Source organism: Eubalaena glacialis, chromosome 4 (assembly GCF_028564815.1).
Source record: "Eubalaena glacialis isolate mEubGla1 chromosome 4, mEubGla1.1.hap2.+ XY, whole genome shotgun sequence".
Lineage (NCBI taxonomy): Eukaryota > Metazoa > Chordata > Mammalia > Artiodactyla > Balaenidae > Eubalaena > Eubalaena glacialis.
In genome coordinates, this window is record NC_083719.1 from 178,123,826 (window position 1) to 178,193,574 (window position 69,749).

General features: G+C 56.6%; 1 protein-coding gene across 2 annotated transcripts; it reads right to left on the reverse strand.

The window, feature by feature from the left end:
* Positions 1-692: 692 nt before the first annotated feature.
* ADGRL1 (adhesion G protein-coupled receptor L1) lies at positions 693-44,768 on the reverse strand. Of its 2 annotated transcripts, XM_061190383.1 has the most exons (23): positions 43,952-44,768; positions 27,929-28,092; positions 24,892-25,105; positions 21,049-21,158; positions 12,968-13,768; positions 11,805-12,119; positions 10,934-11,037; positions 10,463-10,648; positions 10,094-10,132; positions 9,741-9,924; positions 9,436-9,558; positions 8,692-8,906; positions 8,227-8,397; positions 7,577-7,786; positions 7,263-7,483; positions 6,988-7,054; positions 6,499-6,590; positions 5,659-5,827; positions 4,234-4,362; positions 3,951-4,047; positions 3,729-3,857; positions 3,551-3,568; positions 693-3,083 (listed from the first exon to the last, which is right to left on the reverse strand). In XM_061190383.1, the coding sequence occupies exons 2-23, from the start codon at positions 27,996-27,998 to the stop codon at positions 2,341-2,343; spliced, it is 4,407 nt and encodes a 1,468-aa protein (XP_061046366.1). In that variant the 5' UTR covers positions 27,999-28,092; positions 43,952-44,768; the 3' UTR covers positions 693-2,340. The 2 variants fall into 2 exon arrangements, with proteins under 2 accessions (XP_061046366.1, XP_061046368.1); XM_061190385.1 differs by lacking the exon at positions 3,551-3,568.
* Positions 44,769-69,749: the final 24,981 nt, after the last annotated feature.

Genomic DNA, 69,749 nt, shown 5'->3' on the forward strand with positions numbered 1-69,749 from the left:
CTCCCCAAAGAGGAGTTCCTGGCTTAGTGAAGCCAAGGAAAGCCACGGAGCTGTCTCCTGCCCTCCTCACAGAGCCATCCGCGCAAGACCGTTCCTATCCTTACTTCACCTCCCCGTCCAGACTCACCCATGGTCTGGTGAAACGGGTTAAAACTCCCTACCAGAAAACAGATGGAACCCACCTTTACCTTCTCCCCACACCTGTCCCCCAATGTGGGACAAACCACCATCTTTGGTCTGGCCCCTTCTCCCCTGATGGGGACAAGCCAGCCCTAGCTCCTCGGGAGAAGGGAGGGGCTTTCTAGCAGCAAAAAGGGTCCCTCCAGCCACCTATCTGTCCCTTTCCCCCAGTTCCTCCCTGGAGTTCCTCCCCCTTAACCCAAAGTTCATGGCAGCAGCAGGCTGAGACCCGAAGATGTTTGAAAACTCATGGCACTTGTGAGAAAACAGGGAGGGACAAAAGAGATGAGGGGTCAGAGCAGAGGTGGAGGGCCACCCCTGGGGAAATGGCAAATGTCAGGGCTGGGCTAGTATGGCAGTGGGACTATGCTACCCCCAAAGAGTTGGGGGGGTGTTGCTGGGAAGGCCAGGGTGACAGACTGGAGAGGGGACTGGGAGAGGTACTCAGGAGACATCCCAAGCCTGGAGCTTCCAGCATCTGCAGGTTTGGGGTTGAGCCCTCTGAACATGGGTGTCCTGACCCTAGCCAGGCCCTGGTACCTGGCTTTGCCTCCCCTGCAGGAGTGTGTTGGGTAGGGAAGGCAATCTCTCACCTTTGGCCTCCCCACCCCATGAAGGAGAACCACCTCACCGCTCCCAGCCCTCCCTTCTCAGTCATCTGTCAAACCCTGCTGCCCTCATTTTCCTTCCCCTCTCAACCTCTCTAGGCGGGAAATCAGCCCCTTCCTCCCAGGCCAAGTCCCAGAAGCAATATACAAGAAGCAGGAGCTCAAAGGGACAGCGCAGCCACCTTGGCAAAAGCATCTTTGGGTGTGAGGGTGCCTCCCCTGGGCCAGTGGGGAGGGGACGGGGAGACAGGCCCCAAGTCCTGGGGCAGGCAGTGAGGTACACGCCCCAGGAGGGCTGACTGATGCCAGGGAGAGGCGGATCAGGGAAGGAGGCAACAGAAACGGGTGCCGGGTGCCAGAAAGGAAACGGGTTCTTTGTTTCAGTGTTGCTTCTAGATTTTGTTTTCTGTCTCTGGATTGTAAAAAGCTGCTCTGGCGGCCCGCCCACCCGGCTGGGGATGCACACGTACACACGGAAGTCCTGGCTGCCAGGGCCCGGCGGCGCAGCTCTGCTCCGGAGAAATCCCGGGCTGGCCGGGCCGCAGGCTCCTGGTGGCTTCAAGTGATGAGATTTTCTTTCTTTCTTTTTTTGTCTTTTTTTTTTTTTTTTTTTTTTTCCTTTTCCATTTCATTGAAATATTTACAGCAATGGGGACGGAGGAAGAGGAGAGAGGGAAGGGGTAAGAGGGCCCCCTAGGGAAAGATCCAAGCCCAGGACCCACTCCCCAGGGAGATCCAGACCCAAAATCTGCTCCCCAGATAGCCAAGCCCACAGGACTGGGAACTGCTCAAATATGGCCACCCCTGTGGGCTGGGGGCCCTGCGGGGAGTTGTGCTTCATCAGGAGTCGCCCCAAGGGAGGGGGTCATTGGGTGCACTCAAGGAGGGCTGAGGGGGCAGGCTTGCTGGGAAGGCTGGGACGAAGAGCAGAGAGAAGGAGCTTCGGAGAAAGTTCCACCTTTAAACCACCAGCCACAACCGCCCATTCCTCTTGCCCTGGGGCTTTCTCCCCCCTAGGGCTCTGTCCCTGGCCAGAGGCCCCAGTCTCCGTGGAGCAGGGAACTGTAGTGCAGAGGAACCTGTCCATCTGTCCTGTCCCCACTGCTCCATCCCGGTGCAACTGGCAGCACTCTGGCTGCAAAGAGAGGAGCAGCTGACGGGTTCCATCCAGCAGGGCCTTTGACCCAGGGAAACCAGAGCCCTCACTTCCCTCCAGGGAGTAGGAAAAGTAGGGGGTGGGAGGGGGAAGTCAAGAGTGGGCTGCACCCTTCCAATTTCTCCTTCCTCACTCCCCTGGGGACCTCCTGGTTCCTCACTGCACTTGCCCCAAATTGAGCTGGTGCACATGGCTGGTGGGAAACCCTGTCTGTGAACCCTGCACCTCGGGCCCCCAGAGCAGAGTCCCCGAGGGGCCTGGAGGGCCCACGGCCAAAGGGCACCTGGAGAGAGTGGCCCAGCAGCCACTGTCTCCATCGGTCTCCCTCTCCCACCAGAGCCCTACCCAGGGTTCAATCCCCGGCCTGGGACACCAGCCCCTGGTCCGTGAGGTCCCTCAGAGACTGGTAACCAGTTGCATCTGCCCATCCCCATCGGGCCCTGGCCCCTCGAGGCCTGGGGCCGCCAGGTAGCCCTCGTGGCTGGGCCGCCGCACCTGGTAGTAGCCCTGCAGGGGGTTCCGGGCCACCAGGGCCGGCGGGCGCGAGGTGTAGTAGATTTCGGGGGGGCCAGGGGGTGCAGGTGGGGGTGGGGGCAGGGCCTCACTGGGCCCCTCGGGGCTGCTGTCCGGGTAGGAGGGCGAGTCCCGCAGGTTGGCCCCGCTGGCGTAGAGGGAGTCCCGGCCCGGAGGGGAGGAGAGGGGCCGGCTGGTGGCCCCGTCCTCCGCTGTGCAGCTCTCCGACTCGTCCAGATCGCTCTGGTACAGCACCGACTGGGCCCGGGGCAGCAGCAGTGGCTCCTCCAAGGCCTTGTAGAGAAGTTCGATCTCTGCCCGGTCAGCACCCCCGGGCCCGCCTGCCTCTTCCTCGCCGCTGCCCCCTGGCACTGGCGGCACTGGGGGCTCAGGCGGTGGAGGGCCCTTGGCTCCGCTGCTGCCACCCCGAAGGTTGTTGTGCACCAGCTCCGAGATGATCATCTTCTCGAAGGCGGCAGCGTCGGCCAGGTTCCGGCCTCGAGGTGGCTCGGGGGCCCCATCCCCTGGAGGGAAATCCCCGCTTCGCAAGGAGTAACTGTTGTTGAAGTTGCCATTGAGGGGCAGCGTGTCCATGCCGCAGGCTTCTCGGCCTCCCAAGGGGTGCTCTGCAGGCAGAAGGGAGCTGCTCAGAAGGAGAGCCGGGCAGCGAGAGGGGCGCAGGCCATGTGGAGGGGGGTGCCTGCTTTCACCTGGCTTTCCCTGGCTTCACCCCTGCCCCTGGGGACTTGTATTCCCTCTCTTCCTCACTGGCAGTGGGGACACCAGCTCAGCAGAAGACTAGTGGAGGTACGTGTGGGGACCAATTCCCCCAGGGTCCCCTCCCAGCTGGGGGCATAGAGTCTCAGCAGTATGCGGAGATCTGGGTGACCAGGTCCCTTTCCAACGCTCTGACCCCCCATCACCTTCATTCCCCACCTAACGTAACACCCTCCAGCCAGCTGCCAAGCCAGAGACTGTCTGCATGTGTGTGCGGGGGGGCACTCGAGTTCTTCTAAGTTAGGCCATCTGAGGAGGGCACTGTCACGTTCCCCTCCCGGCCTTGGACATGTTACCAGGAAACAGTCACACTTACTGGGTTCCCGGTAGCTCCCTGCAGGCGCCGGCCAGGAGGGAAAAGAGAGAAGGTGAGAGCGGGCTCAGGATGCCAAGTCTCGGCTCCAGTTCAGGAGGCACGAGGATGCCCCAAGCGGAGACCCCCCCCGCCACCTGACCTGGGCTGTCACCCTCTCCTGGCACCAGAGTGCTCTCACCTGGGGAGTTGAAGACGGCGGGTGAGGAAGGATTGAAGCCCACTGACTCGGCAATGAGAGTGTTGTAGGGGCTGGTGCCCCCACGGGGCTGCAGCACAGGGTTGGTCAGCAGATGGTTCCCCATGGTACCTGCCCAGGAGGTCAGAGGTCACAAGGTGGTCAGGAGACCCGGGCTCGGGAATCTTGAGGGACTGAAGCCGGGGGTGAGGGATCCAGTCTCACCTCGGTTCAGGGTGGGTGTGCTGTTGATGTCGCCCGCCATGAAGGAGGATTCCGTCTGTTTCCTCACGGTGTCGTTCCACATCCTCCGGATTCGGCTCTGGGGACACAGCTCAGACGTGAGGGGGCCCTTGGGCCGCCCACCCTCCACGATCTTTCTGAGACCACTTGCCTGATGAGCACCACCAGGGACCTGGGCAGAGAACTGCCCTGCCTCTTGGGCTCTCGGGTCCAACACTCAGCCCCAGGGAGCCCTGCCTGGCGCCCCAGCCCCCGGCCCGGATACCTGGGTCCCCGTGTAGTAGCGGGTGTTGCTCCGCATAGCTGAGGTCTTGAGTGAGCCGTGAGCGCCCCCGGGTGGGGAGCGAATGCAGCAGTAGGAGTGACGCAGGCACTTGCTGTACTCCTTATGCACCTGGGGGGCGAGGAGAACAGGCAGTAGGTGCCCCCGCCTTGGGGGTCCAGCGACCAAGCTCCTGGTGGGCATCAGAAGCCCCACTGTCTCCTGTCTCCCAACAGCCAGCCAAGAAGGCTCTCTTCTCACTCAGGCCCATCCTCCTTTCTCCACCTCCACCAATAATTTCTCATCCATTCATTCACTCAACAGATCTTTAATGAGCATCCTCTATGTGCCAGGCGTGCTTTAGGCCCCGAGGATAGACACAAATCAGACCCAAAGCCCTACTTCTCAGAGCTGGTATTTTCTAGCAGACAGAGATTGAACACGGGTGCAACATCAGTACGTTATGTGGGGTGTCTGATGGTGTGAGGTGCTGCCGAGAACCATGGCCGGGAGTTAGGCAGTGCTGGTGGTGGGGGTCGGGGGCACGATTTCAAAAAGATCAGGGGAGGCCTCACTAAGGAGACATTTCGGCAAAAACCTAAAAGAAATAAGGCAGTGGGCCCTGTGGATATCTGGGGAGGGGCAGGGGACAAGCCTGGGGAGGGTCCATGTCTAGGTGACTGAGGGAGCAGAAGACAAAGCATGGCTGGAGGGAAGGGAAGAGAAGGGGAAGCCCAGGTTGGACCGTATGGGCCTGGGGGCCTCTGTAAGGATGTCACTGTCACTGTGTGTCCGATGAGGACCATGGGACAGTTTTGAGCAGAACAGTCAACCTTGCATCCAAGACTTGTGATCACTGCCTCCTTCATCCCCTCCTTAGCCTTACCCACCTCACTGTCCCCTAAGACCAACAACAGTCTGACCGGGGCTCGCCACTGCCTTCAGGATGAATCTACAGACGCCTTGGCTCAGTTTCCCTGGCTTTAGTCTTGAGTCTACTGCCCGTACACCCTTCTCCACATTCTCCTGCTTCTGTTATCTCCTTAATTTTTTTTTTTTTTAAGATTCAGACTTTAACACACTTTATTTTAAAAAGAAACTTCCTATTACCACAAAATTCACAGTTTATCCCACAACTATTGAAGTCGGAAATGTTCTGTCCGGGTGGCACCCAGAGTTATCTCCCTCCACATGCTTGACTTGTGCCCTACACCATGGGGAGGGTCCATCAACCATGTCCCTGCCCTGTGCTCTCCCAACGCCCCAAATCTGTCTTGCTTTCTCGTTCCTCTAGGCCCCTGTATCTTGCTCTTTTCCAGAACCCTCTTCACCCCTGCCTAAATCCTCCCTGTGAGCCTGTGCTTCCCTCCAGGCCGACACAGGATCCACTACAGAAGGCAGGCACCTGGTCCCTTCCCTGGACCTCACCTTCTTCTGTAAGGCGCAGTGAAAGACGAAGATGAAGACCCCCTGGAAGGCGTTGAAGGTGGTGAAGAGATAGGCCATGACCACCGACTCCTTATTGATGAAGAGGAGGCCGAAAGCCCAGGTGAGGCCCAGCAGGAAGAGCAGCGCAATGGCCCCCAGGGCCCAGGATCTGGGGAGAGGTGGAGAGGGAACAGGGACATCAAAGTCCCCGCCAGCAGAGATGCCTCCCCCAGACCCCTGCTGCGTGTCCCTCTTTGAGCGGGCCTGGATGCTGCCCTGGGGTTAGCAGGCCTGCCCAGTGACACTTTCACCCAAGCTGAGCCTGAGGGGCAGGCAGAGGTCAGGGGTCAGGGTTCTGTGAATGGCCAGTCATTCTCCTGCATCCTTCAGCCTTTTGGCCATATTTCCAGACCTTTAAACTATCTTTTGCTGCCTATCTGTCTTTAAGTTGCCCTGAAATGGACTTTTTTCTTCTTTTTTTTTTTTTTTTGCCGAGTCGCATGGCTTGTGGGATCTTTAGTTCCCCGACCAGAGATTGAACCTGTGCCCTTGGCAGTGAAAGTGCGGAGTCCTAACCACTGGTCCGCCAGGGAATTCCCTGGACTCATTTTTTGAACTCAGTCTCACCCTTAGCAATTATGTGCTTAAAACCACAGCTGGATGTGCTAATACCACGTTTTCTAATACTCGTTAAATAGATACATAACGAACACAGTAAAACACCATCTTTGTTCTTAAAATCACAGTATGTGACACCAGAGGTGAGAACACCACCTTTTAGGAAACCCTGGGAGAGGCCTGGAAAGTCCCAGGGCATGGGTGGGGCGAGGGGGTGCTCACTTAATGTTGTCGAGGCGACTGGAATCGGGCTTGAGCACGGATGAGCTCCGGATCATCTTGTGCAGAGTCACCATGAGGAACACCAGGTTCACCTGGGGGCGGGACAAGGGGAGGGGCTGGGCCAGGGTCCCTCTGCCTCCTAGCGTCAGCTCCTGGCCAAGTCTCAGCCGCGACCCTCCTTCTTCAGGGTCCCCTCTGCTGGTGTACCTGCCCAAAGGTGCCTGCCGACTGGTGTAACTGTTAATGTGGCTCCCGAGGCCGCGGGAACAGGGCCCATGGCCTGATACAGAGCAGGGGCTCAAATCACAGCTCCTGGAAGGATGGACCTCCGTGCTGGAGCTCTACAGACCCACTCTGCTCTTGTTTTCTCAGTTGGCTGCTCAGTTCTGATGCTTTTCAAGGGCTTGGGGAAAATGGGGGCCTTGGGGTCAGAGCTAGGCTGGATGAAGGACAGAGACTCAGTACTGGGGCTACTGCCTTCCAACTTACCACGATAACAAAGGAGACGGGCCCAATGAAGCTCCAAATGAAATAATTGTCCACTCGGAGCCAGCAGCTGTGAAGGAAGCAGGGCCGGGGTATTGAGAGGTGAGGGGGGCAGGCTCTTCCCTCCCTCTGACTCCAGGAGCCCAGGGACTCTGCTGGCTGCGGCCTTGGGGCTCAGGAGAATGGAGGCCAGTGCCCCGAGGGTCCTGGCCCAAGGGATGCTGCTGAGCAGGGAGCCAGCAAGGAGGAGAGACTCGGGGGGTGAAGGGGGCACTCACGCCTTCTCGGTGCCGTAGCTGCGGTAGTCGATGGCGGCTGCAATGCCCACCACCAGGGCTGGGAAGCAGTACCCGCCCAGGTAGTAGTATTTGGTGCGGGAGTACTCGCTCTCAAACACCTCCACCAGCAGCAGATAGAGGTGCACGCCCTCCAGGCACAGCCAGGAGAAGGCAGCCAGGAAGAAGTAGTGCAGCAAGCCAGCGAAGATGGGGCAGGCAATCTAGAGAGTGGGGAGCACCACAGGTAAGGGGCTGCCCCGGCCGGCCAGTGTCATCTCTCCCCCCATCCGCTCCTGCCCTGGAGTCCTGCTCACCTCATACTGAGTCTTGTCTATCCCAACCAGGAAGAGCAGCTCAGCCAGGAAGAGGTTGATGCACAGGTTCTTGTGGATGGTGTTTCGGTCAGTCTGCAGTCCCCGTAGGAAGCAGAAAGTGGAGATACAGATTGCCAGGCAAACCAGGGAGATGACGATGCCCACCCAGGTGATGACTGACAACAGTAGCTCGTTGATGCGGCCCTGGTACTGGGGGAAGGAGCAGGGGGTGTACTTAGCGCCTCTGGTCTTGCACAGGGCCAGGGCTCAGCTTAGGTGCCAGCTACGGGCAAGGCTGTGGGCCATGAGCACCACTGGTGCAGCCCACCCGGCCTTCTGCCCCCCTGGCCAACTTGCCAGCCCCCACCCCTCTGCAGGCGGCACGCTCACTTCCTCATGCTCTGGAAGGCTCGTGCAGAGATGACAAAAGGTGACACCAACTTGCTTCTCCAGAGTGCCTTGGGAGAAGGTGGGACCGTGACCAAAGAGAACCAGACGTATGGCCTCATGCCCCAGGCAAGACTCAGGTCCCCCCATGCCCACGAAGCTGGCCTTCTCTGGTACCGCCCATGCGGCACTTTCTATGATGCCATGCAAAGCCGGGCCAGCAAGTGGGCCCGCCCGGAAGAGCGGAGCGCTGGCCAGCTTACGATCTCGCGGTGAGCCATGAGCACGGCAAAGTTGGTGAGGTGGCTGCAGGCACACGTGGTATGGGTCTTGTTGGACTCCACCAGGCGGCAGCCCTGGGTTGACCAGTAGCCCAGCATGGAACGCTCCGAGTAGTTCCAGAAGGAGCAGTTAGCGTTGAAGTGGTTCTTGGCCTGTTGTGTGGTGGTGACCGGGGGGTCAGATCCGGGGAGTCCCACTCCAGCCCGCACACCCAGCTATGGGGATGGCGACAAGCAGGAGAGAAGTGCCCGGGGCTTTGGGCTCCAGGTGACAGTCTGAGATCTCTGGGGACAAATGGCCCAAGCTGCTGAGGTGGGGGCTGGTGCCCCAGGGAGGGATTGTAACTTGCTCTTGGGGTGGGTGAACACACAGTAGGGGGGGATACACAGCCAGGGACAGTGGAGGATGCTGGGACCCTCACGGAGGGAGGGGGCACCTCAGCTCACCTCCAGGTGGGCCACAGTGAAGATGACAGGGTCCATGAGGAAAACTCGGCTGGACTCCTTGTTGATGGATGCTGCGATGACCTGGGAGTTCACCACCAAGGAGGCGCCCCCCAGGCCCCCCGCGCCCGCTTCTCCTGCCAGCTTCACCGTGGCATTCTCGGTGGACAGGAAGAGGCCCAGGTTGTTGTAAAGGATGAAGACAACTTTGACCACTCCTGGGGAGAACAGGCACAGCAGGGTGTGCCGTCAGCCCCTGGCTGGTGTGCAGCTCCACCACGCTGGCCGCCAGGACCTCTGAAGCCAGGCAGGCTGCAGCCCAGGCAAGTGGGGTTCCGGGAGCCCTTCTAGGGGACCACTGCTCAGTTATAGGCAGTTTCCAACGGCAGGGCAGTGGGCCAGGATACACAGGCTGGGTCCCTGGCCCACCTCTTACTGTGTAACCTTGAGCAAATCCCTAACCTCTCTGGACCTTAATCTCAAATGGCACAATCCTCCCTGAACTATGAAGAGCAACTGCTACTGCACAGGAGCCCTACAAACTGCAAAGTGTCCTAGGTTCTGTGGGGCTTTCAGGGGGGGTCTCCGTGAATCCCCTGAAATGTTAACACTAGCTTGAATGAAGGACATCTCTGTGTGTTGCCACGGGTCCCAACCTCCTTTCAGATCCTTCAATCCGATAAAAGTTAAGAACTGCTGTCCTCCATGAGAGGAGCAGGGGTGCCAGCACGGGGCTCAGGCACTGACCGTTGCGGCTGTTCTGCTTGATGGTGTTGGCGGACAGCTGGATCGAGTTCTCGCTCGGGTACTCCTGGGGGAACACCAGCTCTTGCACTTGACCCTCTGTGTTCAGGACTGTGACCTCAAGGACTGTGGGGACAGGGGACGGCAGGGCACACAAGGTTGGGGGTCTGTCCACAGTCCAGAGGCCCGGGCTGTGGCAAGAGGCCCAAGGTCGAGGGCCGGGGTATCCCCCAAGGTCTCCAGGCCGAGTGGGCCCCACTGTTCAAGATTTGCGCCCAAACTTGCCCTAGCACGATTGTAGCACTCACCCACATTCTGCTTGGCGGCCAGGAAGCGGGCAGGCTCCCTGACATTGTCGGCCAGCAGGAAGGCGCCCTCCTCTAGGACGTCCAGGAGCATGGTGGCCGTGTGCACCTGCTCGGTGGCATTCATGTCCTTCCAGGACTCAAGAGCCTCTGGCCGCAGCAGGTTGTCCACCGTCTCCACCACGGCCTGCAACGGTGCGGGGGCAGCGCCCTGATTCCCCCTACATCCTTCAGTTCCCCGGGCTGGGCTCTGCGCCCCCTTCTCCGAAACTCCATCCCCAGCGCCACCTGGGGCCTGCCCAGGAGCGACAAGGGTTGCCCCACCCCCTCGGCCAGCAGGAGCCCTTGAGCCTCACCTTGATGTAGTCCTTACAGGTTCTCTCTCGCTTGTGCATCTGGGGAAGAGATGGAGGTGCTCTCAGGGCTGGTCTCCCAGCCCCACTCCTCTAACCCCGACACTCACGTCTGGGCCCCAGGGAGCTTGCTCTTCTGCCTCTGCTACTGACCTGGGCCTAGGCCATGAGCAAGGGCCATTCCTAAGGGAGCCCACACCCCCAGGACCGTCCAGGGCAGTTCAGCAGGGAGCCCCAGTAGGCCTGGGGTTTGTCCTTCCTTCTTCTTTCATCACCGTGGGTAGCAGCCCAGCTCCGCGGTAACAGGCCGGATATCTCGTAAGTTCCCAGGGCAGTGCCCCCTGCCCTGCTGGCTCTGTGGCCAGGCCCTACCTTGTTGTAGTTCTTGCCAGCTGACTCGCGCTCGATGGGCCGCAGGGCTTGCAGCTGGGCATCCAGGATGTCCAGCAGTTGCTCCATCAGCTTCACAGAGGAGGACACATCACCCGCATAGATGGAGCCCCGGGTGTGGCGGGCCAGCTCGCTGGCAATGTTGGCTGCGTTCTCCCCGCTCTTGATCTGTGTGAGGCGGGAGTGGGATGCCCCGGCTCTGTCAGGGACCGTTTTGCTTCCCTCTTCACACACCCAGCCTGCTCAGCCCCTCTCATCCCTCTCTCTGCTGCCCCTTCTCCCTGTCTGCCTTCTCCCTCCCCATCTGTCTCTGCTCCCTCTGCAGGCCAGGGAGTGGACCCCTGCTTGTCTCCCCAGTTGTTCCATTGCCCCCACTGTGCCCTGTGCCTGGGCACCCAGGGCCTGCTGCGTGAGCACGTGTGCCTGACTGGGAGGGGCAGCTTCTGCTGGTACCTTCTGGGCCACCTGGTTGACCCAGGGGGAGGTGCAGTTGCTGAGGTCAGGGCCCCGGGGGTTCCAGAGCCCCAGAGCTGGTAGACACTGGAAGGAGGCAATTCCTGTAGGGACAGACACACAGGAACAGAGAAGGGAGCCACAGGGAAGGAGAGAAGGATGGGCCAAGGCAGGGAGAAAGGAGATGACAGAGAGAGGGGGACGAGTGGGTGAGGAGAGAAGTGAGGGGAACACGGAAGACCAGGCATGAAGCAGGCCGGACAGTCAAGAGAGCTGTCACTCTGAGGTGACATAAGCCACTCCTCACTTCCCCTAAACCCTCCCTCTTGGCTCCTCTTCCGTCTTTGCCTACCACAGTTGGAACCTTCTAGCAAAGCTCGTTTTGGAAGCCCCCCCTCCCCCACGAAGCCTCTTCTGACCCTCCCCTCGGGATCCCTAGAGCATGCGGTCCCGGTGCCACCCTCTCTGGCACTTCAGCTGCTGTGTCCTGTCACCAGCTGCTCCCGGGCCTGTTCCATTTCAGTCTGAAGCCAGGACTCAAGTTACCTCCCATGGGCTCCCTGCAGGGTCCACCCAGCGCTTTGCACGTGGCGGGTGCTTAGTATTGCAGGAGGGGACGGGGGACGAGGTGTGGGGCACTAACTGAGCTGCTGCTGTGTCCTGGGAGCTCTGCTGGGCTCTGGGGACACAGCCGCAGACATCAGGCGTGCCCCCTGCACGAAACCCCCACTCTGCCAGGGGCGATGGACAGGTAAGTGCATCTATGCTGAGCTGAGTTAGGGGCATGTCACCTGGCCCTTCCCTGGCCAGACCCAGCAGTGGCCATTCCCCAAGCCAGCTGCAGTGGAGGTAACCTTGGCTCTGCACTCACCTCGAGTCCCCTTGGGGCAGGGCCTCTCCACCAGCATGCCCTGCTGGGTGGCTGGCCACTGGACCCGCCGCACCTCTCGAGGTTCACAGAAGAGTTCCGGGGACACGTGCAGATTGGGGGCGGGGGGCCGCCGGGTGCTAGGGGCGGGGGCAGTGGCTGGAGGTAGGTCAGGTCCCAGCTGGTTGATGGCACCCACGGGGTGCGTGGTGAGGGGCGCCCGGCGGAGCGGGGTGGTGGCCGCAGGCGAGGCTGTGCTGGTCAGGGGTGTGGGCCGGGCCGTGGTGGTCGTGCTGAGGGGTGGCGAAGTGGCTGGGCCTGGAAGGGAGAGGGGATATGAGGCGGGGTTAGCCCCACGCTTCAGGCCTACTGAAAGATATCCTGGTCCCCACTAAGTCTGGGAGAGCTCCCCTGGCCTGTCTGCCCACAGAGGTCCCTTGTATCCCTGGGACCACCTGAAGCATTGGAAGGTGGCAAAAATTCACTCATTTGTACTTTGAAGTCTGAGAGAGCAACCACAGAAGACAGGCCAGGAAGGAGGTGTCTGGAGGCTGCTGTACACGGCCACCTCCCATCCTCACTCTCCTCTTACTCTGGTCCCTCCGACCCGGCCACGTCCCTTCCCTCTGGGGGCCTCAGCTCCTCCTTGTGGATTAGATGGGACTCCCTGGAGCTGTGGGGCTGCTCAGAGCTGGTTCAGGGCAGCTGAGGGGGCAGAATGAGACTGTGGAGGGGCCCCCAATCCTGGCCAACATCAGCAGCACAGCTTTGCTGTTTTACTGATACTGGGCTTTCACCCAACATTTTGGTTGAAGGGGTTCCAGGGCTCAAAATGCACAGGCCTCTAGGAGACATAGTGCAGCTTGGTTCGGAGCCCAGAGTCCTTGGTCCAAATCCTCAAATGAGCAAGCTAATCCCATACTCACCCAGTGCTTGGGTTTCCTCATCTGTAAAACGGGGCAATAATAAGCCCCGTCTCCTAGGCTGCGAGGATCAGAGAAGTTAATTGGGTGCTTAGAACAGCCTCTGTCACATTGCCATGTCACACTGCCATTGCCTCCAGGGCTCCCCCGAACCCACCTGCAGGTCCCCTAAGATGTCACAGAGTGCACCCCCCGACCCTGGGACCTAGGGGGCGTTTGGGAGCGAACTTGAGCTGTCCTCACCAGCACTGGGGTCGGGTGGCCCGAACTCCAGGCTATAGCGCACCACAAAATAGTTGTTCCAGACATACAGCTGGTTGTCACGAGGGTTATAGTCAACGGAAGAGACGAACTGGTAGGGGTTGGGGAAGGCCAGGCTGACGGGCTCCTCGCGGTTGGCGTTGGTGTTGAAGGCGTAGTCCACGCGGTTGCCGGCAGCCTCGCTGTCGTCATCCACGTACACGGAACGCAGCACGTAGAGGACGCCGCACACCATGAAGGCGTTGGACGCCGAGCGCTTGTCGTAGCCGGTCTCCCACGTGCCCTCGAAGCGCAGCGTGTAGGGGTTGAGCTGGCTCACCACCAGCCGCCCGTTGTTGCCCTCGGTGGCGTAGATGACCCACAGCCCGTTCTCGTCCACGGCCAGGTCGATGTCGGTCTTGCCCCCCCAGCGATAGGGCGAGGTATCGTGGTAATTGGCCGTGTTGATGACCGTCTCCCCGCTCTTGATGCGCGTGCGCAGGTCGTACTTGACGATGTTGCGCGTGCGCTCCTTGTTGTAGAAGACGGCGCCGTCATAGACCACGAAGCCCGTGCCATCCACACGGTTGGGCAAGCGGTAGGTGGTGGTGTGGCGTGCCGCCACGTAGTCCTCCCATGAGGCGTACTCGGTGAGCGTGTCCGTGCGGTAGGGGATCCAGGGCATGACGTAGATGCGGTCACCCGCCTGCAGTGGGTCCTTGCACCATGCGCCAGACTGGTGCTCCGACTCGTGTGTCGAGGTGGGGTCCAGCACCTTCTGCAGAGTCCCTGGGCACACGAAGACTGGGCCAGGTGGGTGGGCGGGGAGGACACGGGGAGAGGAGCAGGGGCAAGGGAGGGGGAGAGAGAGAGGCAAGTTGGTCACGCGGCCAGGGGGGTGCCAGGCTGTCCCCTCCTGCTGCTGCAGTCACGGTTGCTTGGTAGGGCTGGTGATGGGAAGGGGGTTTCCGGGCTGGGACCCCTGCCCCGCCCAGCTGCCCCTCTCCCTGGAAATGTCAACCCTGGAGGCCATTAAGAGCAGGGTTAGTGGTGGAAGGTAGTGCCCCTCTTTCCTCCCCTGGCTGCTAGAGACCCCACAGGCTGGGGATAAGGGGTTTGGCAAGAGCCATCCCAGAGACGATCTCGTGTGCCTTAAGCAGGAGTGGAAAGATTTCCTCACTGCAGCCACTGGTGGCTTTGAGGTTCCAGAGACTCAGGGCCCTGCCCCTTCGCCATCATCTGCGCCCCCTATGGAAGAGCTAGGGTCAAGGGTCCCATCCTTCACCAACCACACCAGGACACGGATTTTTTTTTTTTTTTTTTTTTTAAACTCCATTTTCTTCCTCCTGCAAAAACTGCAAGGTAGAGTGATGTTTCCGTACCCACTGTGGGTGGGTGTCAGGAGCGCACTTCTATTCCAGGGTGGGAGAGGCACCCGAGGTTACTGATGCAGCCTGTGGCAGCCCCCACCCCCAGTACCCATGAAATCAGTAGCTGAGGAAGGGTATTCGGAAAAGTCCAGCCCCTCCTGAGGGTGCCCAGCCCTGCCCCCAGCCGGCAGGGTCTCTCATGGGGTTTATTCAGCAGCAGACACTGACACTGGTGCACAGGGTGAGGGGGAGAACTTGGGGAGGGAGAGGACTCCCGGGAGAGTTGGGTGGGGGGGAGGAGAGCTGTGTGGAGGGAAGAGAGACAAGGTGGTGGTGGTGGGGGGCTCGGCGAGGTCCTGGCTCCAAGGGAGGCACACTGGAGAGCACCTGGGAAGAAAGGGTTAGTGCTGGCAAGGAGAGAGGGGGGGTGAGCAGAGAATTCACTCCAAGGCCCAGGCCCGACTGAGGGTCCCTTGGGGGGGCAGTCCCAGGTCCAGCTCAGAAGGGGCAAGGGAGGGAACCAGGTGCTAGGATAAAGACCCAGCCCGCCCCCAACAGGCCCCCCCCCACCTCCCCTGCCCTGACCCCGATTTACCTGCAACCATCCCCGGCTCGGGAGGAGGGACCAAGGCAGCGCTGATGTCAGAAAGGTGGGGGGCCCCGCCCCACCCCCCCATTCCCTGAAAAGGAGGAAAACCTCAACTGCATCTCGTTGGCCACCAATAGCCTGCCCACCCTTGCCCAGTCACGTCCCAGCGCCGCTTACTCCTAGCCTCCCCTTACTGACCCGGTGGGGGTCCGGACTTTCACAGTGTGGCCAGGCTCCCCTCCTCCGCCTATAGAGGGGATGTCCCTCCATCCAGGATGGCTGGGGGCCTCCCTCTCACCTCCCTGCTAGCAGAACCCACAGACAGGCCAGGGTGAGAGTTTGTAGTGAATTCTCTGCTCCTGCTTGATCTGTCACCAAAGCAGCTGGCCCCGAGGGGACGGGGAGGGCTGGGACTTGGTGCCGGCTTGGGGGCGGGGGGGTTGGCCCCAGTGGTTAGAGGGGCTTGGACACTTCTCATTCCCCCACTTCCAGCCTCATTCTTCAGGAGGCTCAGGTGGGTGGGTGCGGATATCCAGCCCTCCCTTCACAGCAGCAGGGGGGCATTTTGACCCAAGTGTCTCCAGGCACAAAGCAGCCAGGCGCATGCCTTGTTTTAGGAGGGGGAGGGGAGCTTGGGGCTCCACCAGCTCCCTGTCCCCAGTGCCCTGAGGGGTTGGCCTGCACCTTCTGTCCAGCACACTGGCCTCTGCCCTTTTCCCCTGTGCCTGGGTCTCCCCTCTCCCCAAGCTAGGTCCCCCGCCAGCTTTGTGACAACTGAGCAGATGTGTTTGTGTGTGTGTGTGTGGCCGGGGGGACAGTGGGAGGTCTCAGAGCCTGGCCTGGTCGGCAGGGCATGGAGGAGGAAAACGTGGTTAGAGGTTACCCCGGGGAAGGGGGAGAAGATGAGGAAGGGTCTGCCTGGGGCCTTTGCCAGCAAGGACCCCTCCCCAGCACCAAGCTCCCAATACCTCCTCTGCCCTCCAGCCTCCTCCCACCCGCCCTTCGAAGAGAAAAGATCCCAGGCTGCCGTATCCAAACCACCACCGGGCCTGCAAGAAGAGTGTCTGGTGCTGGGTGGGAGAGAGACTCCAGGAGAAAGAGAGGGAGAGAGTGGAGGGGTGCAGTGAGGGGCAGGGCGGTGGGCTGGTTGCCCAGGCCTCTATAAGATGGGGGAAGGGACAAGGGGGAGGGGAGCAGCTCGGAGGGACCCCGCCCCACCTCCCTCAAAGGGGATGCTCCACCGACCACCGTAATTTCAAGGCAAAAGTGATCCTGAAACGTCATCTCTTCCATCCGTGCCCCATGTTGCCTGCCTCAGAGCTGCAGATTTCCCAAAACTTTCAGGGGAGGAAGTGACCATCCCCAAGAGCCCAGGCCTGCAGATGCAGCCCTGCCCGGCTCCACTAACAGACAGCTCTTCCCACCATGGAGTTCTACCCCCTCTTCTGCTGAAGGTTTCACCCGCAAGAAATTATGGTGCTCGTGGAAGTCCCCAGACCCAGCCTATACCTCCCCCGCCCCCGTCTCCCTGGTCCTCTAACCACAACAGCCCAGAAGAAACCCTGACTGCAGCTTCGCAAGTATTTCAGAACCAGAGAAAATGCTCCCCCGCCCCTCACTCCCCCAACCTTGAGGCCCGCCCCCACCCCCTCGCCCCGATTTGGCAGGCTGCCCTCCCCGGGCTGGGGACAGCTTATACCCCTCCCCAGGGCTGGGCCCCCCGCTGGTGGAGGACAGGGGTTGGGACTGGGGGAAACTGGTACTCCATGCTCCAAAACAGCTCTGGGCCTTGGAAACGCCAAACCAGAAGGAACTTAAGCCGCCAGGAGCCAGAGAGAGAGAGAGAGAGAGAGAGAAAGAAAGAGGAGGAATCTGCTCCCCAAAAGGAAAACAAAGGTGTCCCCCCCACCCTGCCTCCCCCGAACCCCGACACATGTTACAAAAGCGGGGGCACGAGGAAGAGAGGAGAGAGACGGCTCACCCGGTGCCCTCCACCCCTGGTCGGGAGCCAGGGAAGGGGGTCCCTCCCTCCCCACCCGCCCTGGATGCTTACACACTTCTCCTGAAGGAGGCAAAAGAAGTATGAGAGAAGGCCAGGTCCCCCCCGGCCCCGCAAGGGCCAGGGACTAGGAAGGTGGGCCGGGGGTTGGGGGGAGGGTTGGGGGGAGAGAGAGAGAGAGAGAGGGAGGGAGAGAGAGAGAGAGAGAGAGAGAGAGAGAGACGGAAGATCCTGCCCGGGCTCAGAGAGGAGCTTCCTCAGGTGTCTGGAGGGTGGAGTCACCCGGCTGCACCAGGGCTTGCCCCACCAGGGGGACACCGGGGTGGGGAATAGCGACTGGACCAAGTTTGGGGTGCGGGGAGAAGAAGGGGCCGGAGGGGAGGGTGGGTCACATAAGTATGGTACAGGTAAAACAAAGTCTGAGTTAGGGGTTAGCATTGGTAACAGTGCGTTTACCTTTCTGCTCCACTTCTACTTTAAGCATCGGAAGAGAGAGAGAAAACAAATTGAAAAAAAAAATGTGCAAGAAAAAAAGAGAAAAAAAAAAGATTAAATTGCTTTCGTTTCTTTTCTGGCAACACGCCCCCTTTTCCTTTCTTTCCTCACTCCTGGTTCCCCAACCCCGAAGGTAGCATCAGCCCCCGCCCCCAAGTCCTTTCCTCTAGGGAGGGTGTCAGGGAGACAGTCACAGGGAGGGGGAAACACATGGGAGGACAGAGACCAAGAGAGACGAGGGGTGGGGGAAGAGGGAGGGGGGGTGTACAGGCAGGCAGGGGGACAGAGCCTTCAGATGGGAAGGGGCACCCTCAGTGCAGTGGGGACTGGGGAGGGGAGCCCCAGCTGGGAGGCGGCTCCGCTTAGGGGGGCACCAGGGAGGGATGGTGGGGGGGAGTGAAGGAACCACTTAGATCCCCTTCAGCCCGGCCTGCTGCCCTCCTGCTAGAACCAGGGGCCCAGCGGAGGGGGTTCAGTGCCTCCTGGGGCCTGGTAGCCCCACGAGAGAGAACACACTGGACTCCTTCCCCTTCTGTGCTGGCCTTGCAAGAGTCCAGCTGAGTTTCCCCAAACCCTCAGAACCCCAAACAAGCCAACACAGAGAGAGGGTGGCAGCATCAGACACAGAATGACGGAGAGGCAGACAGGCAGAGCCCCCTGGGCCTCAGAGAGCCCGGTGGGGGAGACAGAGGCAGAGAGGGAAGAGGCTGGGGTGGGGGGACATCACAGATGGGGCAGGACAGCAGGTGGGGCACAGACACGCTCCCACACTCCCCCGGGGCAAGCCCGAGGCTCAGTTTCTCTGCCCAGCTCCCCCCTGGGGGCCCAGGAGCCGAGAGCTCCCCAGCCCGCTGTTGGGATGGGCGGGCGGCACCTGGGGGAGGAAGGGGGCATGGTTAGACTGTGCTCAGCTGCAAGGCAAATCCAGTGTTAGTCGGGCCTGTCCGGTACGTGTGTGTGGCAGGGAGCCCCGCACACCCACTGCTCCCTTCCCACGGTAGCCCCTGCACCCACCCCTGACCAGCACTGGGGTCACCCCAGCCTCTGAAGTCCAGGGCAAGATGGCTGCCCAGGCTGCTCCCCCTCCAGGCTCTGTGTCCCTGACCCCTTAGGAACCTCTGACCAGGGCCTTGCTCTCCTGCCATCTCTCTGGAGGGGCCGTGTTTGGCTCCCTTCCCAGCGCCTCATCCAGGGCCCGGTACGCAGGCGGTGCTCAGAGAAACTTTGGGGGATAAGTGAGTGCCCGGCTTCCCTGTTCTGCAGCATGGCTTCCATCACCCTTGTAACACCAGCCCTCTTCTTCTGGGACCGGGAGTTAGCTCAGCCCCCCAAGACACATCCTTCATGTCTGTGACTATGAGTGTGTGCCCCTGCCTCTCCCAGGGCTCAGGCTAGCTCTCTCCCACCAGACTGGGGGCTGCCCATCCCCTGAGCCCTCCTGATCTCTGAGGGGCATGCCCTCCCAGCCACACTTGGAGGTTTGGCTCCAGGAGGTCTCTAAGCCCCTCTCCTCCCCACACCCTCTAACTTTTTTCCTGCTCCTTTACCTGCATGGTATCCACTTGCTTTGGATGCCACTTGGATCAGGGGATTGTTTTTTTTTTTTCCTGCTCTTTATCTTACCTGCCTCGGGAGAAATTGGGTTTGTCATCTGTTGTTAGTTTTATTTTTGATTACCAATAGCAATTATAATAATTGGTAAAAATCATGATGAGGAGTCACAAGAAAAGCAACAACTACCAAGTGCCCAGCGCTTACTATGTGCCAGGAACCGTGCTAAGCACCTCTCGGGCAGCCTTTCGAGAACCCTGTCTATAGAGGGGGAAAGAGGATCAGTGAAGTGAAGCAACACGGCTGAGGCTACATGGCTATCAAAAGCAGGCACCGTTTCCTTCACACCTACAGCTGAGGGTGCACAGGGAGCTTTTACCCACATTCTCTGTACTCCGGGCAGCACCTCAGGGAAGGTGTTTGATTCCCCTCCTACCATTAAAGAGGAAGATATAGGTTCAGTTGGATCAAAAGGGCACCCAAACCATTACTGAGCACATCCTGAACCAGGCTTGGGTCTGGGCGCTGGAGGGGGTGGTGAAGATGAGGCCTCCACCCTGGAGGAGTTTACATCCAGCACTCTGTCACCAGGAGCAGCCTCTGTGGCCAGCCCTGGGTTAGGCGCTTCGCACACATGATCTCCTGGACTTTCGCCTCCTTCTGCAGCGGCCCAGAGAAATTAAGTCATTTGCTCAAGTTTCAGAGCCAGAAAACCCAAGGGCCGGGGCCGAGCCTCGAACCCAGCCTGATTTCCCCACTGTGCTACGCTCCCCAACTCCTGCCCCCTTTCCCTGCTGCCCCAGCCATGGGGGTGGGCGGTGTCCCCAGTGCTGTGGGGAGGCTTCAAGGATCAGATGGGCGTCCCTCTCAGGCAGTGGCTGGAGGCCTTGGTCGCTGAAAGGAAAGGGTGAGGAGTAAAAGAAGAAGGTTATGGAAGCACATAAGCTGTCCCGTCTCCCCCAGCACGTCTGCAGTCAGTCACCTGCGAGGAGAAATCAAAGGCTGGGGGGAGGGGGGGAAGGCTGGGGTGGGAGGGGAGAGGAGGGAGAGTCACAGGGCCTCCTGCTCCCCCGCCCCTACCCCCCCCACTCAGACACCCTGGTGGCCCTGCCTCCTCCCCCCTCTGCCCGGAGGCCCTACCTCCAGGTTGGCTACATGAAGCTGGGGGTGGAGGGGAGGGGATGGATGATGGGGGAAAGGGAGGGAAGAGTAAGGGCTGGAAAGAAGGGCCATGTTAAGGGTGGGGTGCTGAGGAGGAGAGACCCTGTCATTGTTTGCTCCCCTTGGCCAGGTGCAAGAATGGCAGGCCCCTGGCTCCCCAGATCACCTTTCTCAGGCTTCCTGGTGCCACCCTCAGTCCAAAATGGTGGCACTTCCTTTGCAGACAGGAAGTACTATTGTGGTAACGGGCAAACAAACCAAGAGTTAGGAATCTGTGGAAGATGCCCCTAGCCCTTCACACCTGATCTGCCACCAGGCCTCAGAGGGTGGTCTGCCTCTGTATGAGGACAGAGTCCAGCTTCCAGGACTGGGAAGGGGCAGGAGTGGGGGCATGTGAGGGGTGAGGGGGACAAGAGAAAGGAAAGGGAACTCAGAGAAAGGGGGGTGAGAGGGAAGAGCAGGTGTGTAAGAGGGGGTCACGAAGGGAAGGGGTGAGAGAAGAGGAGGGAGGCAGAGGAATTAGAGGGCAGCGAGGTCAAGGTCCAGGGAGAGGAGAGGAGAGATACAAGTGTGCCAAGTGGAGTACGTGGGTGTGGCCTTGGAGTGTATAAATAAGCCAAGGGCATGCGAAGAAGCAGGGTGAGCAGGCCAGGGTAACAAGGGTTGGAGAAGGTGCCCAGTGGATGGGGACAGAGTCTGTGAGGGTGGGGGTGTGTGTGGGGCAGACACCAGTGTGGACAAGGGTGTCTGGGTGAAGAGAATGTGTGAGGGAGGGAGCAGGCCCAGCTGTCCCCCCGTGTGCCTAGCCCCGACTTGGCCCTGTGTGTGTGTGTGTGTGTGTGTGTTCAAGGTGTCTCCTCCTCACTCGCTTCTGGAAGGGGGAAGGGCCCGTGTCCGCATGAGGAACAAGATGACTCACTGTAGGGGACACAGTCGTACTGCACCTCCAGGTACTTGTAGGTCCCGGGACAGGGGTCGGGAAAGGCGTCGGAGCCAGCGACCACCACGCACTGGGTGCGGTTGTTACACCTGTGGAGGAGAGACAGGGAGCTGGCAAAAGACAGGCCTGGAACGGGGGGTGGGGGGGCCAGGGTCAGGAGAGGAATGGACACCCCCAAATTGGGAAGGAACTGTGGAGACCATGCCAGGGACCTTGTGTGGGCGTTGTTTTCTGTTTCCTGCCTGCTCTCTCCTATCAGATAGGATTCTTCTATTTTTAAGTGCTGGCACAGCATGAAGCTCAGGGCTGGGCCAGAGGGGTGGCCCCATAAACTGCTTCCCCAGCCACGCTTCATCACTTTCATCCTGAGTGTCACCAGTGCCGTTATGTCCTTGTTTTTTTTTTTTCCTATATTGACCATAAAGCCCCTCCTTTGTTCACAGAAGAGTAAGATGTGAAGCCATACACGCAAGGTGGTGTCTTTGCAAAGATGCTATTAATGAAATGCTCACAGCGTTTGCCTGTGTCCACCTCAGACCATGTCTTGACATGTCCTACCCTTTGGACAGCGCTGCTGTGAGGCTCTGCAGTCAGGAGAGGGGCAGAGTCTTCACCTCATGCTGAAGCCATCCTTGGTTCCCCATGGGGAACACCCCCGAGTCCCTGTCAACTTCTCAGGAGGCTGGCTACCATGTAACAGGAGGCCTACTTAATGACAACAAAAAGATGTTTCTTGCTGTCTGTTCCCACGGTCAAGGTCTCCGTTTCTCTGGAGCAGGCCAAGTCTTGGCTGGGCAGGACAGCAACTTGACTGTAGGTGTGTTAAAGTGGTTTAGGGGGGCTTCCTGAGAGGTACAGGGCAGAGGGGGCTCCTGTGTCTTCCCTTCAATCCTGCCCTTAACCAATGAGTGCTTAACTAATGAGGATCCGCTTATACCCACCCACCTCAACCCCCTTCTTTAAAAATATAACACTGACCTCATAAGGTTAAACAGAGACTTAGTTACCTATGACCCAAAGAACTAGTTCTATTCCCCGAAGTGCTTTCATCTGCGGTAACACTGCAGGTGTATTCCTGCACAAATTCTTGTATACGAATGTTCATAGCAGCATCATTTACACAATCACCAAAAGGTGGAGACAACCCATCGACAAATGAGTGGATAAACAAAACATGGTACATCCATACAACAGAATATTATTCAGCCATAAAAAGGAAGGAAGCTCTAATACACACTACAATGTGGACGAGACTTGAAAACATCACGCTCAGTGAAAGAAGCCAGCCACAGAAGCCACGTGTTTCACGGTTCTATTTATATGAAATGTCCAAAACAGGCAAATTCAGAGACAGAAAGTAGATTAGTGGTTGCCAGGAACTCGGGGGAGGGCGGGGAATGGGGAGTGACTGCTAAGGGCGACGGAGTTTCCTTTTGAGGTGATGAAAATGTTCTGGAACTAGACAGAGGCAGAGGTTGCACAATATTGCGAACGTAATTAATGCCACTGAATTGTTCACTTTAAAATGGTGAATTTTATGTTATGTGGATTTCACCTCCATATAAAGACGAAAACAAAAAGAAAAACCCAAAAACGCTGGCCTTCCAGCTGGAGACTGCATGTCCCAGCCTCCCGTGCAGCTGGAAGTGCCCGTGACTGAGTTCTGGCCCAGGAGGTGGGAGTGGGGGTGAGGGGAGGATGTGGGGGGTGGTGGGGTGGGCTGCAGTGCTGAGACAGAGAGAAGCGGGTGCTGAGGGCCTTTCCAGTTCTGATCGTGTTCAGTTCACTGTATTTATCCTGGGGTGTCTCCGTCAGAGTAGTGGAGCTGGACCCTCACTAATATAAAGAGCCTCCAGGTGTGAAGACAGTGGAGCAGGTAGGTGGCCTCATCACGATCCCTCAGCCCCAGTGACCACACTGCTCAGTGTGCCCCCCCTCTAGGACTGAGACCCCACGAGCGTCGGAACTGGGTCAGTCGCTGTGCTAGGTACTTGGGGACACGGCAGAGAACATCACGGACCCTGAGGCCGGTGCTGAGTGAAGTGGGCAGGGAGGATTTGGAGGCAGGAGGTAGGAGGAAAGAGAGGCTGCACTGGGACTGTCCATGCAGGGGTGTCGGGAGACGGGAAGCGGGGAAGGGGGACAAGATTGCTGGAGGGGGATGGATGTTTGATTTTTTCCTTTTTTTTTTTTTCTTTTGCCGCTCTGTGCGGCTTGTGGGATCTTAGTTCCCCGACCAGGGATTGAACCCAGACCCTCGGCAGTGAGAGAGCACAGTCCTAACCACTGGACCGCCACAGAATTCCCGGAATGGATGTTTGAGAGAGAAACAGTGGGAGGGAGGGGATGAAGCGGTTGTGGCCTGGCCCACCCACCTGAGCCACCTACCTGATCACGCCTGTCCCCTGCCCAAAGCTCTCAGGAGGCTTTCAGTGACCCCACCCAGTGACATACTCTAGAATCCCCAAGGAGCTGTAGAGCTGGCCCCAGGCCTCCTTCCCTTTTCCACTTTTATGCTCAGGATCCTGGAGTGAACCCTGCATTCTCTCAGGCGTTTGGCAAAAATTCAGTGAGCGCCTGTGGTGTATCTGGCTGTGGACACAGTGGTGACAGACAAAACTCCCTTTCCCCGTGGGGCTGACAGCCTAGTGAGGGAAGACATAAAAAAAGACACGATAAAGAGGCAAAATAGCCAATGGGACTGTGGATGGAAGTCAGGACTAGGAGAGAGAGAACACGGGGAAGGGGCTGGGAAGTGGCAGGGGCGGGGGGCGGGTTGCTGTGATTTTAGAGGGTGGTCAGGCAGGCCTCGCTGATAGGTTAGGTAAAAAAAAAAATCTCTGAGTAAGGAGAGGGAGGAGTCATGCGGGTGTTGGGGAACAGCCAGTGCAAAGGCCCTGAGGGAGCCCTTAGTGGAAGATGCCTGATGGGTGTAAGGAGTGGGCCAGGTAACTGAAGCCCAGTGAGTGAGGAGGAGCGTGGAGGAGGTGAGGGCCGGGAGAGGACAGGGCAGAACGTGCAGGGCCTTGGGGGCCTCAGGGGAGGACTTAGGCTTTTGCTCTGAGTGAGGTTGGAGCCAAGGAGAGCTGTGATTTGAGGAGGGACAGGACCTGACTCAGGTGCTCACAAGCACCCTCTGGCTGCTATGGGGGGGAACAGACTATAGCAGGCAAGGAGAGGGGGCAGAAGATACCGTAGCAGTCCTGGGGGGCTTGGCGGTGGAAGTGGCGGTCACATCAGGGTATAATTTGAAGGAAGAGCTGACCAGCTCTAGGTGGTATGGGTGTGAGTGTGAAAGGAGGCTTCTGCAGCTTTGCACACATGCACCCCACACTCACACACTTACAGACATAAACAGTCTTCACACTCCCTCCCTCACATTCTCACACACGTTCTCTCTGACCCTCACAAGCATATACACTTCTGCCATCTGTGTTCAACTATCACCTCCTCAGGGAAGCCTGACCAGACCTCTGGGCTGTCTCTCAGTTCCCATGACATCTCACTCTGTCCTGCCATGGCTTTTACGCTGCAAGCCCCCACTAATCTTGGGACGAGCTTGTGGAGGCAACGGGCTTGTGGCAGAGGGTACAGGTTGGAGAGGTGACAGGCTGGCAGGGCATGGGCTGGGTCTTATCTGCTGTTTGCATGGGACCCGGCCCCTAGTAATTGCTCAGGAAACCTGGGTCGAATGCATAAAAGGAAGACTGAAGGTGAACGGGATGTGCTGGCCAGGGGGCACATGGAGGACAGGCACCTTATTGACCCCAGGGACTGCTGCCACCCCATCTCCCAGGAACCCTGCAGGGTGGGGCCCCTCACCTCTGGGACATGATCTTGAAGGCGTCCGGCAGATAGCACTGCACGTTCTCCATCTGGAAAGGGTCAGCGTCGCAGATCTTGTCATCTGTGCGCCCATAGTTGGCGTTCTCCACCATGATGACGTCGCTGCCCGGGCACCGCAGCTCGATGGGGTAGCCTTCACATGCCAGCTCACGGCGCATCAGCCCAAACGGGAGCCCGGCCCGGCTCAGGCCTGCAGGGAGGAGGGGGAGGGAGTCACACCCGGGCCCAGAGAGGGAGCGGAGACCCCCGCCGAAGAGGCGCCACCTCCAGCTTGACTGTATTGGGATGTGGACTGTATGAACTTCAGTTTATTCATCTGTAAAATGGGCTTCTCAGTGTGCCCACCTGTGTAGTAAGGCCATTAACCTGGCCCAAGGAGAGTCTGGCCTTTGCCTTGGCTCCTGGGCGGTGTCCTCTAAGCCCTTGAAGTGTCCTGCTTGAGAAGAGTGTCTTTGTTTATCTGGGGGCCTTGAGCCATGCCAGGCAGCCTGTGCTAACTGTTATGGGTTGAACTGGGTCTTCCCCCTCCCCAAATTCAAACGCTGAAATCAAGCCCTAACCCTCAGTACCTGAGAATGTGGTCGAATTTGGAGATAGCTTCTTTACAGAGGTAATCAGGTTAAAATGAGGTCATTAAGGTGGGCCATTAATAGGGCCCTATTGGGTCCTAATCCAATATGAACGGTGTCCTTATAAAAAGAGGAAATTTGGACCTAGGGGCACACACAGAGTGAAGACGATGTGGAGACACAGGGAGAAGATGGCCATCGACAAACCAAGGAGAGGGGCCTGGAACAGATCCTTCCCTTGTGGCCTTCAGAAGGAACCAACCCTGCTGACGCCTTGATCTTGGATGTCTAGCCTCTAGAACTGGGAGGGAATACATTTCTATTGCTTAAGTCTCCCAGTCTGTGGTATTTTGTCACAGCAGCCCTAGCAAACTAGTATACTAACAATGCGGTTCCAGGTAGGCACTTTGGGTCGTGTGGTATCAGCTGACCTCTGGAGGGGCTGGAGGCTGAGGTCAGCCATGTCTACGTGACTGAGCCCCAGTTAAGACTCTGGACACCAAGGCTCAGGGGAGCTTCCTGGGTTGGCTGTACAACATGCGTGTTGTCACTTATCATTGCCAGGAGAGTTCCTGCTGCCCGTGACTGCACTGGGAGCGGACCACCAGAACCCCGTGCATGGAACTTTCCTGGATACTGCTCCATGCACCGCTTCTCTTGGCTGTTTTTTTTTTTTAAATTATTTATTTATTTATTTATTTATGGCTGCGCTGGGTCTTTGTTTCTGTGCGAGGGCTTTCTCTAGTTGGGGCAAGCGGGGGCCACTCTTCATCGCGGTGCACGGGCCTCTCACTATCGCGGCGTCTCTTGTTGCGGAGCGCAGGCTCCAGGTGCGCAGGCTCAGTAGTTGTGGCTCACTGGCTCAGTAGTTGTGGCACGCGGGCCTAGTTGCTCCGCGGCACGTGGAATCTTTCCCAGACCAGGGCTCGAACCTGTGTCCCCTGCATTGGCAGGCGGATTCTTAACCACTGTGCCACCAGGGAAGTCCCTGGCTGGGGTTTAAATCCCGGCTTGGCCACTCCCTGGCTGGTGGCCTCGTCCAGTCACTGACCACCTCTGTGCCCCGTTCCTTTCCCTAAGGAGCTGATAACGCCCCTCTCACAGATCCATGCAGAGGGTTGCAATGCCCAGGGTACACAGTGAGGTGGCAAGCCACTAATTACTATTATCATTAAGATGATTAAGGCAGCTAGTCTCTGTTGGACAGAGTGGGCTCAGTACCATCCATACCTCCTGGGGCAGCCACCTTCTTGGACACTGGTCCCAGCCAAGCCTTGCAGGGTGCCAGAGGGAAGTGGGGATGCACAGAGTGGCCCTGGGCTCCAATGTGGTGACTGTCACTTGTAGATGAAGAGAAGGCACCAGTGCATGATGGCAGCAGAGCCAAATGGGCCCCTTTTTCAAGATCTAGTGCCTCCAATGCCACCTGGGGGCCCAACGGGGTTGGCAGCTAGGCCCTCGGGGTTTTTTGGGGTGAGAAGAGTCCCACTTGCGGCAAAGTTTTACATGCGTTCCTCTAGCATCATCTGCTTCCGCAGCTAATTTTAGCCCTTCCTGGGCCTGGGAAGGAGGCCAGGGGTGGAGGGCTGGCTTGGATGGGTCTGGGGGTGGAAGCAGCCCCTCCCAGGCCAGCTGGGGCTGTGGGGCAGGACCTGGATAGGTAGAGAACATGGGTGCTGGGGGAGGGGAAGGTGCCAGCTGGCTGGAGCAGTCCCAAGGCCCTGTGGCACAGCTGAACAATGCCCCCTTCACCTCTGTGGCTCCCCGGAGGGTGGGGCTGTATGAGGGAGCACTGGGGAGCACGGTCCACCATGAATGCCCTCCAGACAGGGCTGGGAGGGGCAGGCAGGGGGCACACCCAGGGCGAGGGCGAGGCTAGCGGGCCTCCTCTCGCTGCCTCTCTTCCCGCCCTGCCCTTGCCCCCGCCTGGGCCCACCATGGGGATTGTAATTGAGTAATCGGTGAGGGTGGGCGGGCAGGCTCGGGGCACTAATTGTGGTGTGTGCAGGATCCCGGGAACGGCATAGGGCCGAGCTGGGTAATTAGTTGTTTTTAAATAAACGTCAGCGGGCATGCTTTAATTAAACCTTCTTCCCAGCGAGAGCCTCGGAGATGTAATCACACTGAGAGAGACACACACTAGACAGAAGAGCATTGGCTCACCAGGAAGGCCTGTCCCGGTCCCAGGGGGCCACATCCCGAATCCCAGGCTCTAGGACCCCTGGTGGGATGGACCCTGGTGCTCTGGGTTGGGGGGTGAGGGGCTGATCCGGGGACCCCTTGGTGGTGCTAGGGGGCATAATCACCAAGTCTTCCTCTGGCCTGGTTCTGAGTGGTCTGAAGAGGGTACTGTAACAAGTGGTCGGGACGTATTTCACTGTTTTATCTGCCCTCCTGGCAGGGTTTTGGAGGCATGGCCCCTCCCCAGCCCCAGCAGCACCTACCTTGGGTGGCCGAGGTGACCAGGACGGCAGTGATGCAGAGACTCCAGAGCACGGCGGCCAGGCGGGCCATGGTGGCGGCTGGGGCGCGTTCAGGGCTCTCAGTGGCCTGTGCAGGCGGCCTCGCCCCGCATCACCAGGTGGGGACCACGGCCTGGCCCACCAGTCTGGGGAGGACAGGGAGAGTGAGGTGGGGGCAGCGGCCGACCCCCAGCGGGCCTAGTAGGAGGGGTGTTTGGGCCGGTCCCCTCTCCTCCTGCTGGTGGCTGAGGGCTTCCATCCTGCAGCCCCAAGAGGGGCTGGGCGATGTAACCCCCTCGAGCCAGCCATATCTGACAGAAGCTGCACCCTTGAGCCAGAGGCTGACCCCCTCCAAGGCCTCTGGCTTACACTGCACCCTCCACTCCCACCCCAACAGATGGACCCACCCATCTGGGCATCTTGGACCTCCTGGAAGCACCTCCTGGGGTCTGACAGACCCCCTTGGGTGGCTGGGGCAACGCTTCAGGCTGTCACAGCTATGAAGGGCCCACCTGTACCCAGGCAGGCCTCAGACCCTCCATCATGGAGAAGGAGAGCCCTCTGGAAGCCTCTTCCCCGACCCGAAATCAAGATCCTGCCTATTTGTCTCCCCCGCCCCAGCTTTCTCACCCAGCACAGCGTCCAGGGTGGGGGACCCAGGCGTCTTGGCCCCAGCTTGCAGGCTCTGGGTCTTGGGCAGGAATCCAGGTCCCCACCCCTGGTCCCCTGCTTCCCGTTTCTCTGGCTCTGGTAGCTAATTAGAATCCAGCTGGCTGGCGCCACAGATCAGGGACCAGGGATGACTGAGTCCCCTCTTTCCTCTCAGGGGGAACCCTCAGGGTAAGCTGGAGACAAGCAGGCAGGGTGAGGGGTGGGTGCAGCCCCTGGGGGGCCAGGGAGGGTGAAGGAGGGGTGGAAGTTGTGTGGCGACCCCTGCAATTCCCCCCAAGCCCACCCCGTCTGCCCATCCTCAGGCACAGCGGCTCTGAGGGCACAGAACCGGGTTCTGACCCACTTCTTCTCCCTCACGGCCTCTCCTCTTCTCACTGCCTCTGTCTCCCCTGGATCCTCTCGAGACTGGACACCCAGATCTTTACTTTTAGTCCTTTGCTTTATCTACACCCCGGTTCTCCAATATGGCTCCAGCCCAGGGGCACCAGCCTGGCCAGGAACTTGCTAGAAATGCACATTCTCTGAGAAGGGTCAGCACCCCATGCTTTTTTGTTTGTTTTTTGGCCGCGCTGCACGGCATGCGGGATCTTAGTTCCCTGAACAGGGATCGAACCCGTGCCCCCTGAAGTGGAAATACAGAGTCTTAACCGTTGGACCGACAAGGAATTCCCCAGCACCTGTGTTTTAACCGGCCCTCCAGTGTGCAAACCCCTGGTCTGTCCTCTCCCACCATCACCCCAGCCTGTCCTACGGTCTCAACACCACTGACCAGCCAATACTTTCCAAATCCCTTATTTCCAGTTTGGAATCTCTCAAAAGAACCCCGACTACTGTTTCCCCCCCCCAAAATGAAAGCCTATCCACCAGTCGATTTAACTCCCTGTCCCCGCCTCTGCTCCAGCCACTCCTGCTATTCCTCAACCACACCAGGTCCTGCCCCAGGGCCTTTGCACTTGTCACTTCCTCTGCATGTATCTTCTGTCCACCACTTATTCACATGGCTTCTTCCTCTGCTCCCTCACCCCCTTTGGGCCTTGGTTCAAATGTAACTATTTCTCCCTTTTATGGAAGGGCCCCTGCACGGGCAGGGATCATTGAATTGCTTTGTTTTGCTCCTGCTTCTAGAACAGGCCTGACACACAGCAATGAATGTTTGTTGAATGAATCTCAGAACCCAAACCTAGGAATCCTCCTCAATTCCTGACTCCTCTCCTCCCCTCCCCTTCATAAACTCCATCGGCAAGTCCCACGGGCTCTGCCTCCGAAGTATCTCACCAACCTGCCCACTTCTGGCCCTCAGTGCCACCACCAGGGCCAAGCCACCATCCTGCTGCATCTGGATGCTTGTCCCAGCCTCCTCCTCCTCCCAGCCTCCCTGCCTCCACGCCTGCCCTCCACTCAGTGCTAAGGGATCATTTAATGATGTAAATCTGAGTATTCACCTCCCACTCTGCCCTCCCCTGGGGTCTCTGTTCCTCATCAGGGCCTAGAGGCCGCTGGTGACCCAGCAACACCATGCTCTCCAGCCTACCCACTTCCCGTTCCTAGAAGCTCCAGCTTCCTTCCAGCCCGAGCCCTTGCCTGGACTGCTCCTCTGCCTGGAATGCTCTCCCAGCATCCCCACACGTCTGCTGGAGCTTTTCACCATTCAGGGCTCAACCTCAAGGTCACCCCAGACGAGTGACCTACCCTGACCACCCTAACCACTCCTGCCACCCTCGCTTGCCGTCCTTCAGCTCCATTTTTGTTTGTTTGTTTGTTTTTTGGCTACGCCGCGCAGCATACAGGATCTTAGTTCCCCAACCAGGGATCGAATCCTTGCCCCCTGCAATGGAAGCACGGAGTCCTAACCACTGGACCGCCAGGGAATCCCCTAGCCCCATTTTTAATTCACGGCACCTGAAATTACATTCTTGTAAAAATTACCTTCCCCACTAGACCATGAGCAACTTGAGGGCAGGGACTCAGCACAGGTTCTTAAGAAAGATGAGGGCAGCTCGCTCATGGGGCAGGACATCCCTCCAGGCCTGTCTCCTCTCATGTGAAACGGGAAGGTAGTTTCCCAGGGCAGCCCTGCAGCCCTGCTCCCCGACCCTGACCCGCAGCAGCTCTCTGCACCCTCCCCAGCGCCCAGCCTTCAGGAAACTCCCCCCTCTACTTCCTCAGCCCACAACTGTCTCTTATCCCGCAACCCTGTCCAGATATGGCCTTTGATGGGTTTTGGTTCATTTCATAGCACTTTACAATTTTACATGGGGGGGGGGGCGTTCTTCACCACTTCATTTCTCCTGCACCCCATCTTCCAGCCATGGTCAGATGCAGGAGCGGGGGGACTGACCCTAGGCTGATGGATGCTCCCCTCCCTGACTCTCCCCTAGAGAGTGAAACTGCTTAGCATCTCCTCCCTGGCTCTCCCTTAGGGAGTTAAACTGGTTAGCGTCTGGTTAACGCTGGAGAGGCTGCTGGATGCCAGGCTCTGGGGGCAGCCGGCCAGTGTGGGTCTGGAGCCCGACCCTGCCATTTCATGCCCCGTGACCCTGAGCGGGTCCTCCCCACTCATGCCCCCAGTTCCCTCGAAACCTCGAATCTGCAGGGTTCTGGTAAGGACAACAGTCTACATACACAGTAGACCGGCAAGGGACCCATCAGAGGGTGCTGTCACAGCACAGCGAGAGTCAGGGCACGGGGAGCATCCATCTGAAGGAGGCGGCTCTTCTCCTCCTCCCGGGCTGCACCCCGGGACACCAGGACCCCAGGCCTCTTCCCTGTCCACACCCCGCCTCAGGGATCCAACCAGCCTCATGGCTTTAGACACCATCTGTACCGTGACGACTGCCACATCTGAGTCCCAGCCCCGCTTCTCTCCTCAGGTCTACACCTCCATCTGTGTCTCCAAGGCATCTGGAGCCTGACCAGACTGGACACAGTCCCCCATTTCAGTGCGTGGTCCCCCCCTCCTCCCAGGTCCTTGGGCCAAAACCCCAGGAGTCAAAATCTTGGGTTCCTCTTTCCCTCACCCCCACAGCCAGTTCAGGAGTTAGTCCTGGGTCTGCACCTCCAGAACACCCCAGCGTCCACCTGCCCATCCTCGGCAGCCCCCCTCCAGACCTGGGCATCACCATCTCTACCAAACGGCCCTGACCTCTTCCCAGCAGCCCTCCAGCCCCTCTCACTCCCGCAGCCCAGGCTTCCCCCACCTCCCCTCACCCGCCACTGGCAGCCAGAGGGGCCTTTAAAAAAATTATGGTATAATATATATATATATATGTAACATAAAACTCGTCATTTAACCAATTTTAAGTATAGAATTCAGTGGCATTAACTGCATTCTCAATGCTGTGCCACAACCACTGCGATCTATTTCCAAAACGTTTGTATCACCCCAAACAGAAACTTGGTACCCGTTAATCAAGAACTCCCTCTCCCCTCTCCCCTCAGGCCCTGGCGACCACTCATCTGCTTTCTGTCTCTACGCATTTGCCTGTTCTGGGCATCTCATATGCATGGAGTCATATTGTGTTGGCCAGAAAGTTCGGCTGGGTTTTTCCATAAGAAGTTATGGAAAAATCCAAACAGACTTTTTGGCTAATCCCAATACAATCTGTGGCCTTTTGTGTGTGACTTCTTTCACTCAGCAAAACGTTTTTGAGGTTCACCCGTGTTGTAGCCTGTGTCAGTTATTCCTCTTTCTGGCTGAGTAATATTTCACTGTACAGCCGGACCACATTTCATTTACCCATTCATCATTTTAAAAAAAAAATTTAAAAAAATTTTTTGGGGGGCTGCGTTGGGTCTTCGTTGCTGCGCACAGGCCTTCTCTAGTTGCGGTGCATGTGCTTCTCATTGCAGTGGCTTCTCTTGTTGTAGAGCACGGGCTCCAGGTGCTGCGGGCTTCAGTAGTTGTGGCGCACAGGCTTAGTTGCTCCGTGGCAATGTGGGATCTTCCCAGACCAGGGATCGGACCTGTGTCCCCTGCATTGGCAGGTGGATTCTTAACCACTGCGCCACCAGGGAAGTCCTAAAAATTTTTTATTGGAGTATAGTTGATTTACAATGTTGTGTTAATTTCAGGTGTACAGCAAAGTGAATCATTTATACCTGCATCCACTCTTTTTTAGATTCTTTTCCCATATAGGCCATTACAGAGTATTGGGTAGAGTTCCCTGTGCTATACAGGGTCCTTATTAGTTATCTATTTTATATGTAGTAGTGTGTAGATGTCAAAGTTTTTGGTTTTTGTTTTGGCCGCGCCAGGCAGCTTGCGGGATCTTAGTTTCCTCACCAGGGATTGAACCCACACTCTCGGCAGTGAAAGCAAGCAGTCCTAACCACTGGCCCGCCAGGCAATACCCTATCCATTCATCATTGATGGACACTCAGGTTGTTTCCACAGAGGGACTTTTTAAAGACAATGTCGGGAATTCCCTGGTGGTCCAGTGGTCAGGACTCGGTGCTTTCACTGCCGAGGGCCCGGGTTCGAGGAACTAAGATCCCACAAGCCACTCAGCATGGCCAAAAAAAAAAAAAAAAATGTCGACACATTGCTCCCCTGCTTAAATCCCTGCCGAGGCTCCCACTCCACATCCCATGAGGTCACGCACGCCCGGCTCCTGCCCCTTTCCCGCTGCTCCAGCCACGCTGGTTCCCACCATGCAGTCTCGGCCTGTGTCCCTTCGATCTCAGCTCATGTCCCCTCCTCAGAGATGCGGGTGGGCCTCCGCTACCCCGCACCATAGCACCTTGCGTTCAGTGCCCGTTTGTCCCGTCCCCACCATCCCATAACCTCCCATGTCTCCATCTTCCTCTCGGTAAAATGGGGCTACCTCATAGGGTAGCTGCATGACAAGATGAATTCATACCCGTGAAACACACAGGGCCATGCCTGGTGCATAGTGAGTACAGAGTGTCCTGGACCGAACTGTCACCACCATCCCCACCAATCACGTCACTGCTGTGTGACTTGTCCGCTCGTGGATTTCCTTTGTAGCCCCCAGAGAATGGAAGCTCCCGAGGCCGTCCCTTGGTGCCTAGACGTGCAGTAGGTCCTCAAACAAATATCGACCAGACGAACACAAGGATGGTGGTGGGGGCAGCTGGACGGGGCGTCTGCCCTGTGACCTGGGGCCCAAGCCTGGCCCACACAGGCCGGGCACCATAGCCTCAGGGGCACAGAAGGTGTCCCCCATGGGCTGCCTGCTGCTCTCTGAAGCCCCTTCCCTGGAGCAGCTCCTCCAGGAAGCCCCAGGCACCCCCAGAACTGTCCGCACCTTGGGGCTGGAGCAGGGGGAACTGGGCACTGCAACATCTGTTCCCTCTCTTCCTGGCCTGACTGCATGCCCGCTCGGCCCTGGGGAGTTTTGCCTGCTGCCTGGTGAGGTCAGACGTGGATAGGTGGGAACCACCTGGGAGGCCCAGGCCTGACTACCCCTGAGGCCGTGGGATGAATGGAATTGTGTTCCCCTCCTAAAAAGATACACTGGCATCCTATCCCCCAGCACCTCAGAATGGGATCTTCTTTGGAGATATAGAGGTAGTCAAGTTAAAATGAATGAGGTCATTAGGGTGGACCCTAATTCAATCAGACTGGTGTCCTTATAAAAAGGGGATATTTGGACACAGACACCCCCCGCCCCACCAAGGAGAACGCCACGTGAAGACAGAGGCAGAGATTGGGGTGATGCGTCTACAAGCCAGGGACTGCTGGCAAACCACCAGAAGCCAGGGGAGAGGAAGGAACCAACCCTGCTGACACTTTGATCTTGGACTCCGGGCCTCTAGAACTGGGAGATAATAAATTTCTGTTGTCAGAGCCCAGTCTGGGGTATGTTGCCACAGCAGCCCTAGCAAACTCGCACAGGGTGTCAGGGCACGTGGTGGGGGAGTTGAAGCAGAGATGGGGGCAGGGCCCTGAGCCACACAACTTCAGGGGAGCCTTTCAACTACAGGGTGTGGGGACCCAGCTGGGATCTCCAGTTTGCCAGAACCACCCATGATGCCAGGGGCAGCAGCTGACACTTCTGTGCCCCATTCTGAGCACTGCATGCCTGTATCTCCTTTAATCCTCAGAAGAACTTAGTAAGGGGGCGGGGGGTGTATACCCACATTTTACACAAGAGGAAAGTGAGATCCCAGGGACACCTGACTGGCAAGGGGTCTTTGAACCCCAGGCTGAGCATGGGGACCTGGGGAGACCTGGGGGCCCTCGAAAGCTCCCTCCTCTGGGCCCCCACTGCATCTGTGTAAGCATCCTCAGAAGTAGACACGCCCACAGGGGTCAGGTGAGCCCCCACCTGTGTCTGTCTCCACCTCGAGCCTCAGAGGGCTTGAGTGACCCCAATTTAACCCATGGGAAACAGGGCCCACCACCCTCTGAGCCCCAGGTGTGTCGGACCCCCAGGTCACGTGGGCCACCCACTGGTCCCACACCTGCCTCCGGGTTTGCCTGAGCCCCACATCAGTTTCAAGTCAAGGGGCGGGTGCAGTGGGGTCCCAGGGCCGGGTGACACGGCCCAGGCTCTGTCCTCAGGTGCCCTGGGATGGGGCAGGGCAGGGTGGGTGATAGGAGGAGAACCAGCTGCTGGAGGAGGGGAGGTGCTGCTACCTTGCCATCTAGCGAGGTTGCCATGGCAACCCTCAGTGCTTGAGTGGGTGGGAGTCTGAATGCGGGGGTGGGGGTGGGGGCCGGCGCACCAACAGCGGGGTTCCGGGCCCCTCAACACAAGTTTCCTGACTCTTGCTCCGTCCCCAGCAGCCTTGAGTCTTCCCCAAACCCAGCAGCCCGAGAGCCCAGCTCCACAGGCCCACCTCCTCCAGGAAACCCTCAGGCATGGCAGAGTGGGTAACTAGCAGGCCCTGGGATAGGTCCAAGGACTTGGCTCCTGGGTCTCAATCTGCTGTGTGATCTCGGGCCAGGCTCTTGGCCTCTCTGAGCCCATTTCCTCATCCCTACTCTGGGACTAACAGACTTCCCTCACAGAGACGGAGCAAGTGCCCAGAGAGTGTCCGGCACATAACCTCCTTCAGGAAGGGGGCTGTGGGCTCAGGGAGGGCAGGGTCCCCACGAAACCCTCAGCTCCACCCCCTCATCTTCCCATATCTCAGCAGAGGGCAGCCCAGTCCTCCCAGGCGCTCAAGAACCATACAGATATCCTGGACCTCTCTTCTCCTCTCATCCCTACAGCAGCTCCTGCGTCTCCTTCTTCAGAATCTGCTCACTTTCTCCTGACTCCTTGGTCCCCTCCCTGGTCCAGCCCTGTCGCCTCCTCCCCTGTCTCCCAGCTCTCCACCCTTGCTGCCCAGTCTGTTCCATACACAGCCACCAGAGGGCGCCTGTGAGCACCTGAGTCTGGGCACATCCCTCCTCTGCTCAGAACCTTCCATGGCTCCCACCTCACTCACAGCAAAAGCCAAAGCCCTTCCTCGGCCCACAAGGCCCTGCACACTCTGCCCTGTCCCCTCCCTACCCTCACCTCTTTACACTTTCCCCCTCACTCACTAACACCAGGCACAGTCCCCTCTCAGGGCCTTTGCACTGGCCGTTCCCTCCTCCCCAGATACCTGCATAGCTTCTCCCTTGCCTCCTTCAGGTCTTTATGCAAACGCTGCCGGCTCTGGGAGGCCCTGCTGGCCCCAGCACTCTTGCATCCTGCTCTGGCTTTATTTCTACATGGCACTCATCGCTAGCATGCCAGCCACACGTTTTACTTATTTGCTTATTATCTCTCTCCCACTAGATGTCGGCGCCACAGGGTGGGGTTTGTCTGTCTTGTAAATTTTAAAAGGTCACTCTGGCTGCCAAGTGGCGCTGGACTGCAGGGGGTGGGACCATTCAAAACCTCCCCTTCTCCCTGGATGCCTCCTCCCTGGTCTCCCCCATCTATCTGCTACTCCCACCACTTCCGATCTCCACCCTGCAGCCAGAGTGATCTTTGCAAAATGAAAACCCAATCACATCCCTCCCTGCCTACAGTCCTCCATGGCTCCCTATTGCCTCAGAGGCCTCAACATGGCATTTCAGGCCCCCTGGTCTCCTGCTACCTTCTCATCACCTTCTCTGCTCTGGCCTATCCTCACCCTCCACATCTCTCTCACATACCCAGAGGACTCCTGCCCTCTGTCCCTTCTTCCTCCAAAAGGCTCTGCCTGCCAGGACTGTGTTGGTCCCTCCTGTACCCACACTAACGGCACACTGGGTCTCCACATTTTACTCCCCTAATTGGACTTGGGCTCTGCAGTTGAAAGTCTATCCCACCAGGGAAAGTTCCATCGTGGGTTGGCCTGGCTCTCTGTTGCACGCCCAGCCCTGGGCAAGGAGAGGGTTCTTGTTAATTTGTTTAATGAACAAAGATGAAACAGACCTATAGAAGAGGTTGTCCATTCAGTGGATAGTTACCTAGCTTCCACCTGGTCACAAGTGCTTTGGAGGAAAATAGGCTTGTAGGGGAGAGAGAGAGTGGAGGGGGTATGCGTGGGTGCAAATGTAGATGGGGTGGTCAGGGAATACCTGGCCAAGAAGGTAACATTTTAGCAAAGGTCTCAAGGAGGGGAGTCATCTAGGTACTGGAGAAAGAGTATCCAGGCAGTGGGAACAGCATATGCAAAGGCCCTGAGGTAGGAATGTGCTGGAGTGTGGCTTTGGCCCAGTGAGTGAGGGGAGAGAGGGAAGAGGTGAGGGCGGGTTTACAGGGCAGAGCAAGCAGGGCCTGTGGGAGTGAGGTGGGAGCCGTGGAGGTTCTGAGTGGGGACAAGACGTGCCCTGAACTCGGGCACTCACAGACTCCTGCTGGCAAGGGGAGATCAGACTGTGTATGTGAGGAGGGGTGTTGCTGAGAGCAGAGGGTGCGCCCCACCCCCTCCCTCCTTGTTTCTCCAGGTCCACACTGCTGTCAGAACCAGAAACCTGCAGTTTCCCCCTCCCCCTCCCCTTCCCTCTGCCTTCCAACTGATCATCTACTAAATCATGTCAACTCTGTCTTGAAAGCCCCACACGGGTCCATCTCTAATGTCTCAAGGCCTCCACCTGGGCCTTCACCTTGACAGCTGTGGCGGCCTCCTACCCACACTGGCCTCTCCACTCCCCCCCCCCGCCCCGCCCACCCGCCCTCTGCAGTTCTCTCCTACAAAGCCAGCTAGAGGGAGCGCATCCTAAACATTCCAACCATGTCTCATGGGCCTTGACCCCTTCACAGGCCTCCCCAGCCCCGTGGACAAGTAGAAATGCAAACCCACAAACAGTCCTTCGGCCCCCAAGACCGGCGTCCTCTCTCCCCACCTGGCCAGGAAATGTCTTTCCTTCCCCCTTCCCGAGCCACCCGCTTCTTTCTGACCTCAGGGTGGGCCCCTCCCTCTCACAAACTCTCTCTCTCCTCCACTTTATCCCTCTTTCCCCTCCAGATCTTAGCTGGGAAGCCCCCTCCACCAGGAAGCTCTCCCTGACTTGCAGGCCAACCGGGCACCTCTTTGACGCTCCTCGCCACAGTGGGTTGGTACCATGGTGGCCTGTGGTCCATTTCCACCCCAAGGTGTTCCCTGACTGGCCACAAGCCTCGCACTCACTCCAGGCATGCAGAGCAGTGCTGAAAACAGTCATGGGAGCCAGGGCCTGAGGCAGAGTGCATGGAAGAAGGCTCTGGGGCCCTCTGCTGCCACCAGACTAGCAGCGAAGGGGCAGAGACCAGAGGGATGGGGAGACGGTGCTCGGCAGGGCAAGAGGGAAGAGGCCCTGGGTCTCAGGGTCCTAGGTTCAAATCCCAGCTGTGCCCACTTTAGGCTGTGTGACAAGGCCCCCACCTCCCTCCTCTGCATTCCGTCTCTTCCCCAGGGAAACGGGTTGAAAGTCTCACAACAGTGGTTATGGGGCTTAGAAGTGATATCCAGCAATCCTATGCGTCTCTTTTAGAGCACGTACTGTGTACCAGGCGCTGATCTAGGTGCTGGAGAGACAGCCAGGCACGAGCTAGACAAAAAGAACACTAAAGAGGTCAATCCCGTGATTTACTAGTGTTGTGTGTATGTGTGTGTGTGGGTGTCATGCAATCTTAAATACAGTGACGGGGAAAGGCTGGACACGTCAGCAAAGCTCTGGGAAGCTGAGGGAGGAGCCACAGAGGTGCCCAGGGAGGAGAAGACTCGTGCAAAGGCCCTGGGGCTGGCCGGGGCCTGCATGTTTGAGAACCAGTGAGGGAGCGAGCACAGGGGAGTGGGAGGAGGTGAGGGCAGGGAGGTGAAAGGGACAGACAGCACCAGACTTGCCCCCAGTGGGGCTGTCCCTCTGTTGATGAGGGTGCATCCAAGGATGCCCTGACCTCCACCACCAGGGGCAATGGGGCGGGAGGGGGGTGGTGCTGCAGGGTGGGAGCTGGGCACCTGTGGCCTGGACACTGCCCACAGCCAATGGGCTAAAAATGGTTTTGCCACTTTCAAAGGGTTAAGAAGAAGAGGGAGAAGAAGACTAGTAAGCCCGCCAAAGTCTCCAATACTTGCTGTCTGGGTCTTCACAGAGGGACTTTGCCGACCCCTGATCTACAGCAGTGGTACTCGCCTGGGAGGGCGCACAATTTTGCTCCTCTTCCCAGGCTGTTTGGCAATGTCTGGAGACATTTTTAGGTGTCACAACTGGCGGGGGGGTGCAGGGGGGGATGCTACTGGTATCTAGAGGGTTGAGGCTAGGGATGCTAAAAAGTCCTATGATGCACAGGTCACTCCCCCTGCCAAGAATGACACAGCCCCAATGTCAGGAACGCCACAGCTGGGAGACCCTGCCCTGGGCCCCTCACCTGTCTGCACCACCTCCCTGACCCTGGACAGGAGCACCCACCTGGCTGCCTGGCCTACCGGGTATTTTTAGCCCCTGAGGGAGAGGCCCTGGCTATGTTTAGCTTTTGGGGGTGGGGGGCTGGGCAAGGCTATTTTTAGCCTGGGCATCTATTTATTGCAATTTTTATCTTCCCCAAATTTTGGAGTTGTGGGGAGGGTGGCAGGGGGGCTTCTACTTGGCTAATTCCCCAGTGCCGGGACAGACCACTGAAACAAGGGTGGGGGTCCCATCATCCCGTGAGAGAGAGCCTGGGCTAGTGTCCCCACGAAGGAGGGGTTGCTCAGTCCTTGACCGTGGCACTCCTACCCCTGGCAAGGGCAGGGGGGCCCCCACATTACCCTCCAGGCTCTAAACCCTATATGCACGCAGCCCTGCAGGGGAGCCGCCTGCCCACGCTGACACCCTCACACACAAGAGTACCCATGAGGCCACCTCAGGGAGAGGCCTCACAGGTGTCTGCATGGGACGGGTGCAGAGCTGGCCTGGTCTGGCCCCTGGTGGGTAGCCCTGGATCCCCCAAAGGGACCGGGGTCGATGGGGAGCCCTCACTGTGCAAAGCCTGGGGGGAGTCCCCTGGGGTCTCCAGTCTTTCGAGAGGCCCCCTCCCACTTACTCAGCTAAGAGTTCTTGAGCACCTACTGTGGGCCAGGCATAAGTCCAGGCACCTGGCATCCGAAAGCAAACCAAGTAACAAATTCCCTGAGCACTTGGATCCTGGTCGGGGAGACAGACAATAAACAAACAGGCACAATAAATCAGGAAATTACAGGGTGTGCGAAAAGCCATCCGCGCTACGGAAAGTCAGGAGGCGGGTGGGAGGCTGCAATTTTAAACAGGTTGCATGGGGTAAAGGTTACTGAGGAGGTGACATCTGAAGCGGGTGAGGGAACAAAGTCTTTGCAGATGTCTGGGTGAGGGGTCCAAGTGAAGGAGCGGACAGTGCAAAGGTCCTGGGGTAGGACTGCGTTTAGGAGCAGTGAGGAGAGAGGGGGTGAGGGGGAAGAGGTGATAGGGAAGGTCATGCAGGTTTGGACCACAAGACACCCCACGGGATTGGGATTTGCTGTGGTGCCAAGACGCAGGGGCTGCTGTTTTCCGAGTCGAGGGCTGCCTCTCCCCAGCTGGGACTCTGGCCCTTCTGGATGGGGAAACACAAGCCTTCTCCCCCACTGCTACGATAGGAGTCCCTTGACTGAAATTGCTTTTGTCACTAGACTGTGTGCTCCCTGAGGACAGGACTGGGGCACCGTCCCCACGGCGTCCCCAGCTCAGCGCCTAGTGAAAAGACACTTGGCATATATTCACAGATTTCATGAAAAGGTGCACCCAGCCTCGCTCCAAGGAGCCCCACATACATACACCTGGGAGCACGCCTGCAGGTGCCCACAAGATGAGGAGAGCTGCTCACACACGGAAACACACACACACACACACACACACTGCCAGCCCCTCTGCAAAACTCACAAACACTAGCACACAGGAGACCCTTATGAACATAGGACCAGCCTGTCGGACACGTGGCCGGCTGCACACAGGCTCGTCCAGGTCACCATCCAAATCACACAGAACAGGTACACACAGGTGCAGACAGATGTGTGACAGAGGACTGGATTCTAGGGGCAGTGCGAGCCACTTCCAGACCTCTGTTCAGCAGCCCCCTCCCACCTGGGACCCCACTTTCTTTTTCATCAGGGTGGCCAAGGCGAGAGCTGGGAGGAGTGGTGGTGCAGTCAGGTCCAGTTCCAGACCCAGGGAACCCCCATCTCAGGAGCATCCCCCCCCGACCCCTGCCTCCCTGGAGGGTCTGGAGGAGGGGAAATGTCTGGCGTCTGGAAATTGAATCCTCGAGAGGAGCCCACACAGAAACCAGAGCCTTCTGTGTGTCCTTGGCCACACGTCTGGCTGGAGAGGTAGGAGGGGGCAGAGACTGAAAACTTCAGCTCCCTGTGGCCAGCGGGTGGGGACATCAGGGATCCCGCTCCTCCTGTTCTCCATCACGGGCACCCATTCTGGGGCCAAGCAGCACAGCCTCCTGGGATCGGCACCCCCACCCCCAGATGCCCAGGCTGGGGCTGAAGCGCCACACTCTCTCCTGCCAGCCTGGGCACCCAGGGAGGACGCAGATGCCAGGCGCAGGCAGCAGGCAGCCCCGCACATGCAGGTGGACCCCAGGCCGGGACCAGATCGCTTGATGCGAACAGACTCCGGAGCAGCCAGGGCGCCCGCTGGCCCCTCCCCCACTGGCCGGCAGGGTCCTCCTTGGGCCCCCCAGGAGAAGAGGCTCCCCAGGGCAGGCTGGGAATAGAAACCAGGCTTCGAGTCTCCTGCCTTCCACCTCCTCCCTGCAGGCCCCACAGCCCAGATGTGCTGGTCCCCAGCTACCTGCCCTCCCCCAACCCTGGGCATCGTCTCCACGTCCAAGGGCAGACATAGCACGGGTGATCCTGCCTTAGGCCAGCTCCCCACGAGTGGATGTTGGGATGGGCACCCCCTGGAGTGAGGGAGGGCCTGGTAGGGCATTGGAGAGCAGGAGTAAGAAGCATGGGGTGAGCTAAGGCCCCGTGGGAGGTCAATGAGGAGGAGGAGGAAGAAGGTGGCAATGCCAGCAGGAGAGCCAGGCACTCACATGTGAGCACACACGTATGTGCTCGGTGCGTGGGGGCCATTGTTGCCAGCCAGGGATCGAATTAGTTCCCTTTTCTGCTTTCCAGATGATTTTTCATCTCTGTAATTAATGGGCAAGTCAGTTCTGAACAGCATGGCAGGCAAATTACTAGTTAGGAAGATCACGGATAACTTTCTCGATATGATAATGAAGGTTGTATTCCTTCTCTCGGTCTCCCTGTTTTCATCCTACTTTTAAGTAATAAATTCGGCATTAGTGGGAGGGGAGTGGGGAGGAAGGAGAAGTCACCTGCCCCCAGAGCTGGGGCCTGACCCAGGCCGACCGGGGAGTCCTCAGCCCCTGGCCATGGGGCAGATGGAGAGGATGAGAGACGGGGACCCTCCGTGGGGCACCCTGACACCCCGATGACCGATTCAGGGCATCAGGCCTAGGAGAACACGTGGAGGGCAGGGAGCCCCCAGGCTGCTAGCCAGGGTGAAGGAGTTGGGACTGGGGTCAGGTTACAGGCTTATGCCGGCCCTTTGGGTGCTGGAGAGGGGAGCAGAGATCAACGGCCTCTCCCCAAGGAGGATCGAGATCCACAGGCCCAGAGCAGATATCCACCCTCAAGCATAGTACCCCAGACCTATCCTCACACTGTCCAACCCCCTCTCCTCGATGACTCCTGAAGCAGCTAAGAGAACAGGGCAAGCAGAGAGAGGAAGAGAAGGAGAAAGAGAGAGGCGGAGGGACAACCAGCCATCTTGGCAGCCATTTTGAACCCCTCCCCCTGCTCCCCCCTGCACACCACATGTTTGGAGGTGGGCAGCAGAATCCAGGCCCTGGGTCCTGCAGAAGCCGGGAGGAAAGGGGGCCCTGTTCTCAAGGCTTGGATGGAGGGACACCCACTCAGCTGCCATGACTGTGGGGGGAGAGGTGGGGGAGGGAGGAGTGGACTGCGGGGAAGGTACAGTGAGGTGCTGGATAGGGATGGGGCTGGGTGCTGACCGAGAGTGGAAGACTAGGGACAGGTATGTGCGTGCGGGCTGTGTGCAGGCAGGGGGCTGGCTGTCTTCAGATGGGTGCCAGGGGTGCACTGGAGAAATGCCTGTGGGGCCACTTTTTGGCCAGGGCTGGAGCACACACAGCGCTGCCCACCCTCTTCTGCACGGACTCCTGTCACAGGACCCTCAGATGGAAAGATGACAATTGAAACCCCAGGCCCTACCCAATGAACACCTGGGAGAGAGGGAGGGCTTGCTCTCAAAGCCCGAATCCGGGTGGATTAAACCCAACAGCTTCCCACGCTTAACCGGGTACCGCGGAGAGAAAATGCTCTCGGTGGCTACAGCCGGCCAGACACCCAGACAGACCCCTCCCCATCCCCCGCGCCTCTGCCTCCCAGAGAAAAACAACCCCCAGGCCGGCATCCTGCGGTGCCAGCCCCCAACGCGGCTCCTCTGGGGGCCGGGGCCCGCGCGCGGCGCGCACACGCACCCTCTCCGCTCACACCCAAACACCTACACAAACAGGGCGCCAAGCACCCGCGGGCACACGCACCGGGGACACGCAGGCACCGCCGCGCCGCTTCCCCACAAAGGCTGGCGCGCGCGCGGGCACACGCAGCCACGCGCGGGCACACTCGCGGTCCCCTCCCCCCACCGGCACCCGGCGGCCGCGCATCCGCACCCCCGACACTCCATGGCGGCTGCCACTCCCGGTCTCCTGGCCGGTGCGGGTGAGGTGCAGGCCGCCCTCGATTCCCCTCGCGCTCCTGTGCGGTGACCCGCGGCTCCAGCATCCCCTCCCCCTTCCCGGCTAGCACAGGCCCCGGCTCCCATCCTCCCTACCTCGGCCCACACACCTGGCCCAGGTACGGCGTCCCCCTCGCCCTGGGCCCGCAGACACTCACCTGTCCAGCGCCGCTCCGGGGTCGGCTTTGCGCGTCTCTCCTGCGGCTCCGCGAACCCAGGCCCCCCGCCCGGCACATCTCCCGGAACCGGGGCGGGGGGAAAACGGGCGAGGGTTGGCGGGGCCCAGCACCGCCGCCACCAACCAAAAATTAAAAAAAAAAAAAAAAAAAAGCGGATTACACAGCTCCAAAGGCGGCCCCCTCGCGGCAGCAGAGACTCGGGGCTGGGGGCGACCGGGTCCGCGCCCCTCCCAGGGAGGGAGGCGGCGGAGGCGGCGGGGCGGGGGCGGTGTCAGAGCTCCGGGGGCTGGGGCGAGGCGGAGCCCCCCGAAGAGGCGCTAGCAGCTGCCCGCATCTCCCCCGCAGCTCCGCGGCCCCGACGGAGGCTGCACGTGTGCGCCCAGGCGACTTCCCAGCCCCCTCCGACGGTGGCGGCCGAGGGGTTAACGGGGCAGCTGGGGCGCCCCTGCAGCCCCCCGCCGCCCGGCGGCGCCGCTCCGGGGCCCGCGGGGCCCCATCCGCCGGGGCCTTCTCGGCAGACGGTGGGGCGGGGGCGCCGCAGCGCCGACAGCTCCCGCGCCGACGGCTCGGGCTCCCCGCAGTGGCCGCAGGGGGCTCGGATAGGGGGCGGGCGCCGCGGAGCTTGAGGGGGGGCGCGGCTGTAGGCGGGCGAGGCGGTGTCGCGCCCCCGGGGTGGCTGGAGGGGGGGGCGCTCAGCCGGGCCCGTGGGCACCGCAGGACGCGCGGACAGAGCCGGCGCCGGGCACCAGCAATGACAAGCCGCCTGCTCGCCCCTCTCTCCGGCGCACCAGCTCCAGGAGGGGGGCGCGGGCGCGCATAAAACGCGGCGCGGAGCCGCCGCCCAGGACCGGCCGCAGCAACCTGCCCGAGCGCACCGGGGGCCGGCCCGAAAACCCGGGATGGATTTTCCTCCCCTTCGCCCCCTCTAGCCCCTCTGGAAAAACGGGGAGAGAGAAGGAGACGTGCTGGATCCCGGCGTTGGAACGGGAAGTGGGGGAGGGGAGACAAGCTCAAGGAAGACCCGGAGCGGATTTTGCCCTTAGCGAAGTAAAGGAAAGGCGCGGAGCCCGGTGAGGGGAGAAATGGGAGAGATCTGGAAGGGGTATGCAAAACCCGGGTTGGATTAGATAGAGATGGGAGGAACGAAGGGAGCTGCGACAAGGCCAAATGCACCCGGGGCACGCAAATTTCGGGCCGGATTCTTCCTCGGGAGACGGAGTAATGCGTCATGCCTAATGCAGTGGGAACAAGCAAGACCTGGCCTAGAGTTCCCAGACCTGGACTCGCAGGGGGCTCCAGGAGGGGGCTGCTTAGCGGCTGAGGCGCGTGGGCCGTCTTCCTGGCAGCGACGTGCAAGAAGGAGGGGCAAAAGGAGGGATGGACTCGGACACGAAAGGATCCGGAGCGCTGGCTGCACCGAAGCGGGCAGGTAAAAGCGGTTTCAGGATCCAGGGGTGATGCGAAGGGAATGCAATGAGGAGGCCGCTACCCTGGGAGACCAGACCTACAATAAAAGGCGAGGGAGGGCCGCAAAGCCAGGACTGGAATGTGCGGGATGGGACAAGACCCCCAGCAAAAGATCCCTGTCAACTGGACAAGGGCTTGGAGCTGACCGGGCCGGAGGAGCGGGGAGGGGGATGTTAGCGGGAGGTTAGTATCTGTATAAACACCTCAAACGTCTCGCTTTGGGAGGGGGGCGGGGCAAGGGAGAAAAAAATTTTAATTTTAGGTTCTCGGCAAGAGCAAAAACTCGGTACGGATTTCCACAGCCTAGCAACTACACTGCAGCTGGTGGACTTGAAGAAGTAGGGCAAGGAACCAGCGGGCTCCTAGGCATCTGGCCGAGTGAGGCGAGGGGCAGGTTTCAGGCTGAGGCTACCGAAGGGAGCCCCGCACCCCCCACACCCCCGGGGTGGGGAAAGCAGTCCGACTTGGCTTGGATCCCCGGAGCCAGAGCTGTGACTGCCAAGACCCACAGTGGGGACTATAAAACCGGGTCCCGGGCCAAAAATAGGCACTTCGGCAGAATAGACAGCTCAGTGCAGGGTGAGGGCTGAGGAAAAACTGGAGGGGGGTGGCAAGAATCCTTGAGGGGGGCGGGTACGGTAAGGTCCTGAGAGGTAAGATCCGGTGAGGATCTCGGGAGAGCGAACCTGGAAGCCTGGCATTTTATGAAAGATGGGTGCAACGCGAAGACTGATGGATGGGGAGGAGCAAATCCCTGGCTTGGATCCTCGGGGAAGGGAGTCCATCCAAGGGAGGCCTAAATAGTAAACCGGCCAGTTCATACAAAGTCCGGGCTGAATCTTGGCAGACACAGAGCGGGCAACAGTGGGGGGAGTAGGGCAGACAAGTCCCGATCTGGATTATAGAGGAAGGGGACTGGCTGAGGATGGGGAGGGGGGCAAACCCTTGTCTCTATCTCCAGGGAAGAGAATGCATTACCACCCCAACTTGGCTCTGCAGAATGGGTGAGGAATTGGGAAAGAGTGTGGAAGTAGCAGCGGGGCAGGTGGCGTGGTAAATACACAAAACTTGGGGCAGACTAAGATGGGAACTATGAATATCTAAGAAAGCCTAAAGGGAACATCTGCAAGTGAATTAACCTGTCCTCTAAGAATCCCTTCCCAGAAGCCTGTCTGGTGGCTGTGGCTGAATTTAGGGAAAGGCAGAGACTCCAGACTTCCAGGCTGGCTGGGTAACCAGGGGCTACCTCTAAGGCACCCACCACCCTCCTCCCCCTGCTGTGGGCACCCATCATTTCAGGGCAGGGATTCTTATAGCCTGGAACCTGGGCCAAATCCAGCCCCCAAACTTCAAGGGTGGAGAGAGTAAGTGGGCTACCTTTGTTCCTCCTTCACACCCAGGATTCCCTGGCTGCAGACTTTGGGCCTTAAATCTGGGTGACCCGGCCCATCAGCTGGATCTGAGGGACCAAATACGTATGAAGTTGAGGTTGGTGGCTGCGGAAAGGATCCCATCCATCTGTGGTTGGTGCAATACCAGGATGGGAGGATGGGGGAGGTTCCACATCTCCACACATCAATTTCCCACTTTGAGGCATCTCGACAGCACCTGGTAGGACCCATGGAAGGCTTTGGGGTGCTGGGGAGAGGGGGCGGAGCCACAGGGGGCAACCAGGAACCCTCCCCCCACATCCACACTGTCAGCTTTCTATAAACAGCAGGACTGAAAGGGGCAAGAATGTGCATCTCAGGGAAAGCTGAGCATCTCCAGAGCCCTCTGGCTCCAAGCCTCCTCCCACCACTCCACCCTCCGGCCCTGAGCAGTCCACCCACCTCCCTCTGTGGAGCAACCCTAGGAACCTATGAGGGTGCCTGGGAGATGGCTCTAACTTGCATTCTTCAGTGGCTGCGAGAAGCAGTGTCTTTAACTTATATGAGGGTAAGGAGTGACATGCTTTAAGAAACCCCCGGCTCAGTTTGAAAAATCCTGGCCAGGACCCCCTCCCAGCCCCTCCTTTTTCTCCCAAAGCCCGTGGTCAGCGGAGCACCCCTGGTCGTGGCCGGGATCAGTTCACTAGCCTCCATTCCATCTCGGTTTTCTGGCCTAGCGGGCGAGAGGCTCACGAGGCGAAGGATAAGTAGAGGCTGGGGGCGCGAAACAGCCCCAGCGCCTCTTCTCTCCCAAGACCCTGGCCTGCGCAGTCGCAGTGGAGGACGCTCCAGCAGCCCGGCTCCGGAAACTAACGCGTCCGCGCGCGCGCAGTCTCGCCCGGGCTCCGAGTGCCCAGCACTGCGCGTGTCCGTCCCTGCGCCCAGGACGCCCTACTGCCTACTACCAGGGCGCTCCTCGCTTCGGGCATCCTACCTTGTGCCTCGGGATTCCCACGCCCAGCGTGACCCGCGCCTTGGCTACCCAACGTCCTGTGCATCCTGAGCCTGGACGTCCCACTTTTCTCTGCACCCTGTGCCAGAAAACCCCCGCACCCAGGTTGCCCCACGCCTAGGACACGCTACGTAGCGATCCCCCGGCGTCTTGGAGACCCTACATTCTGCGCACCTAGCACCTGGGGCACCCTGTACTCAGACGTGGATGGCTCTGCTCACCTGTGCCCTCTGCCCTCGCCCTGTGCCCTCCATGTGTTGTGCCCACTGCTTCAGGCTCTTATGCTGAGCGTCCTGGGCGCTGCGCTCCTCCACCCTCCCCTGTCCCCAGTGCTCTGCGTCCTCTGTCTCAGGCCTGGCGCCCTCAATCATGGGTGTCCTACCTTGGGTTCCTTAGGTCCGGTGTGCGGCGGGGGTGGGGCGCAGACCCAGAACACGTGCGAGGGGGGAGCGGGGCTTGGGGTTGGGGATGAAACACGTCCCTGGATTCAGGAACAACGCTCAGACCTCCACTGCCCAGCAGGCGTCCCCAGCCCGGCTTTTCCTAGAGCCTGCTTGGCACAGGATGTACAGCCCTGAGGGTCTTCTCATCATTCGGTTCATGTATTCATTCCTTCCGTTTATTCTTCAGACACAGAGGACCCCTGACAGCCTTTAGTGTGGCCGGGTGCTAGGTGCTGAGAATGCCCTAGTGGCCTGGCAGCAGGACTGGAGGCCCTCTCCGGGTGCACCCCCATCCCGTGGGTAAGGCAGCCACAGAAAGCATGATGGAAGTAGCTCTGGAAAGTGAGCAGGGGGCTAGGGGAGTGGATGGTGAATCTGTCCAAGCCTAGAGGGGTGGATGGGTGGGGTTCTGTGTGCCCCTGGCTCTCCTGGAAGCTCCCTGTACCCCCATCTTGGGCAGTGACTGAGCCCCGTTCTGTCCTATGCTTTCACTCAAATGAAAAGCCAGGTAAAGTGGTCTCAGAATTGAGCTGGGAGGATATTGTGTGGGCGGGGATTAATTCCAACTGCTATCTTTGGGTGGGGGGGAGGTATGCATTCAGTCAACAAGCATGTATTGAGCACCTGCTAGGTGCTGGGGACACAGCAGTGAATAAGGCAGACAAGCTTCTCTGTTCTTGGGGCTGACATTCCAATCAGGAAGACAGATGAGAAATCAGACGAAAGATACAGGGTGTCAGATGATGATAAGTGCTATGGAAGAAAATTAAGGAAGGAAGACAGAAATTTTAGATAGAGGAGGTCAGGGAAGACCTCACTGAGAAGGTGGTATTTGGGTAAAGACCTGAAGAGATGGGAGGAGTCATGGGGAGATCTGGGGGAAGGGGGTTCCAGGCAGAGGAAACAGCCCATGTAAAGGTCCTGAGGCAGAAATCATGCTGGGTGTTCAAAGGATCCATGAGAGGGCCTGTGTGGCTGGAGGGAGGGAGTAAGGGCAAAAGGAGGAGGAGGTGAGGGTAGGGAGGTAATGGGCCAGATCGTGCTGGCCTAGTGTGCTTTGGGGAGAACTGATTTTTGCTTGGAGTCAGCTGGGAGCAATGGAAGATTCTGAGCAGAGGAGGGATGTGCCCTGACTTAGATGTTCACAGGTGCCCTCTGGCCCTGGTGGGGGAACAGAGTGTGGGGGTCAAGAGCAGAAGCTGGGGGACCAGAGAGGAGGCAACTGCACTGGTCCAGGTGAGCAATACTGGGGTAGGAGCAGGGAGGTGACAGGAGGTGAGCACCGGGCAGATTCTGGGTGTACTTTGAAGGTGGAGCAGATACATGGGAAGTGGGATGCAAGGGAAAGAGGCAAGTCAAAGCCTGTGGCCGGAGCGCCTGGAAGGATGGAGACCCTCGAAGGAGGGGTGGTTTTGGAGGTTAGATCCAGGAGTTACATTTGGTTTAATAGATATTCAAGTGGAGGTGTCTGAGTAGGTGACTGAGGAGAGACCCAGGCTGGCTGAGAAGTGGACCGAGTCTCATTTAGTCTTTATTTTTTGGCTTTTTTTTTAACAGCTTTATTGAGGTATAATTCACATATCATACAATCTACTAGTCTTTTTTTTTTTTTTTTTCTAATGGTTATCTTTATCGTTTTTTATTTTTTGCTGCACCGCATGCAGGATCTTAGTTTCCTGACCAGGGAAACCTGTGCCCCCTGCAGTGGAAGCATGGAGTCTTAACCACTGGACCACCAGGGAAGTCCCTCATTTACTATTAATGATCACCCTGTGAGGTAGTTACTTTCTCCCCATGTTACAGAAGGGAAAACTGAGGCTTGCCCAAATAGTTAAAAAAATTGAAGTCAGCTTCTGAGCAGGACTGCCTGACCCAGGACCTTGCTTGGAGCAGCTGCCCTGCTACTCAAGTGTTGGTGGTCACCTGGCTCCCAGCTTCCCTCTGGCTCATCCCTTCATCCTCAAACACCAACAGATGGAGGAAGTGAATACTAAGCTCCAGACAGGGCAAGCACTGGGATGAGGTGAATGAGGCACTTCCTGGGCCACAAAACTTAAGAGGATGCCAAAAAAACTCAGCGATCAAGAAAAATAATATTGCAATGCAATATTTAAGAAACCCAAAATTCATGTAAAAAATCCACACTGACCAAAAGAATCAACTTTTTAAATAAAGGCAGGATCAATATGCGTGCCATGTGGAGCCACGTTGGAGCCTGAGGGGAAAGGGAACGTCAGGAAAACTGGTGCTATCTTTTTATTGAAGATTTTGACATTTTGTTCATCATGAATTTTTGCATGAATTTTAATTTTTTTTTTAAGTATTGCATTAAAATATGCTTTCTCTTTTTTTTGCCTCACCCTGGTCCTGACACTGCTTCCAGGCTCTGTTTTGGAAGCTGAGGGTATGATGGTGAATAAGAGACACAAAGTCACTGTCCTCCTGGAGCTTGCACTTTATTGGGGAGGCTGGTGATTCACTAGTAACACGAAGAAAATTTCAGAACGTGAACAATTCTATGAAGGAAAAAGCAATGAGGAATCATGAGATGGGATGTGGGTGAGTATGCTTTAGGCTGAGGTGGCCGGGAGGGTTGTGCGTGTGGAGACATTTGAGCTGAGACCTGAAAAGCGGAAAGGAGCTCATCATGTGCAATCTGGGGGAAGGGTGTTCCAAGAGAGGAAACAGTAAGTGCAAAGGTCCTGTGGTTGGAACAGACAGGACTATTTGAAGAGCAAGAGGGCCAGCTTGGTGGGACCACCAGACACAGCCTGAGAGGCTGTGGGGAGGGTCTGGATTAGATTCTCAGTGACAGGAGGAGCTAAGGAAAGACTATGAGCAGGGGGATGGCATGGTCTTATTTGAACATTTAACAGATCATAGGATCAATAAATACAACATAGAATGACCATGTGAACCGGCAATTCCACTCTTAAGTAAGTACCTAAAATAATTGAAAACAGGTATCCAAATAGATACTTGTACACCAGCGTTCACAGCAGCACTATTCACAGAAGCTTGAAGATGGAAACAACCCAAATGTTCATCAGTGGTTGATCAGATAAATAAATGTTGTATAATCATTATTCACCCGTAAAAAGGAATGAAGTTCTGATACATGCTACAATGTGGATGAACCTTGAAAACATTATGCTGAGTGAAAAAAAATCAGACCTAAAAGGTCATGTATTGTATGATTCCGTTGATATGAAATGTCCAGAATGGGCAAATCCATAGAGACAGATAGCAGATTGGCGATCGCAAGGGGCTGGGGGAGGGGGGAGGGCAAGTTACTGCCACTGGATACAGAGTTGCCTTTTGGGATGATGAAAATGCCTTGGAAATAGATAGAGGTGATAATTGTACAACATTATAACATTGTGAATGTACTAAATGCCACTGAATAGTTCACTTTAAAATGGTTAGTGGTTAATTTTCTGTTTTGTGAATTTTACCTCAATTAAAACAAAATTATAGAGAGGATGTGAGAGGGAGCCAGGAGACTGGGGAGATGGATTTCACAGTCAATGCAGGTGAGGGCGATGGAGGCCTGGAACAGGATGCTGGGGAGAAGTGGTCAGATTTGAGGCATAGGGTCAGAGCCAACAGGACGCCCTCCCTCCATGCACCCCCCCCTCCCCCATCAGGACTACTCAAGTGTCACCTCTTGATCACGCTGTTGAAAACTGCAAACACTCCACCATCCTCACTCCCGGAAGGCAAGAGTCCAGGAAGCCTCCCGGGTCCTGTCTGAGCAACAGCAGGCAGGCAGCAATGGTGGCCCATTCCCACCAACTGGGAGGGGAGGCCAGTTGGGCTGCGCTTCCCTCCCCGGCCGCTAGGGGCCGCTGCCCCGCTGCTCTGCGGCCGCCAGGTGAGGAGGCCCCGCCTCTTCCCCACCAGGTGCTCTGGAGGCAAGTCCCAGGGGCCAGGGGAGGAGGGTGAAGGGCACAGGGCCGGCGGAGGAGTCCGGGGTGAGGGGACGAAGTGGGGGTGAAGGGAGAGAGCTGAGCGTGTCCGACTTGGGGGCTGCTGAAAGCGGGGGGAAGAAAAAGCCATGGGGAGGTTGGAGGAGTCAGGTAAGGAACAGAAGGAGATGGCTGGCTGAGTGCTTGGGAGAGACGAGGGGTGAGGAGGGAAAGCTGAGGGGTCTGGCGGAGGGCGGGGGTGGGGGGTGGAGGTGGGGGACTACCGAGGGCGTAGAGCACAGTTGGTGGAGGGAAGACAGGTGAGGAGTCAGGGAGAGTCCTGGAGGTGAAGGACGTGACTGGGGGGACATTTGGACAGTGCATGGGCGGCTGGGATGGTTGAGGGGTGGGCCTGGCCTGTGAGAAATTAAGGACCCCAGGGAAGGGGCCCTGCATTTTGCCAGCCATGGCTGGTATAGACTGTGGGGGGACGGGCGAGGAGGGTAGTTTCTCAGGCCTTGACCCCTAGGGCCAGCAATGGGGAAAGAGCTTCTGAGTAGTGAGGTGTGCATGTCAAGCTCCGCCTAGGAACCCAGCTTGCTCCTGCAACCTGGCAGGAGGGCTCTCCCTCTCTCTTCTTCATGCCCTGGCCAGTATTCACTGTGTATTGAGTTGGGTGGAGGGCAAATGAAGGAGACAGATGCAGTCCTGCTTGACTGGGAACTGGTAAGGAATCCACGATGTGAGGGATGGAAGACAGGGGCTGTGGGAGAGTTCAAGCTGGAAGCCTTACCCAGCCAGGGGGCTCAGAGAAGGTTGCCCTGGGGAAGTGACCTGTAAGCAGACAGCAGGAACCCACCAGCTGAAGATAGAAGACACTGGTGGTCTGGGCAGAGAGGGGGTTCTGAGGATGTTGCCAAGAAAAATGCCAGCAGGGTCCAGGCTGCAGTAGGGCAGGAGGAAGGTAAAAAGTGATTCCCGAACTTGCATGAGCCCAGGACAGATCCCTCAATGCCAGAGGCTGACAAGGCAAGAAAACCAGAAATGGGGCAGGTGTGAGGCAGCGAGGAGGGAGGGTGACACCTGTGGGTAGCCGGAATATGCACCCCCTTTTAAGCCGGCAGCCGCTTGCTACTACTCAGCTTCAGCTGAGAGCTACTACATGGGAAGTCAGGCTCGGAATTGATAGGATAGATTCTTCAAGAGAGAAGTCAGGGGTTTTGTGCAAAATTCCCTGAGCTTTAACTCTCACAGACTGATCTACTAATTGCTGTCAATTGCTCTGACCCAGCAATTCCATTCTTGGGTTTATTCCCAATGGGAATGGGAGCTTCTGCCACCAAAAGGCACATACATGGATGTTCATAGCAGACTCATTCACCATCGCCAGATGCCGGACACCGGCCATGTGACCATCGACTGGCAAATGGAAAATTAATTGGGGTATACTCATTCAATGGAATACGGTGCAGCAATGAAAAAGAACAAAGTATGGGGACTTCCTTGGTGGTCCAGTGGTAAAGAATCCACCTTACAATGCAGGGGATGCAGGTTCCATCCCTGGTGAGGGAACTAAGATCCCACATGCCGCAGGGCAGCTAAGCCCGTGTGCCACAACTACTGAGCTTGGGCGCCTTAGCTAGAGCCCATGTGCCGCAAACTACAGAGCCCACGCACTCTGGAACCCACGCGCCACAACTACAGAGCCCACACGCCCTGGAGCCTGTGCACCACAACTAGAGAAGAGAAAACCCACATGCCACAACTAGAGAGAAGCCCGTGCACCACATGAAGAGCCCACACGCCACAACGAAGATCCCGCATGCTGCAACTAAGACCCGACTCAGCCAAAAAGAAAAGAACAAGGTATGAACTCATACACAGCCCTGTGCATGATGCACATAAGACACAAATAGGGTGCCCTGCATGATCACATTCTTGTGACACTCAAGGACGGGCAGAAGTAATCCATGGTGGAGTTGGGGGAGCCCAGTGTTTCCTAACTTTGGACCACTGACATTTGGGGCTGGATGATTCTTTGTTGTAGGGGGTCTATCCTGTGCATTGGAGGATGTTGAGAAGCATCCCTGGCCTCTGCCCACTAGATGCCAGTAGCATGTGCCTAGTTGAGATAAATGTCCCTTGTGGGAGGGCACAATCACCTTCAGGTGAGGACCACTGGGAAATTGATATTTTGAGGCAAGGCACTCACCCGAAAGTGGCCTTGGGGAGCTCTCGAGGGACTGGAAAATTCTATATCTTAAGCTATGGTGGTGATCAGGGTGGAACATATTTTTAAAATTCACAGAACTGTATTTTAGAAGTACGTGCTTCACAATAAAAGAGTGAACCCTACAACATGAGTGACCCTCAAAAACATGATGCTGAGTGAGAAAAGCCAGACACAAAAGGCCACAGATTACATGACTCCATTAATATCAAATGTCCAGAAGAGGCAAATCCATAGAGACAGAAAACAGATTAGTGGTTGCCGGGGGTGGGGGGCGGGGGTGAAGGGGGGTGGTAATGGAAAGTGGCTGCTAATGGGTCCGGGGTTTCCTTTGGGGTGATAGGAATGTTCTGGAATTAGCTACTGGTGATAGTTGCACAACACTTGAATATACAAAAATGCACTGAAGTGTACACTTTAAATGGTTCATCTTAGGTGAATTTTACCTCAAAAAGAAATTATATTTTTTTAAAAAGAGTTAACCCAAACAGGCTGAACAGAACTGGTCCCTGGGCCAGCTTGGCCATTTTGCAATGGAGGGAGGGGATGGTAGGAAAGTGAGGTCACAGCTTCTGTCCAGAGAAAGTGCAGAGCAGGAGCTGTGGGCCTTCTTGGCAAGGGGAGGGCTGCAGCAAAAAGTATGTCTCGGCTCAGGGGAGCGCTCTCTCTTAACCCAACCTGTCAGCCCTGGAAAGAAATTGCAGGCAGGTCAGAGGCCAACCTGCGAACTGTTGAAGGGAATGCAGAGTTCTGACACGTGGAAGAGAAATGACAACCGCTCAGCTCAGCCTGACGCCACAGAGGCATGATAAACACCCACCACAGTACTTGCGGGGTGGGGGGGGGGGTGTTCTCTGCGAGCTGGGGGGGCAGATGGGGGCTCACCCCAGCTCTTTGGCAGCTCACAGAGGAGCAGACTTCTTGAGAGCTCGGCCCGCATTGGAAACAGAGGGCCATCGGGTGACATTTGGACCTATGCGCTCCTCCCACCCACCCCCTGCTGTAGCTGGGGCTGGGGGTGGGGGAGGGAACCACCCACTGTGAGCCGGAGGCCGGAGGCCATGGGCCAGGGGCTGGGCTTCCAGGCTCTGAGTCTCCACTGGCTTCAAAAAACTGAATGAGTGAAGAGAGAAAGCAAGCAAGCTAAGGGCTCCAGAAAGCCCAACTCTGTTGGGACCTGGCTGGTGGGCCAAATGGCGGCCCCCCACAAGATATGTCCACCTAGAACCTGGGACCGTGACCTTATTTGAACACAGTGCCTTTGCAGATATAATGAAGGCTCTTTTGATGAGATGATCCTGGTTAGGGTGAGTCCTAAGTCCAGTGACAAGTATCCTTAGAAGAGAAGGGGCAAAGACAGAGGAGAAGGCCATGTGAAGACAGAGGCAGAGATTGGAATGATACAGCCACAAGTCAAGAACCACCAGAAGCTGGAAGAGGCAAGGAAGGATCTTCCCTTAGAACCTGTGGTGGGAGCATCACCTGGCTGACATCTTGATTTCAACTTTGGTCTTCAGAACAGTGAGAGAATAAATTCCTTATTTTAAGCCACCCCGTTTATGGTCTTTTGTTACAGCAGCCCTAGGGAACTAGTACAGGCCCTGATATTCAATTCTCTGAACATTTACGAAGCCCCTGGAAGGCCCTGTGGTACAGTGGGGAAGGCAAACATTTGAATGGATCATTCCAATATATATATATATATTTTTTGGCCACGCGGTGAGGCTTGCGGGATCTTAGTTCCCCGACCAGGGATTGAACCCAGGCCATGGCAGTGAAAGCGCTGAGTCCTAACCACTGGACCACCAGGGAATTCCTGGGATCACTATTAATGGAGGAGAGCATGGAGGGATGGACATCCCATGGGGTGGAGGACGGCCTGGGAACTCTGCAGCAGAGGTGACAACAGAGAGCTGGTGACAACACACGCCTATAGAGGACAGCGGGTAATATACACATGCTGAGCAGCCAGGTCAAGAAGACTACTGCATCAGCAGTAGCACAGGTGACCTTCAGTTCAGTGATGGGGGGCAATAAGGAGTGGTGAGGACTGCGGTAAAGAATAATAATAATTGCTAACATTTATCAGCACTTGCTAAGCCCTCTCCTTACACAGTATTAACTCATTTACCCTTGCATCAACTCTGGAGGCAGGTATTATCCCCATTTACCAGGTGGGTTAACTGAGGCGTAGAGGCCGTATCACAGTCAGAGCCCTAGGCAGGAAACAAATGGTACATTCAAATTGGGTAATTTGAGCAGAGTTCAACGAAGGGACGAATTTATAAAGCATGGACAGATGTAGAGAACCACAGGGAATAATGCCACACCTTGGGCTAGTAAAGGGGGGAGGGTTAGCACACCTAGGTCTGAGAGGCAAGGGGAGGGAGCAGTTGCCATAAGCTGGAAACACCACAGGCTGCGTGGATGGGGAAAACCTGTGACCTCGAGTGACAGGGACACAGGTGGTCCACAGAGGCCACAGGGTGAGGGACCAAACAGGGGAACAAATATCTCTCTCACTTCCCCTCCCCCACCCCCCCGCAGGGGTCCTCATGGGCTGAATCTAACCTGAGCCAGAGGACCCAGGAGCCCGTTGGGGTCCACACAGCCCAGCCTCCCAGGAAACCAAGCTAGGTGGAGAAGCCAGGAGAATTGCTTCAGGTGGGCAAGCAGAAGATTCCAGAACAGGAAGGTTGAGTGATTCCGTCTGGGTCCAGAGTCCCCTTAACTACTCACCACATGAGAGCTGGCAAACCTGTGCTGTCTCCTCGGTGTGGGGCTGCCCTTACTGAGCACAGCCCCTTGCGCTGGGTGTGTGCCCTCAGCTTCACAGAGGCTGCGTCTTTTGATGGAAAGCCAGGAACACAGATTTTTATGCAACAATCGCCTGATATTTAAAAGGTGGCAACTCATTACAATTTTTAAGAACCTTGCATGGGCCAAACAAATCACATCCGTGGGCTGGATTGGGTTCTGGGTGTCAAACTCCCAGTTTCAAAAGGTGGACACAGACGGGGCAAGGTATCCAGGTGTGGAAATGTTCAGAGGCAGCCACGCAAAGCATCATGGGTGAGATAGGGACCACGGATCAGCCAGCGGGTTTGACTAGAAAGTGCCTGGGTCCCGGGCTGGTGCGGGGTGTTAGGATGAAACTGAACAGGTGTTTTGGGTCTAGATTGGGAGGGTCCATTAGAGCCATGCTAACAGGTTTCAACTTTGAAGGAGAGAAGCCACTGATGGCTTTTAAACAGCCAAATGACTCAGACATGCTCGCATCACCCCCCCACCCCAACGCTGGCTGTGCATCATGCTTTCTTTGGGGGTGGAAGTACCGTGGATCCATAAATGAGTGAAACAAATGAAAGAGCACCCTCCTTTGAGTGCGCTCACAGCTTGGCGGGGAGGGCAGATGCATAAATGATAACGTCAGAACGTGATGCGCGGGGTAATGGTGGCTTAGCCCACGTCTCCGTATATTTGACCAACTGCTGTGTGTTCCGCCCTGGGGGTGAAGGGACAGGACATGGTACTGCTTTCGAGGAAAGAGGCAATGGATGAGGGAGGAAATAAAAGGAGAGGAAAATCCCAGGTGGTGATAAGAAAATGTAAAAATTAAAAGAAGGTGATTGGGGGAAGGGGCTCAGATCAAGCGACCCACCGACCCATGTGGCAGCACAGGAAGTGGGCAGAGGGACAGGGCGTCCTGGCCGGGTCCCAAGCCCCCCCTTGGCCCCTGGGGCCTGGCAGCCTGGCCCGCCTACTCCCAGAGTCGCCCCCATCACACCAAGAACATACCCAGGGCTGACATGGATTCCTGACTCGGAGCCTGAGCAGGGGGAGAGAGGGGAGGAAAAACACCCATCTGTTCTCCCTCTGATGGAACGCGATTCTTCACCCAGTGCTTAAACCCGGCGCTTCTCCCATTTCCTCTCGGCAGCCAGCCGCGGTGATGCGATATAAATCGCTGCAAATGGGTTTTCCCAGCCGGTCGCCGTGTTGTTTTAATAATGGTTCATTTTCTGCCCGGGGGAGGAAAATATTCCGTCGAGAAATTGGGGTCTGGGTGATAATTTTGTGTGTGTGTGCATGTGCGCCTGGTGCCCCCCTCACCCCAGAGAAGATTCCAGAACATCCACTGAGACACCAAGTCACCTCTCGGGTTGGGTGATACCCAGAGCATCCCCCTCACCTGGACAAAGGAATTCCTCCAGCAACCTGGGCCCATTTACTGAGAACCTGCTGTGTGTGTGCCATACCTGAGCTAGGTGTAAGGGACATGGTGGTCTCCCAGGCCTGGCCTCCCCAGGCCCACATTCTAGACTGGGGGGAGAGAGTGACATTTAAAAATAATTGTGCAAAACTATGGGACTTCCCTGGTGGCGCAGTGGTTAAGAATCTGCCTGCCAATGCAGGGGACATGGGTTCTGAGCCCTGGTCCAGGATGATCCCACATGCCGCGGAGCAACTAAGCCCGTGCGCCACAACTACTTAGACCATGCGCTGCAACTACTGAGCCCAAGTGCTGCAACTACTGAAGCCTGCGTGCCTAGAGCCTGTGCTCTGCAACAAGAGAAGCTACCGCAATGAGAAGCCACCGCAATGAGAAGCCCACGCACTGCAATGAAGACCTAACGCAACCAAAAATAAATAAATAAATAAATAATAAAAAAACAATAATTGTGCAAAACTATGTAATTACAATCATGGAAACTGTTCGGGAGAGAGTGAGTGTTGTGATGGAATCAATAACGGGATTTTTGGCATAACTAAGGCCCCCACCCACTGAGGAAGAGACCCTTAGGCTGAAACTCGGAGGACAGATGAACAGAGTTGCAGGAGTGAAGGCCATCCAGGTTGGGGGAACTTCCTGGGTAAACATCTTTTCGTTTTTTTTTTTGGCCCTGCCACATGGCATGTGGGATCTTAGTTCCCTGACCAGGAATCAAAACTGTGCCCCTTGCAGTGCTGCAGTGGAAGCGCAGAGTCTTAACCCACTGGGCCACCAGGAATGTCCCTTGGGCAATCATCTTTTGTTGTTTTTGGCTGCGTTGGGTCTTCGTTACTGCGCGCAGGCTTTCTCTAGTTGCGGCGCCCGGGCTTCTCATTGCAGTGGCTTCTCTTGTTGTGGAGCATGAGCTCTAGGCGTGCGGGCTTCAGTAGTCGCAGCATGCAGGCTCAGTAGTTGTGGCGCACGGGCTTAGTTGCTCCGCGGCATGTGGGATCTTCCCGGACCAGGGATTGAACCCGTGTCCCCTGCATTGGCAGGCAGATTCTTAACCACTGCGCCACCAGGGAAGTCCTCCCCTGGGCAAACATCTTGAGGCTTGAAAGAACATGGTGCAGGCTCAGATGTAGGAGAAAAGTCATGGGGTCCAGTGTAAGTGAGGGCTAGGTAGGTGCCGAGGAATGGCGTGTATCAGTGGCCAGAGACTTGGGAGCTTTCACCCTGTTTCTGGGCAGAGAGGTTTTCTCCTGTACTGAGATGTAGCCATGACTGTCCTGTGCATATTCAACCTTTAGTCTCAAGGCCAGTGACAGTCCTTGTTTTGCTGATTTAGAAACAGCAGCTGTGGGAGGCCATGTGGATTAACGTCACCCCCTCATTCCTCCCCATCCCCAACCCTGTTCCTTTCCTTCCTGTAGTGGGTTGAATGGTGGCCCCCCCAAAAGATATGTCCACATTCCTACTGCAGAACCTGTAGATGTGAACTTATTTGGAAAGAGGGTCATTGCAGTTATCATTAAATTAAGAATCTTAAAATGAGATCATCCTGGATTAGGATGAGCTCTAATCCTTAGAAGAGAAGAGAAAGGGAGACACAAACATAGGGGAAAAGGCCATGTGAAGATGGAGGCAGAGGTTGGAGTGATACAGTCACACACCAAGGGACACCTGGAGCCATCAGAAGCTGGTCGGGGCAAAGAATAGGTTTTCCCCTAGGGACTCCAGAGGGTTGCCTTGATTTTGGCCCGATGATACTGATTTTGGATTTCTGGCCTCCAGAACTGTGAGGGAATACATTTCTGTGGGTTTTCTGGTTTGGTTTTGCTTTGTTTTTGTTTTCTGTTGTATTTAAGCCACTCAGATCTGGCTATTTGTTACAGCAGCCACAGGAAACTAATACATTCTCGGTCCCCAGCAAAGCATTCCAAGAGCTGTCTCTCCTCCCCGGCTCGAGATCCTCTTCTCTAATCCCCTCTCCATCCCACTCCAGTTGGGCTTTTGTCCCTGCCCAGCCAGGGAAAGGGCTCCATCCTGCCAAATTCAAGGATCTTTTCTCAGCCTCCAGGACGGTATGCTTCTCAAGCTCCCCTTCCACCTCCCTGACTGCCCCTGCTGAGTCTCTTCTGCTGATTCCTCCTCATCCCCTGTCCTTAATGTTGGAGAGAGAGCCATGAGCTTGCCCTCTTCTTTCCTGTGTCTACAATCAGCTCCCTGGTGATCTTGACCAGTTTTGAGGATTTAAATGCCACTTATATCTGACAATGTTATCTTCCAATGACAGTTCCAGCTTGGGCCTCTCCACTGCCTTCAGCTGCCCCCCTGGGTGTCTCCCCTTGGAAACCTGGTGGGTATGCCCAAGTATCATGTCCGAAACAGAACTCTTGACCCCTCCACTCACCCCAGACCTGCACCTCTCCTGTCTTCCCCAGCTCAGTTAATGGCAGCACCACTGTTCTCCATTAGTGTAATGGGTGGAATAATGCCCCCCCCCAATTCATGTTCACCTGGAACCTCAGAATGTGACCTTATTCTTTGCAGATGTCATTAGCCAAGGATCTTGAGATGATAGATATTGGATGTAGGCTGGGCTCTAAATCCAATGATAGGCGTCCTTCTGGAGGAGAGGACACACAGAGAAGATGGAGGCAGAGACTGGAGTGATGCAGCTACAAGCCGACGAAATCCAAGGATGGCTCACAGCCACCAGAAGCCAGGAGAGAGGCAAGGAAGGATTCTCCCCTACAGCCTTCAGAGGGAGCACAGCCCTGCCCACACCTTGATTTTGGACTTCTGGCCTCCAGAACTGTGAGACAATATACTTCTGTTGTCTTAAGCCACCAAGTTTGTGGTAATTTATTACAGTAGCCCTAGGAAATGAACACAGTTGTGTTCTCCAGAATGAGCTCTGAGACACCTTGATTCAAATACAAGTGATTTACCTGGAAGGCAACCGCAGGAAGCACTGGCAGGGGAGAGGGGAGGGGAGACAAAGGAGGGAGGGCACCCAGCAAAGAGTGTATCCATTTGCAGGTTATACTGGGACACTTAGGGCTTAATTCCCCCCCTGAGACCTGTGGGGCACACACCTCAGAGTCATCTCATGTGAAGGATGAGGGAGCTGGGTTATGTTCATTGGTTGAAGTATGCTAGCAGGGGAATGGATCCTCCAGAATGTCTGGTTAACCCCAGGCAGGTCTGAGCTGCCTCTGCAGCCAGAGAGAGCTGTCAGGCAAAGAGTTGCAGGTGCCGGCGATATGGAGCCATTGGACTGATGTGCATGGTGCAGTCTCTAAATGGCTCCCATCAATCTCCACCCTTGTGTGATTCCTTCTCCTTGGGTATGGGTGGGACTCTATGATTTGTTTCTAACCAACAGAATGTGGCTAAGGTGGGAATTCCCTGGTGGTCCAGTGGTTAAGACTTTGCCTTCCAATGCAGGGGTATGGGTTCCATCCCTGGTCAGGGAGCTAAGATCCCACATGCCTCACAGCCAAAAAACCAAAACTTAAAACAGAAGCAATATTGTAACAAATTCAATAAAGACTTTAAAAATGGGCCATATCAAAAAAAAACATCTTAAGGAAAAACAAAAAGAATGTGGCAAGCTGGTGGGATATCCCTTCCAAGATTAGGTTACAAAAAGTCAGTGACTTCCATTTTAGGTATCTTCTCACTCTCCCTCTCTAGCTTGCTCTGAGGAAAGCCAGCTCCATGTTGTGACCTGCCCTATGGAGAGGCCCACATGGCAAGGAGCTAAAGGAGGCCGCCTCTGACCAATAGCCAGTGAGGGACTGAATCCTGCCAACAGCGAGTGAGCTTGGAAGTGGATCCTCCCCATTCAATCCTTCAGACAAGACCATAGCCCCAGCCGCCATCTTGGTTGCAGCTCTGTGAGAGCTGTGGGACCTCTGTGAGCCAGAGGGACCCAGCTAAGCCACACCTGGATTCCTGAGTCACAGAAACTGTGAAATAATAAGTGCACATTGTTTTAGGCCACTAGGTTTGGGGATAATTTGTTACATTGTGATGCTGCGTGCCAGAGGGACATGAGGGAAGGCACATAAACACTGACTGGTAAACCATCTACTTGATTGCTCTAGACTTCTCCCTTACTCTCACCTCTTATAGCCAGTCCATTAGCAAACTCTGTCAACTCCAACTCCAAAATCTATCTTGAATCCATAGACCTTTCTCCACCTGCACTGCCACCAGCTCATGCCAAGCTATCCTTGTCTCTCACTTTCATCAAAGCCTCTCCTCCCCACCAGTCTCCATCCAGCTGATTTGCTACAGCCAGAGAGGCTTTTGTATTATAAATCAGATCCTGGAACACAGTGGGTGCTCAGTAATGGTGGAGTTAAGTTAGGTGTCAAGTCAGGCTATCTGGGTCTCTCATATCCCCCCAATCAGCCCTTTTCCCTTCCCGTACCTACATAAGGAAGGGAATGATATAAGGGGAGAGTTCTTAGTCCACCAGTGCTGACCTTCTGGCCCTGGGGGCAGCTTGCTGGCCTCACATCTTCCTCCATGCACGCATTCAGCCAATGCTGTCCACCCATGCATGGGACCAATACTCATTAAGCACTTACTGTGCATCTGACTTCTGAGCATCTGATAGGCATGATCTCATTTAATCCTTGAAATGAGCCAGAGAAATCCTGAGAAAGAACAAAGCCAGAGGTATCACATGTCCTGATTTCAAACTATATTACAAAGCAACAAGAATCAAAACAGTATGGTCCTGGCATTAAAAAAAGACACACACACCAATGGAACAGAATTGAGAGCCCAGAAATAAACCCATGCATATGTGGTCAACTACTATTTGATAAGGGAGCCAAGAAGAGTCAGTGCAGAAAAGACAGTCTCTTCAATAAACGGTGCTGGGAAAATAGGATATTCACATGCAAAAGAATGAAACTAGACCCTTCTCTTACATCACTGGTAAAAATGAACTCAAAATGGATTAAAGACTTAATCCTTCATATACACACTACTGCATATAAAATAGGTAACTAATAAGGACCTACTATATAGCACAGGGAACTCTACTTAATACTCTATAATGACCTATATGGGAAAAGAATCTAAAAAAGAGTGGATATATGTATAACTCATTCACTTTGCTGTACAGTGGAAATTAACACAACATTGTAAAGCAACTATACTCCAATAAAAATTTTAAAAAAAGACTTAATCCTTGAAATGGCCCTACCAAGTAGGACTGCCATTGTTCCTCATTTTACAGTTAAAGAAACTAAGGCACAGAGCAACAAAGCCATTTACCTACAGGTGACTCAGCCAGTCCCAGGCAGGACTGGGATTTGGACCCAGGCATTTTCAACACCAGCATTGGGGTCTTCATTGAGACTCATGTGTGAATTCTCTTGCTTTCAACCAGAGGGGCATTTCTGAGTGCCCAGGCACCTAAGTGGGTTTACACCCCTTGGTTTTTTTTTTTCTTTCTTTCTTTTTTGTCCACACTCTGCAGCATGCAGGATCTTAGTTCCCCCACCAGGGATTGAACCCCTGCATTGGGAGCACATGCCCCCTGCATTGGGAACACGGAGTCTTAGCCACTGGACCGCTAGGGAAGTTCTACACCCCTTGGTTTTGTCCAGAAGATGGTTCTGTCATGCTGGGCTGCACTGATGAAAGGGCCATTTCTTGCCCTCAGGGAGGTTCCTGACTTGCTGGGGAGACAAAGGCATCGATAATCTTAAATCCACAGGAATGACAGCAGCCACCTAAACCTGCATTGAGGGCACCCTGGGATGTGTTAATTCTGCCTGGGGAGATTCTGGAAGGCTGGAAGGACTTTGCAGCATGTGGAGTGATGCCATGCCCATGGACGGAGGACCCTTGTTATCCATCTTTGTGCCCTGGGCCTGCAGAGAGTGCTAAACATACCCAGGAGTGGGCAAACAATTTGCTCCAAGTCATGGAGCTGAAAGCCTGAGTGAGCCTCCTGCATTGTGTCCTGCTGTTTTCGACTCTTGCATTCATTTCCTACAGCTGCCATCACAAAGTACCACAAACTGGGGGTTTAAAGCAATGGAAATGTACTGTCTCACAGTTCTGGAGGCCAGAAGTCTGAAATCAAGGTGTCGGCAGAGCTCCACTCCCTCTGAAGTTTCTAGGGGAGGATCCTTCCCTGCCTCTGCCAGCTTGTGGTGGTTGCCAGCCATCCTTGGTGTTCCCTGGCTTGTAGACGCATCACTACAGTCCGTCTCCATCACCACGTGGCGTTCTCCTGTTGTGTATCTGTATCTCTTTTCTTAGAATAATTTATTTATTTATTGGCCGCACCGCGCATCTTGTGGGATTTTAGTTCCCCAGCCAGGGATCGAACCCGAGCCCTTGGTGGTGAGAGCACAGAGTCCTAACCACTGGACTGCCAGGGAATTCCCTAAATTTATAATCCAGTCATACTGGGTTAAGGTCCCACCCTCCAGTATGATGTCATCTTAACTAAATACATCAGTAACAAACCTCTTTCCAAATAAAGTCACATTCTGAGGTACTGGTGGTTAGGACCTCAACATATCTTTTTTGGGGGGACACAATTCACCTTGTAACACTCTCCCTCCCTTATAGACTGTCTCTTGTCACCTCTTCCTGGGCTGTACAGGGGCCCAGTTAAATGCATCCACTTTCCCATTTTTTTTTTTATGTTGCCGCGCCTGAGCCTCAATCTATACTTTGTTAACGTAAAAAAATATTAATAAACATCTACCCCATCCTGAGCATTTTTGGAGATCCAGAAAAATTCAATATTATCATTTGGGAATGCATTGGGCTGCAAGTATCAAAATACCTGAGCTGCAGTGGCTTAAACAAAAAGGTTGCTTTTTCCTCACCAAACAATCTGGATTTTGGTGTCTGGTGCTGTTGGAAGCCAGCAGCTAGATGGCATCAAGGCCAGCATCATGGTCACCTAGATATCCCTCTATATCAGTTGTGTGATCCTCACCCCAGCCAATTGCTGTTTTTATCCCCATTTTATAGATAAAGCAACTGAGGCTCAAATAACATGCTCACCCTTCCCTGAACCCCCCAGCCAACTTCTGCTTGGGTCTCATTGGCCAGAAATGCGTCATTCAGCCACACTTCTGGCCAGTGAGAAGCAAGGGAGGCTGGGTGGCAAGTATAGAGCAAGGCAGATAGTCAATCAACTAGCGAATGCTCTGTTAGCAAAGGAAGAAAGCAAGAGTGTTGGAGGTAATAAAATGTGTCCCCCACAATTCTCCCTGCCTCTAGATCTAGATCAATTATATTGCATACCCTCTAAGTACTAGGCATTATGTTGTAGACTCACTGTGAATTATCGCTAAAAATAGTAACAGTAGCACTTATTTCATGGAATCCTCAACATCTGTGAAGTACATGCTTTTATCATCCCATTTTATAGATGAGAAAACTGAGGCTCGGACAGGTCCAGTAGAACCTCATTTATTCATTCATTTAACAAACAATTATTGAGCATCTATTATGTACCAGGCCATTTGGGCAGTGAGAATACAGCAGTGAATAAAACAAATACTGCCCCCTGAAGTATTAGCCCTCAGAAGGGCTTACATTCTAGTCAGGGGTGAGGATGAGAAGGAAGGAGAGAGGGTACCCAGAAATAATAGAAACAATATTAGTTTTGGGAATAACACCTAGTGTGGGCCAGGCACTTTTCTGAAGGTTTTCCATTTACCAAGTTGCTTATCCATCCCAACAGCTGTATGAGGCAGGTTTTATTTCTATCCCCATTAAATAAATGAGGGAACTGAGGCTCAGAGAAGTTAAATAACATGCCTAAGGTCACACAGACAGTAACTGTGAAGCCAGGATTTGAACCAAGGCCCTTGGGTTCCAGAGACTAAGCTAAGTAATATAATGTCGGGTGGCGATAAAACAGGTGATGGTAAACAACTTGGTAATGGCTAAGTGGCTAGGTAAGGTCATTCTGAGGAGGTGACATACTAGCAGAGATGTGACTAAAGGGAGGAGGGAGCTGTGGGGATGGATATCTAGAAGGAACAGCCAGTGGAAGCCCAGAGGTAGGAGCATGCTCGGTGTGTTTGGGGTTCAGTGAGGGGCTCGTGTGGCTGCAGCAACAGGCCTAGGGATTCTTGTACCCACTCTGCATGTATGACCTTTCAGCATCATAAAAGTCTCATGACATAGATTTTCATAACTATCCTCACTTGACAGATGGGGAAACTGAGGCTCTGAGCAGTTAACCAATCTGCCCTGGGAGACATACGGCCAGAAAGAGGTGAGGCCTGGATCTGAACCCAGGCAGCTTGACTCCATTGCCCAACCCCATGGGAAACAGTAGGGAGCAAGTGCCAGCAGGCTGGGAGGGCTGCCTGGAGGAGGTGGATGTCACCAGGTCCTAGAGGGATTGGAGGAGCAGGGAGTGGGGAAGGGAGGGTCCTGTACGAAGACCCTCACAGAACATGGCACCTGAATCCATCCCTGGGGGCAGTTCTTCAAGGACGGATTTCCATGCACGGCCCTGACTCGGGTTCCCCCAGGCAGGCTCTGCTTAAAGAAAAGGCAGCAGCAAGAGCTTCATTAGCGACTCGGAAGTCCCAGGAGCACGGGGAGGGGAGTGGGGGAGAGGGGGGATGAAAAGGGCCGGAGAAGGGAGCCATCCTAATTTTGGCACACCTGGCAGGGGGCACAGGGACACTGAAAAGGAAGGACCTGGGGCCGGCTGGGCAGGCCCCATCATTGTTCCAGTTGGATCTGCTGTCTGGGCTTCAAATGCAAAACCAGAGTAAAGGGGGGTGGTGGCGCCAGTGGCCTCTGCTCCTCCTTTAATAGACCAAAGGACCCTGGCGGCTTAGCTCTTTTTCCTAATTTAAAGATATTTTCAGGCGTTTGAGAGCTCCCCTACAGTGAAGCAGGAAGGTTGGAATGGGGGGAGGGGGCGATGAAACTCTCATCGTGCTTGCCAGGGAGGATGGGGAGTAGGCCAGGAGGAGGGGGCACTGAGGGTGGGACCCTTGGGGGGTAAGGAGATCTATAGTGTTCTTGGGTCTCTTCCGCCTCAGTGTCCCCTCTCTGGAACCTCGGCATGCCTCTCCAGAAGGTAGGACATTTGTAGATGTACCCAAACATCCTGCTAAGGAAAGGGGGGCTCTTTGGGGTCAACCCTGGAGGCCCTGAGTTGGGGGACACTGGGGATATTGCCCCATGCCAGCCCCTGGGCAGGACAGGGTGCCCAGAGAGAGAGCCGGATGGAGGAGGTTTGTTCCCTCTCAGTTTGGCACCCCTGGTGCCAGGACAGGATGGAGGGTAGGGAGCCAGGCCAATGTGGTGCAGCCACCTCCATGGGGGAGCTCCTTGGCTCAGGTCCACGGGGGTGGCGCGTGGTGGGGGGGTGTATGTGCACCGGAACCAGGAAAGAGCCAGCGAGGGGCGGGGCTGGAGGGCGGGGTGGAGCCCAGCAACTACTTGGGGGTGGGGGTGGGGTGTCCCTTCCCTGCTGTCCAGGCTCCCCTGACTGCCTTTTTCTCCCATTTTCCTTCTCTCCCTCCTTCCCTCGCCCCTCCCACTCCAGCCCGCCTCCCTTCCTGGACCCCCTGTCCTCTCTCTACCCGCTATCCCTGGCTTGCTCTCCTGCCTCCCTAGGTGCCACCTCGTTGGGCTCCCTTTCTCTTGCCTCCTTCGGGTTCCCAGCCATCACCATCCCCCACCCAGCCAGCCCTCCTCCCTCTGACTGGCTCCCGCCTCCCCTTAGTTCTCCCAGCCCCCTCTTCCCTCCCTCTTTCTCTCCCCTTCCTTCCTTCACCCCAGCCTCTCTTCCCACATTCCCCAGCAGGAGAGAGGGCCGCACTTCCCCCTCCCCGGGCCGACTGGCTCGGCTCCGCGCCCGCCGCTGGGGCCGCCGCCATCTTGCAGGATGGAGCAGCGAGCGTGCAATCGAAACAATACATCTTTTATGAAGCGCTCCCCCCCGACCCCCCGCCTGGAAATCTTACATTAGCACGGCATTGATTTTCCCCGGCATAGAGGGCCTCGCGCGCTCCCCACCCAGGGGCTCGAGGGCCGGGAGTGACTTGCAGAGCGGAGGGGGTCATCCCGGGGGTGGCCGGTAGTCATCGCTCCGGACCGAAAGCCCTGCAGTTGGGACCCTCCCACCCCCACCCCCAAATCCCGGGGCTCTGAGGGGCAGCCCCCGCAGGTGGGCTCGCTCGGTCATGGGGGACGCCGGGGACCCGGCAGGTGGCCTCGGGCTTTGGTTCCCAGAAGAAGGGGCTCCTGGGTTTCTGGTAACTCCTGGACTGAGGGAGCCCAACAGAGTCCCTCATCGGCCTTGGCATTGGCCAGAAAGGGCTCAGGAGACCCTCGGTTGCCCCTGGAGCCCGCTCTCTGCGGCCAAGCCAACCAAGTCGTCTGGGACACATGCCCGCCTCGGAGAACCCGCCGTGGCTCCTCCTTCCCTCCTGGCCCTGTTTCCTTCCCCTGTTCTCTTCCATCTTGCCACCTCCCTCCCATCCTTTCCAGTTCCCGCCTACCTCCTCCTCTCTCTTCCTCTCCCGGTGCCCCCCTGCTGATTGCTCCCCCCCCCCCCTTCCGTGCTTGCTAATGGCCCGGTGGCTGGCGGCTCCGCGGCTGCTTCCGGGGGAGTTGAGTTTGCAGCCAGAGGAGATGCTGGAGCTATTGGGGGTGGGGGAATTATACACATAAATCTGGGATAATGAAGGTGGTGCAGCCTCAGGTCCTAAGCCCACCCCTACCCCCCATCCCTTCCCACTCAAGGACCAGCCAGGGCTTCCAGGCTCTCCTGAGGTCCCATGGCCCCTATCATCTCTCTGAATGGGCTACACTACACTGGGTATACGGGGCCCAGGCTAGTTTGGGACACCTCTGATATGTCTCCACATTGGGTCTCAGTTCAATTTGCAGCTTGTCACTTGCCAGCCCTGCAGTCCAGGGGCAAGTAGGGACCAACATAAGGACAGGTGGATTTTCTGGGTCTGAGGACCCCTCCTCCTAGTACCCCACCAGCACCCTGGATCCCCACCTCTCTAGGTGACCTGAGGTCACACTGCCCACAACCTGACATCGTTCATATAATTGAAAAGTCAGACTTGGATTTTCTTGCCCATTCCCCATT

Bases quoted from the DNA above. Each gene is read 5' to 3' on its own strand.
- ADGRL1 (XM_061190383.1), bottom strand. From the start codon at position 27,998: ATGGCCCGCCTGGCCGCCGTGCTCTGGAGTCTCTGCATCACTGCCGTC. The intron at 13,769-21,048 runs GTGAGTCATCTT...CACCTGGCCCAG, and splicing joins GTACGACTGTGTCCCCTACA to TCTTCGTGTGCCCAGGGACT. The intron at 8,907-9,435 runs GTCAGTGCCTGA...TGTTCTCCCCAG, and splicing joins CAAGCAGAACAGCCGCAACG to GAGTGGTCAAAGTTGTCTTC.